Genomic DNA, 51294 nt, shown 5'->3' on the forward strand with positions numbered 1-51294 from the left:
AGAGTCCTCAGTGGCCAGATTGTGCTCCCAGACAGAGCTCTCAGTGCTGATCCCATGTCCTGGGTCCTCAGGCCTGCTAGCCTGCTCCCCATAACCCCCCACAGTACCTGAGAGCAGACCTGGACAGGGAATGCTTGCTCAGTTGAACTCTAGGGCTGTTGAAAGAGCCCAAGATGCAAGAAGGCTGACCAGGTGCATGTTTTGGAAGGTCTCCATGAGAACTTCAGAACCACCGAGAAAAACAGACCCACGCCAAGGAAGCAGGCACGAGAGGCCGGGTGGCCACCCGCATCTGTGTTTATTGTTCTGTTTTTCCAACCCTAGCAGAGCAGAGCGAGGCCAGGGGCAGCTGGGCCCATTCCATGGTTCTATGGGACCAGCCAGTCATGTGTGGGGGTGGGCCAGAGTCCATAAGACATCTATTGGGAGGAAATCCCACTATTCAGGGGGCCTGGCACCCCCTCGTCTGCACTGCCATGCCCAAAGCCCCCGCTGAGATTCACAATGTGGCAAGCATGAGTGCGCAGGCCGCAATGGGAGTGGGGCAGCCATGGGGTCAAGAGGCCGTCGGGAGCTCCATGGGAGCCTGGGCCTCTCTCTTGCCCTCGAGAGAAGCTGGGATGCTGGGCCAGTGACATGGGCCAGACACAAATGGAACCTTCCCAGGCCAGCTCTTCCTGAGTTGTCCTCTCCCACAGTCCCCTTCCCGTGCTCCTGCCACCTGATGTCCCAGGTCTGCACAAAGTCCATCTCTTTCAGAGGAACTGACCCAGAGAGTGAAGTCCTGCATCCCGGCACTCTCCTGGGATGCTCTCCTGCCGAGAGCATCAGCACAGTGCTGGAGCTTCCGACCAGCCCCAAGAAAGGGAGGTGAGAGAAGCCTGGGGGCTGGAGGGGCCTTGAGCATGGGGAGGAGGTCCTCTCCCCATTCAGGCCCATGGGTGAGGTCTGTTCGCAGCCCTGGCCCTGCATCTGTGTCGCCATCCAGGGGGTGGGTGTGAATTCCGAGACCTCCAGTCTGGGCCAGCAGGGGCCAGACCTGCAGACCTGATTGGGAGATGGAGAGAAGGTCCTGGAGGAAAGGTGACTGCAAGGGGACAGAAAGCCACTTCTCTACAGTTGTTCAGTTTGGGCCACTGTGTGGGCTACGTGGCTCTGACAGCTTTTTAGATGGGCCCTGGAGAGGGACACGTGGACCCCAGCTCCCCATCCCTGCTAAGGTCTTTTGAGAGACAGCCCATCCAGGACCAGGAAAGGAGGCAAAACCAGCCAGAGACCTACCGTAATTAGGAGTATGCCAGGCCCTGAAGCCCCCGGGCTGGAGAGTGGAACTTCTCAGAATCCTCAAAAGGCTGGTCTGCAGTAATTAAGGGGAGAAGCTATAAGCTATGTGTAGTCTGGGAATCTTATCTGTCTGCGTCTCTGGGCTGGGGATAGTATGCAGGGCATATAACACTTCCTGAGTACAGAGCTGTCAAGAGCCTTGAAGGCAGTCAGCCACCCCAGCCCAGGCCTGGAACCAGCATTGCAGAGAGTTAGGTGAGGTATGCCACTCACCTAACCTGTGCTGCCCTGGCTTCCTCAATTGAGAGATGACTCTGGGCTCCTCTTCCCTGGCCAGCCTCCTCCAGAGGGCCTGGCTCAAGATGAGGAAGTAGATGGCCAGGAATCAGGACAGGACAGAAAAATGGTCTGCCTCCAGGAGCACTGATACCCACTGCAGCAGCAGCAGCGGCGGCAGCATGTCTTCCTCCCATAGCTCCATGAAATTCATTACTTCCATCACCCCTCCCCCTGGACTAACGACCTCCCATGGTTCTCTTTGCTGGCAGGAGAAATTGATGACCATCTGTCCCCCGCCCTTCCTTACATTTTAAGCTCTAGACACCCTTAGGTTAAAAAAGACAAGGCAAAAAATGACTGCCCTTTCAAATTAGCCTAGAGCATTATCTAACAAGCCCACCCCAGGAGTCATCTTCCTTTAGGGGATGTGACTTTTCTTGATTTACTACACACTGTTGGTTAGGACCTAGGCTTTGTTAAGTTGAAGGAAATTGATAAATGGCAAATGACAACCATTGAGCAAATGGGATGTGGAGGGGGGATGTGATCTCAATTTTTTATCCATAAAATGGGGGAGGGGAAGCTGGGCTAAACCTTGTCTAAAGCCAGTCCCCTTCCATCCAGAGAGTGACCCAGTCCCTCACAGTGGTTGTGTGCTACCCTCCAGTGGACGCACAGGTCAAAAGCATGCAGTCCATGTGGGGTTCCTCCAGCTCCAAGTACTGAGTCTCTCTGCTCTGGGTTCAGCTGGATGGGGGTGAGGTGTTGGGATAATTTTCAGACCTTCTCCAACTGGAATTTGAGTCCCCTTTCCCTTTGTCAAGTGGCTAGCTGATAGCATCCAGCATGGTGACAATCCCAAACTATGAGGCCCAGGGAAGTGGGGTCCAGATGGACCCTTTTGGATACTTGCAGAGCCCCTTGCTCTGCACCCTCCAGGGAAAATGGTGAACCATCTTGAGGCTCTGGAGGGACGTGGATGGCATGGGCCCCTCAAGCCCGGCTGCTGCACTGGGCTACACTGGGCAGAATGGACCACTCACCTGGAAGCCCCTCCCCGTGGGCTCTGGGGCAGGCCTGGGGTGGGGAGCTGGGTGGGCGCAGCACGGGGGCAAAGGCGCTCCTCTGTTTGACAGCGGAGATCATGTTGACAGGCGAGAAGGAGAAGATGCTGGTGGTGGGGGCAGCAGCCGGGAGGGACATGGAGGAGGCAGCAGCCAGCGGGGGGCTAGAGGGCATGACTCCGGGGCGGGGCGGGGAGGGGCAGGCGCAGCAGGGAAGGCAGTGGGAGACACAACAGGGAGACAGCACCAGAGTGAGCAGCGTGGGCTGCTGACGCCAGGCTCAGACCTCACTGGGGGCTGTGAGTGTCCTGGGGAAACCAGTACAGGGCAGGATCTGGCGGTAGGCCGGGAGACTCTGAGGTCCTGGGCCAACACTCGCCTTTTGGGGGGGGGTTCTGGAGACCCTTTCTCAGGGCTCGACGTGACAGAGTCAGACTAAGCAAAAATAAAAGCAAAACCAGACCACTCAACAAAATCAAATACTGGGAGGTGGCCCAATGATGAGGGATGAGCAAGAGCTACAACAGGTTGGGATTCCCACTGAAAACCACTGAAAGTCTGAGATGCTGAAAAATGTTTTTGGGCCCCTGAGTACCAAAGTTAGAGTCAAAGATCGGGGTTCATAGCAGAGCTGGGGCAAGTGGTCAGGGATAACGTTTGGGGTTATATGAAGGCTCCTGTTACAAGTTCTCTGTCAAGGATCAGAGCTCACACAGCAAGCACTTTAACTTCCTCCACAAGTACTCTCCCCGTACCAATCACCCCTTATCCCTTGCACTTTGTTCTCTTCCTGCTTAATATAGGTCCTTGTCATCTCCAGCCTGGGGCCTATATTACCCTCCTTCAGCTGGTCAATTTTAAAGAAAGGTGTAGGGATCCACATTTTCAGATCTTCCTGTCCTCCAATCAACCCCCTAACCTCCTCTCCTGGGATCCTGCCCAGGGCCTCTCTAAATCCCTTTCTATATTCACATCTGAACCCAGTTCCCTGTGTTTCCTAAAGGTCAATCAGACTGTGATTTCGGTGTTATTCAAGCAGCTGACTATGGGGTGGGGGCTGGGCTTTCTGGAAGAAACCAATAATCTGAGAAGGCTAGCTGCCTTTGGCATCAAAGTCCCCCCTCTCCCCCCACATTGATACAGTGTTGGCCCTGTTCCAAACGTCCTCAGCCCATGGATGGGCATCTCCTTTAAGACAATGCTGACTGGTAACTCATGAGGCCGAGTTCCACGGAGGGCTTGAGAGAAATTTCCTCTATCTCTCAAGGCCAGGGGCTCACAGTCACATTTTGTAGCTTGGGTATGACTGAGAGTTGTGGGTCAGTCTATGGCTGCTGGTGGCCAAAGTAGAAGACCAAGGGCCACCCTAAACAGAGGGCCCCAGACCCTTAGTCTGGGACAATTTTGAATGTCATTCTAGGCATGTCCTGGCACACTTGGTGAAAATGACAGCTCCTGAAGCTACACCACAAAGCATTCTGCATATGAGGAGTGGAGGGGGACCTGGGCAAGCACTGGTCAAGACAATATTACAAGATGGGACTAGCCCTTGGGCGAGTCCAGGGTGTTCCCAGTTGATACTGGAAGTGGGGCATAAGCAGCTCTAGAATTCTCCATCCTCTGGATGAACGGGGAGACCCCAGGTGGCTGGCTTCTGCCCACTGGGGCAGTGTATTCCTCCACTGCTGATGGCAGTGTGTGATAATGGGGGAGGGTAGTTGGTGGTTCAGATTCCATCAGCTTCAAATCCAAGGCACACCCAGAAAGAGGCCATCTGAGTACAATCACAGAACTGAAGTGGAGCCTGGCTTGAGCAAATGGCCAGGGAGACAGAGGTCCTGGGATGGACAACAGAGGTCTTGAGAGGGACACCAGAGGACCATGGCCTATGTGGACACTGGAATATGGGGCTTATGGTTCCAGAAATTGAGTCCAGGAAGGGAGGAGAGTGGCAGGCTCAAACTCACAGCCAGAAAGAGTAGTACCCAGGTGTAGGCCACTGGCAAGGAAGGCTAGACAGGTGGCCAGATATGTTATAGCAAACATAAGACAGGGGACAGGCAAGGATACCACAGGAAAAGCCACAGCCAGCTTCTCCTTAGGCAGCCTTCTGGCTCAGCAGCATCCTCCAGGACTTGAGGTACAATCTCTCTTATAAGATGCTTTGCACTCAGTAGTTGCTTTATAAATGTTTGCTGAATAGCTAAGCTATAAGGAGCTGAAAACAGGCTGCTCTGGAACTTGGTGTTGCAAAGAGGGACCTGAGGGCCGGGCAAACGGTAAAAGAATAAATGTTTTGTAGTCTATTCACCTAGCTTTGAACTGCCCCACCCCAAGAAGCCAGAGAATGATTAGTGTCCAGCGACACATTTAGATCTAAGAACAACCCTAGGCAAAGGATGACAATGATTCCATTTTACACCGAAGAAACTGATGTTGAAAGTAAATAACTGACTGAATGTCAGATAGCTCCTGATTTAGTCACTCAAACTCTGAATCCAGCTATCTGACCACATAGAATTCGATCGCTCTACCTGGCCCCATCGCGGGAGCCACGTCTTCCCTGCTTCAACCCCTGTCTATCAGAACAATGCTACAGGCGAGTGTGGGACCAGAGGAACGCTCACTTTTCTTGAGCCCTGAGTTCCCCCAGGCTTCCGGCAGGGGGAGCCATCCTTCCCCCAAAGTCCCGGTATAAGATGGAAATGTGGGGGTCCACCACGTTACGGTGGTATGTACCCTAGTTAAAACCCCGTTTCAAGAGGGCACGAGGGCTACAAACGATGTGTACCACTGGAGGCAGCAAAAAGAGCTAAAGGTGCAAGAACTGTCCAGCCTCCGGGCCGGGGATATGAAGCCAAGGGATCTAGTTGAGTGGCGGGCGCCCAACTTCAGAGAGAGGAGGGGAGGTCGCACGCAGAGGGCTGGCCTGGCATCCATTGGCAAGGCCAGGGTCTATCCTCATGGGACAGGTGCCCAAAGCCCCGCCAAGCCCTCGGGGAGTGGGGGTGGGGGGGCGGGGGGAGGTAGGGCTGAGCCCCACTTTGTTCCCGGGGGCTCCGGTACCTCCCTCCGTGGGTAGGGGGCACTCACTGCTGAAGGGCGAGGTGGCCGTGGAGCCATTGAGGAAGCTAGGGGAGCCGGGCACGCCGAGGCCGGCCACTCCCGGCGTCCCGTAGCCTCCGAGGCCGGCTCCGAGACCGCTGCCGTAGCTGCTCTGCTGCGAGCCCGGGCTGGGCGCGAAACCGCGCGGGGACGCACTGCTGCAGCTCCGTGCGTAGCCTGCGCGAGAGCGGCCGTCAGGGGGAGCAGCGAGGCACGCAGGGAAGCGGCCGGCTGCGCGCCGGGGACTGCGGGGCGCACCTGGCTCCGGGCCCGGCGTGGCTTCCCCGACTGCGACAGCCAGCGGGCTGCTGAAGGCGTTGATGCCCACGACTGCAGGGTGCGGGTGGCTGGGGGCCAGGGGCCCGAGTGGCGCGGGCGCGCGGGGAGCGCTGTACAGAGCCTCGGCCACGTCCGCCGCGCGCTTCAGGAGAAGCTCCTGTGAAGACAAGAGCAGGGTGTGGCTGGGGCAGCCGCAGGCGCCAAGACGGGGACAGCCTCGCGCTTGGCAGCGCTGGGAGGCGGCAGGAGGTGCCATACCTGGTTACTGCTGGGCACTCCGTACAGGGCCTCCGCCAAGTCAGCCGCCCTCTTCAACAGCACTTCCTGGGGGCAGGGAAGGAGACAGCGGGACCAAGGAGCAGTCCCTGGGGGGGCAACAGAGCGGCCGGGACCCCGTTCTCTCCCCCCCCCCCCCACCAAGCCACAGAACACCCTCATCCCCGCCCTGCTGCGCCTCTCTGAGTACCTTGGGCAGCCTCTCAGGGTCTCCGGGGTGTCTGGGAATGACTTTTTGTAGCCTCTGGAATCCGTAGTCAATGGTGGGTTCATTCAGGGCTGGGGAAAGTCGCGGCGTTTGGAGGACGCCTCCCTCCCAGCGCCCCGAGCACAGGGCCCAGCGGACCAGCAACGAGTCCGGGAGCCTCGCTGCAGACCCCTCACCAAGCCCAGCCCAAACCTCTCGGGCACAAGGGGTCAGCGAGGTTCGAAGTTTTCTCAGTTCCTTTCTTATTACAAAAAAAGCAAACTGTATATACGTATTAGGTTCTGCAGAACTGAAGGGAGAGTTTTCTGTCTGCGTTTGGTCTTATCAGGAGTAAATTATTTGTTATAAAAACAAAACAAAACACAACAGTCTCCATTTATATCTCACCCCAACTTAACTGGCCAGCGTCAAAGCCTTACCTACCTTCACCTTCAACTTCAGATTTAGAGAAAGAACATCCTTTAGTTGACCCCGAAGCGTAATACACTCACTCCAGGTCTGCGCTTGCATCCCTTCTTCCTTCTCCCTGGAAGACTTTCCTTCCCTATATCTCCCTCCCGTCCCAGTTTAGCCCACACTCCCTCCGGAGGAATTCCCCAGCCGCCAACCCCTCTGCCGTGTGTCTCCACCCACCGAACACTGTGTTAACTGCGTAGCCTCCCCAGTTAGACTGATAGTCCCAGGCAGTAAGTAGGGTCGCGACCCAGTGGTGGGGGCCCCTCGAAGGTCTCAGTGAATATCTGTTGGGTAGGGTGGGAAAAATGGGGAGAAGTGGGGGGCTTGCGCTGAGGCGGAGGTGGAGAAGATTCTGGCCAATGGCCAAATAGAGTCCGGAAGGGGGATTTTACCCCGCACTTTCAGGGAGTGGCTGTCACTCAGGTCATGCATGTGTTAACTTCTTGCCCTGGCCTCCTGCAAGGGTGTGTGTGTGTGTCTGTGTGTGTGTGTGTGTGTGTGTGTGTGTGTGCAGTGTGAAGCTTGCGGAAACCAAGACACCCAGGGAGGATTCAGGGAGCAGCGAGCCTATTTGGGGGCCCCTTTGAAATAAACATCCCCGTGGAGATGTTCTAGACTTTGGGGAGTGGGACGTTCTAAACACCCTGGCGAGAAGTCCCGAGGCAGAGAGAATGTCGAGGAGGGCGGAGACTCCGCGCCTGGGAGGGGACTGAGGAGCCAGAGGCCAGGGAGAGAGACGCAAGAGGAAAGACTGTCGAACAAGGAGGGGTCATAGGGTACAGGTAGGTGGCCAGGATAGGAAGGAAAGCAGCCGCTAGGGGGCGGTGAACATTGGGTAACTCGGAGACCAGGTTCAGTGCTGTACGAAGGATGGAGCTACTTCCACCGACCCTCGGCCTCCACTCCCACGCCTGACTCCTTACCCGTGTAGACAAAGCGGCCAGGGGCTCCCTTGCAAAACTGCTTGGACTTGTAGGACAGAGTCACCTCCACTACCCCGGGAATGTGCCGCGGGGGCGTCTGCACCCGGATGGCGTGGGGCGTGATGAGCTGCGAGGGGAGAGGAGGCCTGCGAGTTCCCACCCGGTGAGGGGAGGGGAGAGGGCCCAGCCCCGAGGCCCAGAGGGAGTCTGGCGGGGGTGGCCCACCTCGCTCCACACCAGCACGTTCCCGAACACGACCTGCAACCCGTCGAAGAAGTTGTCGCCGATGACAATGACGGTGGCGCCGCCCGTGGTCCAGCCCTCCCCGGGGCTGATGGCCTTTATGCAGGGGGTGGCAGCTGGGAGGCAGGAGAGGAGCCAGGTCAGGGTCTGGCCCCAAAGTGGGGTCTGGGGGCTGGCTGGGCCGGTGGCATCGGGGCTGGACCGGGAGTCCTGACCTTCGGAGGGGTCCAGGCGGCGTGCCCTGCGGCCGTGCTTAGAGTTGTTGTGCACAAACATGTTGTCAGACACGGCCAGCACGTGTCCGTCCACGCTCACAGTCGTAGACACCACCACCTGCGGGGGAGAGCCGAGGCCAGCCTGGCTGGAGCCCTGGAAAGGGGAGGCTCCCAGGAGGGAACTGTTGTGGAACACCAGCAACTTGAGGCTCCTGGCTGGATCTAGAATTCAGGGTCTCTGGCATGAGGAAGAGCTTCAGCGCCTCAGGGGCTGAGCTGGTGGAAGGGAAGCCAGCTGGGTAAGGTGACACCCCAGAAACACTGTCTCTGGCTGCCCCAGGGAAACTGACCCCCAGGAGCTAGAAAAATCAAGAGCTCTGGAGCGGTGGGGTTGTGGGGAGGACGGGACAAAACTGTCTCTTTGGGTGGAGTGGCTACTGTTTTTGCACACACATAGTAGCTCAGGCTGTATCCTTGGGGCTCCCAGGCAGAAATGGGTCTTAGACAAGTGGGAGTAGAAGTTTTGATTGGGGGGGGGGCAGCATCAGCTTGAGAATCCATCAGCATGAGCCCCCACCCTTGGGAAGAAATTGGGGCTGCCTTCTTCGCCCCTCCTTCACTGGGATGGGTGTGCAGGTTGGGGATGTGCTAAGGGCAGCTGCTCTCTGCTTCACGATATGCAAATTAGCTGGGTCGTTAATCATGTAAAAATGTCACAATTAGCATCTCCTTAAGTGGGACTCTAATGAAGCCTCCCTTGGCAGCCAGCATAAGTTGAGATGGAGCCACCCCACCCCCAGCAGTCACCAGACCCTGCAGCACAGTGCTGGGCTGGGCAGGGATCTACTCTCCCAGCCTTTCCCAGGGTGATAGGGCCTTAGCCTCCACCCAACCCCAACTATCAGGAAAGGGCAGGTTTGCAGGGGAAACCCTCTCCCCAGACCCACCTGGAAGCGGCGCATGTCTCGGGGATTCCCTGCATTCTTTAGGCAGTTCTGGTTGCATTTGAGGAAGAACTTGAGGAAGAACCTGAAAGAGTGTGGTTGGTAGGCTCAAGGGTCTGGGGGTTCTGGAAGCAGATGAAGATCCAACTGCTCCCTGCCATGCCTCCTCCCAGCAGAGTGACTCCATTCTGTCTGCCCATATGCAGGCACCACCCCCCCATATTCCTGTCACAAGCTGCACACACACAGGGTGCCTGATGTCTACAGAGTAGATCCGTCCCAATGACTACTTCATACACAGGAAGAATATCCCCACAGTGTAGGATCACACAATGCCTATTTGTCCCACAAGATGTATAATCATCACACTCACACAGAGTGTATTGCTAAAGGATGTGTCTATTATATATGTCATATGTACCTATTACTCATAAATTATACCCACCACATAATGTATACTCCATATGCAGCAGGTACTCACACTTACCTGTAAACACATCCCACTCCATGTATATTTGTCATAGTACATGCCCATAGTATAAATGCATCCATATCACACAGCATGCCCCCCCCGAGTATATCTATCATTCACTTAGTGTATACTGTCATAAACAGTATATCCTTTCTATACACTATATATGCCTTGTATACTATTAAAGAACAGCCATCACACACAGTGCATACCCCTCACACTCAGGGTATACCCTTCACAGAAGCCTATACAATACATACTTCACATACAGCTTGTAGTTATCACACATATGATATACTAATCACACACAGAGTCTCTACTCATTACATATAGTGTATGCTCATCCCACATAGTATAAGCACAGAAAGAATATGGCAATATATGTTAATATGCCATTTAATGTTGTATATGATTATCTAAAATAGTCATCATAAATACTGTACAGTCAACATATACAGCAAGCAGACCCTCCTTCCTCCTTCACAGCAGATTCCCCCCAACAAATCCCTCTCACACACAGCAGATCTCGCTCACACATAGCAGACCCCCTGCCCCAGCACCCCCTAAGAGATCTTCCTCACACATATTCCTTACCCATTATACACAATGCACAAACCTAATCACACCAAGCCTATACCCATCATATATGCATGGAGTACCTGTCAGGCACACAATATGGATACAGTGAATACCTTCTTTTTCACATAAAGTGGGAAAAAAGCACAGTATATGCAGTGATGAAGCTGCTTTTTAGACAAATACACGAGACTTGGTCTTCCATCCTTACAGGCAGTTGGCTGAGATGGTGTGGCCTTGGCCCTGCCACCCACCAGCGAGGTAACCATGGGCAATCTTCTGGGTTTGTACTTACAGTAAATTCAGAATACTATCACTATCTGCCTTAGTCCCTATGGGACTCTGTGAGCATCTAGAGAGATTCCCCGTACAAACTGAAGCGTGCAGGGCTAACATCTACGGGGGCCCTGGCATGTGGCACAGCCTCCTGGGCTGCTCTATGAGCTCCTCCGGTCGGCTTCCTCATTTTACCACCACCTCGTGGTTTTGAACTCCGAATCTGAACTTCCATTTTAACTCATCAGAGTTGCCTTTGAAGTCTACAGACACGAAATTCATATTCAGAGAAAGATCTGTCACAGGGTCTGAAAGCAAGTCCCAAAGAGGAGGTCCCCAAGTGTTGGGAGTGGTGGGTACCACTGCTGGAACAGAGGTGTTCCGGGGCGGGCCAGGGGGTCCCTCATTGGGTGCTGGCACCAGTCACTTTCCTGGAGATGCACCTCACCCCAGGCTTTGCCTCTGTCTCACTGCTGACCCCTTAGTACCTGTCATTTCCCCCCACACAATGGGTGCCCCTCTGGGAAACCCCTTCAGTTTCCTTGCCATATGTACATTATATCAGCACATATTTCCATTCACAGTGAACACCCCCCAAATACTTTCACATAGTATAGACCTTCTATACACCCCTGCAGGACACTCTGAGATGCAGATATGCCATGTGACCCTAAATAGTGCACACCCATCATGTATATATTTCATCCACCCCTACAGGATACCCTGCAGTGCAGACAGCTTTTATGTCTCCAAATGGTAGTTACCACAGTGTAGATGCCATATATAATCCAATAGGTAGCCCCAAGGTGCAGGCTCCTCAAGTGCTCCCAAAGAATATACCTGCACAGAGTAGGAACTTCATTTATGTCACATTATATGCCATAGTAAAGACTCCCTATGCCCCTATAAGACACCCATGGTGTAGACGCCTCTATGCCCACATTAGTCATCTAGTGCATTAGTCATCCCACGTTTATATGACAGAGTGTTGACACCCTAATCACACACAGTGCGGACCAGTTTATTTAAATTCCATGTTAACATACTCAGTCCTTTACAAGGTGCTAAAATGAGGAGGGCAGAAGAGTGGGAGAAGACATAGTCCCTGTCCTGAAGGGGGTAAATGTTAACCCTTGGATGTCACTGATAATTCAGCAAGCATGGGAGTGCCCCAAAGATAACACACACTTCCCTTACATACTCATACATGCCCACTGCATGCTACCCCACTCCCAAACCTACCCAATCCAGAGGAAGGATTCCTAGGGTGGGGCTGGGGATGTAGGCTCCGGCCCAGGCACTGACTCCCGGTGTGGGCCACAGTAAATCCTGCATCTCTGGCCTCCATCCTGACCCGGGAACCAGGAGAGCTGTAACTAATGGCTCCTGAGGTACCTTCCAGTCCCACCTCTGGGACATCCTTTATTTCCTACCTCACCAATGCCAATGCCTCAGGCTGCTGGTTCCTGCATGGTCCTGGCTCCCTCTGCGGGAACTCCTTCTTGCACTCTTCCACAGCTCTTGCTTGGCAGGTCCTCCTGCCCTTTCCCTTTCCAGTACAGGTTGCATTTGTCCTTTGAGTCCACCCCTCCCTGATAGCCACAGGGCCCTGCAGGCACCTCCACCTATGCCAACCTGCCCCAGGACATCTCAGTTTTTGAGGCTGCTCGGCATCACCTGCAGAGTGGTGTTGAGTAAGAAGAAGCCACACAAGGCCTGGGCCTTCCATGGGGGTGATGACAGTCAGCCCCCTTGTCCCTTCCCTCTGAGCCTCTAGCTCAGAACTGCACATAGTTGATGCCATCAATGGCAAAGCAGCTGAGATCTCCCCCATGCCAGCTGGTAGTCCACGAGGCCGCGCCAATGCACATGCTCTCCGGAGAGCCTGTTGCTGCAGCAGTGCGTGCCCGGACCCTCCTTGCCAGCCTCAGGGCTATTAAGGAAAATTATCCACAACTTGCAAATAAGGCAAAAGGTGACTGTGAGTCCTTTCAAAGTCATCCTGAACAGTGGTTTTCAAAGTCTGGTACCCAGACCAGCAGTAACAGCATCACTTGGGAACCTGCTAGAAATGCAGAAAACTCAGGCCTCACCTCAGACACACAGAATCAGAGACTCTTGGGGGTGGGGCCTAGCCATCTGTGTTTTCATAATTCCTCCAGGTGATTCTGATGCTTCCTAAGGTTTGAGAAGCTCTGCTCTAGAGCTGTGCTGTCCCGTACGACAGCCACCAGCCCTGTGTGACATTGAGCACTTCAAATGTAGTTAGTTGGAATTGAGATGTGCTATAAGTATAAAATACCTCTCAGATTTTGATCGCTTAGTTAGAAAAAAAGGAATGTAAAAGATCTCAGTAATTTTTTTGGTATTAATTACATGTTGCAATGATAATAATTTTGGATATATTGGGTTAAATAAAATGTATTGTAACATCCCTGAGCAATGTGTCTCAGTTGGTTGGGCATTGTCCCGCAAAGCAAAAGGTTTGATTTCCAGTCAGGACACATGCCCAGGTTGTGGGTTTGGTCCCTCACTGGGGAGCATATGAGAGGGAAGCAATTGATGTTTCTCTCTCATATTGATGTTTCTCTCCCTCTTTTTCTCTCTCCCTTATCCTCTTTTGAAAAATAAATAAAATAAAATATATTGTCACAATTAATGTTACTAGTTACTTCTTTTTTAAAAAATGTGGCTACTAGAAAATTTAAAATTACATATGTGTCTTGCATTATATTTATAGACAATGTTGCTCTGGAGTATGATGTTAACAAAGCCATCTAAGAGTTAGCTGATTCTCCAGGGGAAAGTAACTCTGACTAATATTTGCTATTCACTGGAGCCCAGAACACTTAAAGTTAGGTGTTAATCTATAGAAAACTGATAAGATGCAAATCATTTTTGTTGGGAGAAGTAAATAGTTTCTGTTTGGTAGAGAAATTATCCCTAATGGTTACAATTTTATTTATTGTCCTATGGACATTAACTGGCTTCATATCTAACTTGTAACCTTATTTCAGTATTTATCACATGTGACATTTCTTCTCCCATCCTCCCTCCTGTCCTTCCTCCACCCCTTTCCATAACTATATACTCCCCTGGAAAGAAGAGAGCCTGGCAGAGTCTGGGTAAGTGAGGACTGAACCATCCTGCTCTGGGATCAGGGCCATCCCACAGGGACCCAAGGCAGGAAAGAATATGGACTTTGTTCCTAGGCGCTGTGCAGTTCTGCTTGTCATCACAAAAGCCCCTCCCTCCCAAGCCTGGATGATTCCAGGGATGAGGGAGGATGCGAGGATAGGAGAAGAAGGGTGTTTCTGAAAAGCCTTGCCACCCTCATGGGGCTTGAAGGGCACCTGGGGGAGCCACTTTTACCTGGGCAGGGCCAAGCCCATAGCCCTGGCTGAGCTGAGTACCCCTATGGACGGTGAGCATTTTAGGATGCCTCCTGGGTCAGGCAGGACCTGTGCCCAGTGCCATCCTACTGTGGCCATGAGGCTCTTTGGGGGCATGATCCCACAGAAAGGGTGGTAAGAGAAAGGTCAGTGCCAGGAGCTGCCATTGAAATTATAGAAGAAAAACATCATGAGTTACAAATAAAATACAAAACTGCAAAAGGACATTTTAAAAGTCATCCAGGTCTAATTTATCAAGCACTTAGCAAAAGCAAGGAACTCAGCTACGTTCTCACTTGCATTATCTTGTTTAATCCTCTCACAGTCCCGAGGTGGTAGAGGTATGCAACTGTTCCCACTTTACAGATGAGAAAACTGAGGATAAGCAAGAATAAGCTACCAAGTCACAGTGAATGCCAGATGAACTTGGGACTTCATGCACCACTGATACTGATAAGGATCATGGGAAAGTCCCTCTAAGTGGGGTTCTCACAGACCAACCCAGCCCCAGCCATGAGGTTGGCACTGTAGGACTATGAGAAAGCCATCCTTTAAAAGAGGCAGGTCATGCAGGCAACAGGTTAGCCCTGGATTGGGGATTTCCTCAAGGTTACACATTCATCAAGGTTGCAAAGGAGACTCACGTCTCCTTACCCCTAGTTTTAAGCCTTTGGTTGTTGTTACTACTACTCTCAATCTGAGAAGAATTTTAGGATTAAAGACCAGTTGCCCAAGATGAACCAAAAGTTGACGCGTATGGCAGTTCGGTGAAGGGTACCCAGGGTTCTGTTATTCTATTCTGTCTATACGTTCAACATCCTCCATAAAGGAAAGTTTAATAAGAGACCAGATGAAGAGCTGTGCCTTGACTCAGTGGCTCAGTTGGTTGGAGCATTGTCCTGTGCACCAAAATTTCATGTGTTTGACTCCCAGTCAGATCACATAACTAGAAGACTGCAGTTCGATCCCCTGTCGGGGCACATACAGGAGGCAATCAATCAATATTTCTCTCTCACATCGATATTTTTTTTCTCTCTCTCTCCCTTTCTCTCTCTGAAATCAATAAACATATCTTCAAGTGAAGGTTTTAAGAAAAGACCAGATGAAGAGCTGAGGACAGTGGTCATCCAGCTAATAAAGCAATTAATGGTGGTAGTTATGCATCATGACTCTGGATGCCTAAGATTTAAATAAAGCCTAAGGGTAGAGCAGTTCACTCACACACCTGAACTTAGTTTAGTCTTCTTAATCATTTCTATAAGTGCTTTTTATTCCTTTCTGAAAAAAACAAAAACAAAAAACCTCAAGATGAAATTAAAATGAACCTTCCTAGTCAATGAAATATTCCGTATCAAAGAAGCAAATGCTGGCTTCACGAGGACTCAAGAGCAAACATTTGACTTACACATAACTTCTCAGGGGTGACACCACTGCATAAGGAAACCTCCTCCGGAAGAGTGCTTTACTCAAAGGACACAAGATAAGGAAAATGTGGAGGTGACTGATATGAGTCCACTCTTAAACTCTGGCTTCTCAGGGGCTGCAGGGCAGAGTGGGATGGAACTGCTCTTTGGAAGGTAGAGTCCAGGTATCACATGGTGAGTTGGTACCTGCCTGGATTCCCTCACCCCCAGCTTCTGTGAGTGTTGGCTGGTAAAGGGCTCACAGCTGCCCCTACTACCTGTGAATTATCCTCAGCCAGAGCATGGTCCCCACCAGCAGCCCACACCAAAACAGACGGACATCACAAGAATGATTAACTCTTAGGGCTAGTCATACTCCCAAACTCCCCAAAGGATCAGTCTGATACTGCGTTCCAGCTGACCCCATCTTCTTGCTAACTGACTGCTTTTCCTGACCAGTCCTGCTTCCCTCACTCCTTGTCTCTCCAGAGCTCTCCTCCAATACAGCACTTTCACAAGAATCCCAGTCTCCAGCCTGCTTCTAGGAATGTCATCCTAAGGACCAGGTTGCAGAGCTTTTTACCAGCTTTCTTCCTACATCCCTGTGAGATATTCGTTGGAGCTGAAATTATGTCCCCACTTCCGAAGAGGAAGCTAGCTGTTAGCAACGGAGCCCAAGGGTGCCTGCAATTACAGGACTGTCAGGAGCAAGGAAACGAATGTCTGGATTACAAGTGCTGTCTGACAGACCGTCTCCCAAAATGACATCTACCAGTCACATGTCGGTATTGAGCACTTGAAATGTGGCTAGTGGGACTGAGAAATTAAAACTGAAATTTTATCTTACTTTGATTAATTTAAATTTAAATAGTCACATGTGGCTTGTAGCTACCATAACAGACAATGAAGATCTAGAAACAGAAAGTGCTGTGAAAAGCCCTGACCTGTGTGGCTCAGTGGGTTGAGCATCATCTCACAAAGTGAGAGGCCACTGGTTTGATTTCTGGTCACGGCATGTGCCTGGGTTATGGGTTTGGTGCCCAGTTGGGGTGCATTCAAGAGGCAATCAATCAATATTTTTCTCTCACATCAATGTTGCCCTCCCTCTCTTTCTCCTTCTTCTCCCCTTGCTCTAAAAAACAAACAAACAAACATAAATAAATAAATAAAATCTTTTAAAAAAGAAAATGCTGTGAATGGATACAGGTATTGGGGCAGGGTGTTCAAAACAAGTGTCCTGTGAAGGCCTTGGAAAAGAATGCAGATTGGGAGCAAAAGGTAGAATAAAATTAGGTATTTATTTCCAAGACCAAAGATGGCGCTGCAACCGGGGATGGCGTAAAGCGTGGTGAGATAATGGTGGGGGGGAGGGGCTGCGATCCTCCACTAATTTTCACTCCAAAGGGTTTGCTTTGAGCTCAGGCGCCTCAGGAAAAACAGAAGGTCTTCTGGGGCAGGGTCTGTGCTTGCACTGTTCTCCTTGCCCTCAGCTCAAGGGCAGAAGAGGACACAGATGGCTGGGCCACTCATCACTATACCCATTTAAAAAAATGTATTAGGAACTAATATGAATGACCCATGGACATGGACAACTAAACGGGGATTGACTGTGGGAGAGGGGGGAGGCGGGTGGCGCAGGGGAGAGCAAAGGGGGGAAAATGGAACAACTGTCATAGAAAAACAACAAAAAATAAATTAAAAAAATGAAAAAATAAAATAAAAAAATAAAATCTTAAAAAAAAATAAAAAGATGCATTAAACACCTTATATAAGTCTGAAAGTGGAACCTAGAGATGAACAAACTCTTAAGAAAATTACAATCCAGCAGGAAAGAAACTTAAAGTACAGCCAGTAAGATAGAGCATTGGGCATGGCAGGAAAATTTGCCAAGTGTAATCTTTAGCAGCCGCTCTACCTGAAAGAAGTGGAAGGGGTCCTTAAGGTCACATGTGATCTTGGGCATTTGAGGTCTTGGAGGACAAGAGACATTTCCCTGGAAGAGAAGTAGGAGGAAGGGGTCCCCCATGTAAAGGGAATAACAGCCTGGCCAAGGGGCAGTGGAGTGCATAGCACACTTTCCCAGTGGTGCCTGGGGGCATCCCACACTACTTCCTGGTCTTGGCCTGGGACAGTAGGCAAGGCCCAGTGTCCCCAGGGCCACAGCCACCTGCCAGGCCTAGACCTGACCTCCCCACCATGATCCTCACTGGGGCAGAAGTGGCTGCAGTGCAGATGGGCTGGGGGACTATAAATAGCCAGGGTGCATACATTAGCATGCCAATGCACCCGAACCCCATCCTCTATGCTAATGGCCCACCATGCGCCTGAACACCTTCTGTTCCCCTGCATGCATTTGCATGCACAATTAGCATAATCTTGTATAATTAATGAACAGCGTCAATTTTAGCTCCTAAGTAATTTGATTAACATGTTGATAGGGCACTTACTAGGCTCTCCAAACCTCAGGGCTGGGCATGGGGCCTGAGGAGAGGAGGAAGGAGGTGGAGGGACTGCTAAGCGGGTCCCCAGCTGCCCATGAAGAGTGGTGGTGACTCCACTTTCCCTTAATGGGGCCTGAGGGGAGGGGTGGAGAGGTTGCTAATGGGAGGCCTCTGGGCACCCCCTGTGGAGTGGCAGGGACAGGTTGGAGCATGATTACAGTGGGTCACCTGAGCATGAAGCACATTGTGTCCATGTGGACACAGAGACACACATGTCCCCTGCATGTTCTCCCTGCCAAGGGAGTCTTCTGTGAATGCGGTGGGGGGTGGGGGGTGGGGAGGAGGACAGAAGAGGAGGGGGGATGGAGAAAAAATGGGATGAATGGGAGTCTGGGAATGGATGGGCAGAGGGAAGCCACGCTGTGGGGGGAAGGTGTACTTGTGGATACCTTGGGGACATAGAGGTCCTGAGACTGAAGGGAAGAAGTTGTGTGCTTTTCTGGCCTTGGGTAGGTGAGCCACTTTATTTATGAATCATGAGAGAGGCAGAGGTGCGGGCCTGACAAGGCCCAGCATCTTCTATAATATACCAAGTGACTTAGGGCAGAAAGAACATGCAGAAGGCTAAGTGTTGCCCCCTCCTTATTCAGAGACAGACCCAGTCCCAGCCTGGACATCAGCAGAGGCTCAGCTCCTCTCCTGCTCATCTCTGTGGTCAGCCAGGAAGCTCCTCTCTGCCTCTAACTGACTTTCTTGTAGCTGTCTAGGCTCAGGTGCACTTATCTTCTGTAATGAGATGGTCAATTGAGGTGAGGGCGGGATGGGGTAAGAAATTATATTGTGGCAGCTACTCTGCTGGGCATTGTGTAAATACTTCTTAACTTTACAGTATCCCTACCAGCTGGGGTTAAGAGTCAGCTCCATTTTACAAGTGAGGAAACTGAGCCTGAGAAAGGTGAAACCTTGCTCCAAGTCATATGGTCAGACATTCCAGGTTGGCCTGAGCCCCACAACCCTGAATGGTCCTTAGCTTTATGGAGAGAATCTATTCAAATTGCAGATGGTTCACTCACAGCTACCTTCCGCTTCCCTCTTCTGCCCCCCCCAGGCCCCGTCATGCCTTTCTTGCACTCTCCACCAATAGCCTCCGGGTGTCCCCAGCTCCACTGTAGCCTCAGCATGGGGGCCACTCTGATCTCAAGCTTGATTTCAGCTGCCCAGACATCTACCTTAAGTCTCTGGATCAGGGATGGATCGGCATCCCAACACACATGAACCCCAGGGCACATGGAAGAATCTCTAATGCACCCTCTCTGCTTCTCCCTCCCTCAAATACTCCCAGCTCTGAAAGGGGATCAGGAGAAGGAAGGGCTGTTTATTCTGTAAGCAAGAAGGAAAATTTCAGTCCCACTTTAGCACTGACCCAGCAGGGGGTTCTGGAACCTCAAGGGGAATTGCCAGATGGACCGTAGACAGAAACCTGTACTTGCAGCATCAGTGTGGCAGAAAGGAGACCCTGCTGGAAAGGGTGGAAGGAAACAGATGCTATAATGGGCTTGTTTTGTGGCTGCAGAGGAAAATGAACTATTCCCCTGACCATTGGATTAGGAAGGAGGATGTATTTTTTCAGTTTCTACATCCTCTTCTCATCAAATTGCATTTGTCAGGTTGTATTTCATCTAGGGATTTGGGTCTAAATTTGCCCACAGGGTAAATGAGAGCTTACCTAGGCCAGGTGGCTCAGACATGACCTGTTTCAATAGTGTTATTAAACAACACCCACTGAGTATCAGGCACAACTACATGCCAGAGAGTGTCCATAGCCCATAGTTCTTGCCCACACCCAGGAGCCTGAGGAGGAGAGCTGTGGCATCTCATGAGAGGAAATCTTCGCCCTCTCCCCCCAGTTCCTGCACCAGGATTATCCTGGCAAATCAAACAACTATTTAATCTTAGAGCTGTGATGCCCAATAAGATAGCCATTTTAATGTGGCTATTTAAATTTTAGTCAAAATTAAATAAAATTAAACATTCAATTCCTCAGTCAGAGCAGTTACATTTCAAGTGCCCAGTAGGTACATGTGGCTATTGGCTACGATATTGGTTATTGTACAACATTTCCATCATCACAGAAAGTTCAACTGGATAGTGTTGTCTTAAAGCCTTACATTGTTTTCTGTTTTCTCTTACCATTATGCAAAAGCTTACATAATTATGTTTTATAGTAGTCCCCTCTATATCACAGTTCACTTATCACAGCCTCACTGTGTCACGGGATTTTTAAAAATATTATATTTAATTATATATTGCAAATTTTTTGCTATATCGCAGGATTTAGTGATACTGTATATGTATGTTAAAGTTACGTAGGTTTAAGAGTGTAGGATATGTTTAAGAACATAAGTAGTGTTTATAAAAGTGTGGAAAAGGTTAATAAGGGAGTGGGAAATGTTAATAAGGGACTGGGAACAGTTTATAAATGTGTGGGAAGGGTTTATAAAGCCTTAAAATATATATAAATACTAAAATAAATGTAAGATTCCTACTTCGCGGATTTTCACCTATCGCGGGGGTGGGGGTTGTCTAGAACGTAATACCTGTGATAAGTGAGGGAATACTGTATCTCAATAGCTCTGTAAGCTCTCAGAGTGCAGGAATCATTGTTAAAACTTCTCCCTCTTCTCCATAAAGTAACAGGAACACAGGCAAAAACTGTCAAAATTAAATTATTCAGAAGTTTGAAAATTAACAAAAGGTTTGCAATAATCCAAGGAGTATTTATTTAAAAACATGACTGAACCATAGTAATAGAGTTTTGCAGTGCTTTAACTTGCCCTATCCCGTGCCCCTTTCCCCAGATCTCTGGTAACTTTGAAAACCAGCAGCCTTGAAACCATGGTAGTTATGAAAAGTAGCAGTCTAATAGCTACTAGGAAGGATAGATTGGGTTTGGAACTTCTTAACAGTCTGCATTTCCAGCTGTTGATCTACTTGGCAGCTCCCTAACAGCCACATTCTCAGTACTTGTTATTTGACCTGATTCAGAGCTTGCTTAGTGGGAAAAGCCCTATTCTGAGGGTGTTTGTTGAAAACACCAAGTGACAACTGTTCAATATTGCTGCTGCTTGAGGTGGTGGTACTAGTTAGGGCAAACAGGAGTCTGGAAAAAGTGGGAATGGGATGTTTATACGGGGCTCTGAAAAGCTCTTATATATTTCTGGAGATTTAGAAGGCAGGAAAGAGCACACGCCCAGGAAAGATCTCAGAAAGCCCTTCCTAGTCTCTCGTCTCTAGTTGACCTTGAAATCTTGCATAAGCAGAAAGTGAGGGTAAAGGCAGAGTTGCCCCACAACCTTTTGGTAAAGGGTTGAAGACATCCAAATATAAAACTTCAATAAAGAGATACAAATTATAAAAAAGAACCAAATTTAAATTCTGGAGTTGAAAGAAACAACTGAAACAAAGAATTCCTAGAGAACTTAACAGAATATTTAAGTTGACAGAAGAAAAAAAAATCCGTGAACTTGAAGATAAATCAATTAAGATTATCAAGTTCTGGAGCAGGAAGAAAAAAGAATGACAAAAAATGAACAGTGTCTAAGATGTTGTGGGACACCATTAAGCACACCAACATACAGATAATTAGAGTCTCAGCAGAAAAGAAGAAAGGGAAAGAGGCAGGAAAATGTTTGAAGAAATAATGGTCCAAATTTGATGAAAAACCTTATTCTGCATATCCAAGAAGCTTAATGAACTCCATGTAGTATGAGTGCAAAGAGATGCACATAGACACATACTCAAACTCAAAAGATGAAGACAAAGAATCTGGGAAGCCACAAGAGAGAGAAGCAACTCGTTAATGACAAGGGATCCTGAATAAGATTATTAGCTGACTTCTTATTAAAACTATGGAGGTTAGATGACAGTGATATGACATATTCAAAGTGCTGAATGAAAACAGTTGTCAACCAAAAATTCCAGCAAAACTATCCTTCAAACATTAAGTACAAATTAAAATTAAATAAATATAAAGGATTATTTAAGATATTTACAGATAAATAAAAATGGAGGGAATTAATCACTAATGATCTTTCCTACAAGGAATATTAACAGGAATCCTTCACACTGAAATGAAAGGACACAAGAGAGTAATTTGAATCCACAGGAAGAAATACATAGTACTTGTAAAAGTACCTGTATACTTAAGTATAAAAGACATTATATATGTATTTTTTTAGTAACCATTTTGTTTTCCTACCTAATTTAAAAGACAGCCCTAGCTGGTGTGGCTCAGTTGGTTGGAGCATCATCCTGTAAACCAAAAGGTTGTGGATTCAATTCCTGATCAGGGCACATACCTACGGTGTGGGTTGGGTCCCAGTTGGGGGCGGAGGGCATGTGAAAGGCAACCAATTTCACATCGATATTTCTCTCCTTCTCTCTTTCTCTCCCTTTCCCCTTCTTTAAAATCAGTGAGCACATCCTTGGGTGAAGATTAAAAAAAAAACAAAAACCTGCATATGTTTGGGGGCAGGGAGTATAAGGCAACCCTGTACTTTCTGTTCACTTTTTCTGTAAACGCCAAACTGCTGCTCTGATAAATAAAACATATCAAAGGAAACTGCATAAAGCAATTAACTATAAAACTGTGTTGATGGGCTTTTCTTAGGGAAACCACTAAGAAAATTTCTCCAAAGTTAGACAACAATAACAACAACAACAGCAACCTTTTACAAGTACGCTGGAAACTAGCCATTTAATTCACAAAAAGGGCACTAATGGAGTAATAGAAGAACAGCAACAACAAAAATAAGACAGAAAACACATATGTTTCAATTATTTGACACATCTATTTAAATGAGACACTTTCTATTATTAGGAATTCTTAATATTCACATATATACCACTTAAAATATTTTTATTACTACAAGCTGTGAAACATTGACTTCTGGTCTAAATAGCATTTTTTCCTAGAAAAAAAAAATGTGTAGCACAATTTGAGAGCTTGAACAGGCTAATTGCTAGTAATGAGTTGAATGGTGAGACATATCATTGGAAAGGCAAGAGAAGATTTGCAATGCACAGAGATACAAGGAAAAAGTCAAGGTTAAAATGGGGGTAGAAATTGGAATGATGCATATAAGAGCCAAGAAATGACAAGAATAGCTTGAAGCCACCAGAAACTGGAAAAGGCAAGGAGGGACATTCCTTTAGAGTCTTAGGAGGAAACATAGCCATGAAAACCCCTTGATTTTGAATTTCTGGCCTTTGGAACTGAGAGAAAATAAATTTCTGTTGTTGTAAGTTACAAAAAAAAGGCAACACAAAGCAAAATGGCAGACATACATCCTACTTCATTAGTAATTATATTAAATGTAAATGGATTAAACACTTCAATTAAAAGGCAGAGGTTCATCAAATGGATTTTAAAACAATCTACTTATATGCTGTCTATGTGAGACATACTTTAGATTCAAAGATAGTAATAGGTTGAAAATAAAAGGGTTGGAAAAGATATCAAGTAAACTCTGACCAATAGAGAGCTGGAGCAGTTTTATTGATATCATGCAACGTAGACCTTGAGACAAAACTATTATGAGACAAAGACATTTTATAATGATAAAAATGTCAATTTATCAGAAAGAATAACAAATGTAAACATATGTGCACTTGATAATAGAGCTCTGAAATACATAGAGCAAAAAGTGACAGAATTGAAATAAAAAGATAATTTAACAATAATAGTTGGAGATGAGATTCAATGTCCTACTTATAATAATGGATAGAACTACTAGGCAGAAGATCAACAAGGAAATAAAAGAACTGAACAACCCTCCCTATAGCACCTCATACAATGAGTTACATTTTTACAAAGCACTTTCAATAATTACCATCATAAAGATTTCATTTCCACCTAGGTTTATCTGACTTTAACACAATGTCAATAAAAATGGTCCTCAATCGACAGAATGGAAAGACAACTATAAAATGGGAGAGAATATTTGCAAATTATCTATCTGATAAGGAATTAATATCAAGACTATACAAAGAATTCCCACAACTCAAGAACAAAAACCCAAATAACCTAATTAAAAAATGGGCAAAGGACCTCATTTCTCTAAAGATGATGTACAAATGGCCCCAAACATCTAAAAAGATGATCAGCATCACTTATCATTAGAGAAATGCAAATCAAAACCACAATTAGGGCCCTGGCTGGTGTGGCTCAGTGGATGGAGCACCAGCCTGTGAGCCAGAAGGTCACTGATTCAATTCCTGGTCAGGGCACATGCCTGGGTTATGGGCCGGGTCCCCAGTTGGGGGCATGAGAGAGGCAGCTGATTATTTCTCTTGCACATCGGTGTTTCTCCCTCTCTTTCTCCCTCCTTTTCCCTCTCTCTAAAAAATAACCAAAATCTTAAAAAGAAAATCCACAATTAGATATCATCTCACATATATTAGAAAGGCTAGTATATTAAAAAAAACACAAGTGTTGGTGAGGAAGGGGAGAAATTAGAATCCTTGTGCACTCCTTATGGGATTGTAAAATGGTACAGCTGCTATGGAAAACAGTATTGAGTTCCTCAAAAAAAGAAAAAGAAAAATTAAAACTATCCTAAGATCCAGTAATAGCCAGGAGAAGGAATCACCCAAATGTCCACTAATGGATGAATGTGGTATATACATAAAAGGTAATGTTATTCAGCCTTAAAAAGGAAGAAAAACCTGTTCATGCTACAATATAAATAAATCTTGAGAAATATTACTAAGTAAAATAAGCCAGTCACAAAAATACAAATACTGTATGATTCTTCTTATCTGGAATATTTAAAGTAGCCAAATACATAGTAACAGAAAGTAGACTGGTGGGTCCAAGGCTGGGGAGAGGGGAAAATGTGGAGTTGTAATTTAATGGGTCTAGAGTTTCAGTTTTGCAGGAAGAAAAATATCTGGATATCTGTTGTACAACAAAGTAAATATACTTAATACTACTGAACTGTATATTTAAAAGTGGTAAAGATGATAAATTTTATGTTATGTGTTTCTTCATCACAATTTAAAAAATGACGCCAGGAAGTAATTTTGAAGTAACCTAAAGAATCTAATTGAAAGTTAATATGAAAAAATATAATCAAGAAGAGTTGGAAAAATTCTAAAATATAACAGAAATGGTGAAGAAATGCTAGATCTTCCGGTTACTGAAACATGTTATCCATCTTCAAAAAACAGCATCATGTTTCACATAAATAAATAGGTGAAATAATGAAATAGAGTGGAAAGTCTAGGAATACACACAATTATATTTAGACTATATCATGGGTGATATTTACTGTTTGTGGGGCAAGGTGAATTATTCAATCCACCTCTTTTTTTTTTTTCTGGTAGCTGCCAGTTGCCCCAAGAGAAATTATTGAGTAATCCATCCACTAAAGAACTCTAAAGACAATGAGAAGCTCTTATACAAAGGCAAAGAGAAAAGAGTTTACCCACAAAAGAATGATAACTATGTCATACTTGTTAATAACAACAATGGAAATATTTTCAAACTGCTAATTAAAAATAACTTTCAATCTCAAATTGTGTTCCCAGGGAAACCATCTTTCAAGAAAGAGAGTGCTATCAAGGCATTTACAGTAAAACAAAAGTGAGAATCACTTACCATCAGCAGACCTTCGTTAAAGGAGGAATTTCTAAAACCCCTACTTCAGAAAATGACTCCACAGAAAGTTGTTTGAGATGTAAGAAAAGATGAGCAAAAATTGGATAAATCTAAAAAAATTAAGATAATAAAAATAATAACAATGTGTAGAATTTAAAAATAATTAAAATTCACAGAGTAATAGAATGGCCTAGGATCAATGGTGTGCTGGGAAATGTTTAACAACCATTTCCAGAGTGGGGAAAACTCTGATTTGTAGTGTTGGTCCATTTCCTGGTTATACATTCCTCCAAAGCTGATTTCAAGCTGCCAGTGTGATGTCTCTGAATATGAAGTTGAGAAGAGTTGCCAATAATTAGCTCTTGTGAGTCAGTATGAGCCAGCTCAGGCACACCACTATCAAAGATTCTAATATTAGTCAGGAAAGGAATTATGACTTTGTTAAAAATATATAGTAAATCGTAAGGGTAATAACTAAAAGAATAGAAATAAAATGAATACATTTCCAAACCAGTACAGGGAAAAATAAAATAAACATATCACAACATAAAAAAAAAAGTCAAATAATTTTAAGTAGCAAGAAGAGAAAACAAAGAAACAGAAAAGTGGAACAAATAGAAAGCACAACAATGATAGAAAATAGTTGAAATAAATCAATAATCTCAATAAAGTAAATAGACTAAACTAGCTGGGCAAGAAACAGAATAAATTTTTAAAAATATAAATCCAGCAATCTCCTTTAAAGAGGAATATCTAGAACAAAAGGATATGTAATGGTTGAAAATAATAGGATGTAAGAAGAAATATGAGGCAGATATAACCAAAATTAAGTTGAGAGAACCTCTAAATAATATCTATAAAATAGACTTTAAAGCAAAAATATTATTAGAAATAAAGAATCAATAAATGCTGATAAAAGGAAGCTACAAGATTTCAAACTTGTCCACACTTAATAAACAGTAATATATCTATATATCTATATATATATATATAGATATATATATATCAAAAATTGATGGAGCCCACAAGGATAGCTTAACTTTCATCTCTTAATTTTTAATAGGTCAAGCAGACAATTCGTATACACAGATCTGAACAATACAACTAACAATCCTAAATTATTGGACATATATGAAACAGTAGACTCAATTAGACAATTAATTTAGAAATTAATAACAAAAGATAACTAGAAAAATACCACCTGTTTGGAAATTAAGAAACACACTTTTACTTCTGCTTAAGCCAAAATGGAGTAACAGAGACCACATTTACATATGGCTTGAAAACAAAATAAATCAGACAAAATACATACAACATTTTTAAAGGCAATAAATGTCACACAACAAAGGACAGTAGGCCCTGAGAGATGGTAAATAAACAAGGTGAACCTTACCAATGTCCCAGCATGATCCTTTGAGTTTTTTAGGTCACAGCACTGATTAAGGGAACTGAGGCAGAGCCCAGCAGACTTCCAAGGTTGAGGAGATGGAACTGAAAACTTGGGGAGACCAAGGTAGAAGACTTTATAGCACAGAGTCTCACAGAGGAAAAAGGTATGTAGAAAGAGAACCCCAGAAATGTGTGGAGGGACCTCCTTGAGTATTTAGTAGAGCATTGATCAGTGCATGTATGTGAAGAAACGAATTAAGGCCAGGGGGAAAATCACCCTAAAGGAATAAAGGGAAAAATCCCGGTACTCACCTAGGAATAGAAATAGTGCCTGTTTCTACCAGTTAGACTGGAGAAAGCTAATAATTTGTGGAGAATTGGGTAGAGTACTCAAGAAAGTCTTACTTTAGTAGTGAGGAATAATTAGTTCCAGATTGATCCCTGCTGTGGACCCATCTAATAAATCATAAAAGCAAGACTCAAGAAAATCAAAATGTTTCCCACTAATGTAACTGCATCCCAGAACAAAGCTCTAGGAGATTTTAGGAATACAAAACAATCCACTATCCAAAAAGGAGAAATTCACAATGTCTGGCATCCAATCACAGATTACTATGCATACCAAGATGCAAAAGCAATATGGCCCATAGTGAAAAGAATAATCGATCGAAACCCACAGGATAGGAACAGATGTTAGAATTAGCAGAAAAGGGCATTAGAAGAATTATTATAACTGTATTTGGTATGTTCAAAAATTTAAGTGAAGACAAGGAAAATATTAAAAAGGTACAAATTAAATTTTGTAGAAATAAAAACTATAATGTCTGAGATAAAAGATACATTGGATTGGATTAACAGCAGATGAGATACTGCAGGAGAAAAGATGAGAAAAAAATGAAGGCACAGCAGTAGAAACTATCCAAAAATGAAACACAGAGAAATAATAAGCCAGAAAGAAAGAAAGAAAGAAAGAAAGAAAGAAAGAAAGAAAGAAAGAAAGAAAGATCAGTGAGCTACAGGACAATCTTAACCAGTTATATATATATATATATATATATATATATATATATATATATATATATGTAATAGGAATCCCCAAATGCAGGGTGGTAAAAAAAATATTTAAGGAAATAATGGTCAAAAAGTTTCCAAATGTAATGAAAACGGTAAACTCATAGATTCAAGATCAGTGAACTCCAAACACAAGATACATGAGGAAAATTACACCAAGGCACATCATAATCAAGTTGCTAAAAATGAGTACTAAAAGGCGAAATCTTAAAAGCAGCCAGAGATAAAAGACATGTTACAAAGGTAATGATGGTATCACATTTCTCATCAGAAATGCAAGAGAAAAGACAGTGGAACAGCATCTTAAAACAACTGTCAATCTAAAATTCTATACCCAGCCCTGGCTGGTGTGGCTCAGTAGATTGAGCGCTGTCCTGAGAACCAAAGGGTCACCAGTTCGATCCCCAGCCAGGGCACATGCCTGGGTTGCGGGCCAGGGTCCCCAGTTAGGGGCGCATGAGAGGCAACCACACATTGATGTTTCTCCCCCTTTTTTTCTCCCTCCCCCTCTCTAAAAATAATAAATAAAATCTTTTTTTTTTAAAAGAGTCCTAGAAGAGGTATCAGACATCTCTTTATAAAAATAAAATAAAATTCTATACCCAGTGAGACTATCTTTCAAAAAATACAAGACATATTAAAGAATGCCCTTCAGGCATAACAAAAATGATAGCAGCTAGAAATTCCAATCTATAGAAAGGAATAAAGAACAATAAAAATAGTAACTACATGAGTAAGTATATAAGATTTTTTCACATTATTTAAATCTCTTTAAAAATACCTAATTATTTAAACGAAAATAATAACAATGTATTGTAGATCTGAGAACATATATAAAAATAAAATTCGTGACACAATAGCATACTATACATTAAGTAGTATAATAAAGGAGATTGCAATAAGTTAAAGATGTGTACTGTAAGTCCTAAAGTGATCACTGAAGTAACAAAATAGTTTTGCCAATAAGACAATAAAGGAGATAACATAGAATAATAAAATCTCCAAATCTAAAAAAATGGGGAAAATTAAAAGGTGGAGAGTATTAGGCTGGATTTTTAAAAAGTGACCAAACTATAAGCTGTCTAAAAGAAAGGAACTTTTAGTATAAAGGCTTAAAAATAAAGATGGAGTGGCTATATTATTATCAAAGTAGATTTCATGGATTCACGATAAAGAGGTCAGTTAAATGAGAGGACATAATAATCCTAAACATTTATGCACTAATAAGTTTTTCAAATTATATGAAGCATAACTGATAGGACCTCAGGAGAAGTAGACAAATACACAATAATTATTGATGATTTTAATACCTTTCTCTTAGTAATAGAATAAATAGGCAGAAAATCAGCTGGGATATACTGGACTCTAACAACACTATCAACTAACTTGACCTGTTTAATATTTATAGAACACTTCACCCAATAACAAGGCAATACACATTCTTCTTAAGTGAACACAAAACATTTACCAGGTACACCGTTATCTTGGGCCATAAAACGAGTCTCAATAACTTTAAAAGAATTCAAGATGTACAAAGTATATACTCTCTGTAAACAAAAGAATTAAGTTAGAAATCAATAACGACAAGATTTCGGGAGAATTGCCCACATTTTGGAAACTAAGTAACACATGGGTAAAAAAATTGGAAACACTCAAAAAGGAAATGAGAGTATTTTTAACTGAGTGAAAGTGAAAATATCAGAATTTGTGGCATGCCCCTAACACAGTCCTTAGGGAGAAATGTATATTCCTAAAAGCCTGTTGTAGACAAAAAGAAAGGCCCTAAATCAGCCCTGGCTGGTGTGGCTCAGTGGATTGAGTGCCGGCCTGTGAATCAAAGGGTCACGGGTTCGATTGCCAGTCAGGGCACATGCCTGGGTTGCAGCCTGGGTCCCCAGTTGGGGGTGATCATGAGGCAACCACACGATGATGTTTCTCTCCCTCTCTTTCTCCCTCTCTTCCCCTCTCTTTAAAAATAAATAAATAAAATATTTTATAAAATAGAAAGGCCCTAAATCAAAGACCTCAGCTTCCACTCAAGGAAACCAGAAGGAGAGACAATTAAACCCAAAGTAAGGAGAAGAAAGGAACTAATAAACATAAAAAACAGAAAACAGAAAATCAATGAAATCAAAAGCTAGTTCTTTTAGAAGATCAATAAAATGGATAAACCTAAAACTATATTGTTCAGGAAAAAAAGAGAAGATACAGTTTGCCAATATCAGAAATAAGAGTAGTGACATTGTTACAGGTTCTAGATATATTAAATGATAGGGTATAGTAACAATTTTATACCAACAAATTCAGCAACTTGTATGAAATGAACAAATTCCTTGAAACATACAAATTAACAAAATTCATTCTAGAAGAGCTTAAGGAAGAAGTAATACCAATTCTATCCAAACTCTTTCAAAACCTTGAAGATGAGGAAATACTTCCCAAATCATTTTCGGAGGCCAGCATATCATATCTGATACCAAAACCAGACAAAGAAATTGCCAGAAAACTAGAGACAAATATCCATTATGTACATAGATGCAAAAATTCTAAACAAAATTTGATTAAATCAAATCCAACAGTATATTAAAAAAATAATCCACAATGACCAAGTGAGATTTATCTGGGAAATGTAGGGTTGGTTTAACATTGGAAAACCGATTGATATAATTCACTATATTAAAATTAAAAAAAAAAAGGTCATCTCGAAAGATGCAGAAAAAGCATTTGAAAAATCTAACATCCATTCCTAATAAAACCTATCAGTAAGCAAAAAGAGTAGGGAACTTTCTCACTCTGATAAAAGGCATCTATGAAAAACATATAGCTACCTACCTACATACACACATAAATACATAAAGGTGACCAACTAAGTACTTTCCACCCCAGACCAGGAACAAGGCAGATGTCCTTTCTCACCATTATTATGCAACATTGTACTGAAAGATCTAGCTAGTGCAATCAGGCAAGAAAAATAAATAAAAGACATCACATTCCAGTGCCAGGTTTATATCCTAAACAAACTCTTGTACCTATTCAATTAGGAGAGATGAATAAGAATGTGCACAGCAGCTTTGCTTATCAGAGTAAAAATGAAACACAACAAACTACAGCTAAATACAGCAACAGAAAAGTCTTAGAAATATAACGTTGAATTTAAAAATAACATTTTTAGAAGACTACTATATATAAAAATAACATAATTTTTATAGTTAAACACAAGTAAACTAACAACATGTTATTTAATAGTATACGATCTGTGATGATTTATTTTTCAAAGTGCAAGGTCATGATAAACACAAACCTCAACTTATTACCTTTATGAGGGGCAGGCAGTGGTATGAGAAGGGAAGGGAGATGGTGGTGGCACCATTGGTATTTTTAATATTCTGAGTTTAAATTTGTTAGTAGGTTCACAAGTATATATTGATTATTATACTTCCTAATTTTTATTTTGTTATATTTTTCTTTTCTATGTATCATCTAGGACATAATTACAATTTTTTTTCAAATGGATCAAATATTTAAATGTAAACAACGAAACCATAAAAGTACTAGGAGAAATCACAGGATAATTTTTAAAAAATTATCATGGCGCCCTGGCTGGTGTGGCTAAGTGGATTGAGTGCCAGCCTGTGAACCAAAGGATCGCTGGTTCAGTTCCTGGTCAGGGCACATGCCTGCGTTGCGGGCCAGGTCCTCAGATGGGGGCATGTGAGAGGCAACCACACATTGTTGTTTCTCTCTCTCTCTTTTCTCCCTCCTTTCTCCTCTCTCTAAAAGTATATAAATAAAATCTTTTAAAAATTATCATGGTATGATAAAGGCCTTTCTAAATATGATAAAAATCTAAAGGACTTAAAAGATTGAGGAATTGGGTAAATTTCACCATAAAAAAGTTGTAAGATTCCTGGCTGGTGTGGCTCAGTGGATTGAGTGTCAGCCTGCAAACCAAGGGGTCGCTGGTTCGATTCCCAGTCAGGGCACATGCCTGGGTTGCAGGCCAGGTCCCCAGCTCGGGGCGTGCGACAGGCAACCACACATTGATGTTTCTCTCCCTCTCTTTCTCCCTTCTTTCCCCTCTCTCTAAAATTAAACAACTAAAATCTTTAAAAAAAAAAAGTTAAAAGATAACCAACTAGAAAAGAAATACGTGCGACTCATGACAAAGGGTTAATTTCCTTAATATAGACCTCTACAAATCAGTAACAAAAGCAATCCTTTATAGAAAAATAAAGGATATGAACTAATAGCTCACAGAAATTGTGAAACTGTGTTCAACCACAGAATAAGAGAAACGGAATTTACTGGAATATCACAGTTGACTTATACGATGGAGAAAGATGAAAGAAAGAAAAAAAAGGTAACCACTGCTTATTGTAGTCATTTCTCAACCCTAATATCACTTGCCTTCATTCCCTGAAGATTTTATTCCCGGATCACTATATATGCTCTTGAACATTGGTCCTGTCATAATTCTTGGTGATTTCAATATCAATATAGAGATATAATTCTTCCAACACACTGTCCTGACCATTCCTTGAGCATCTCTCCTGCAATGTCCTTGTCTCCAGCCCTCTAGGTCATGCATCATCAATAAATGCAATCCCCAAATAATCCTACCTACAGGCAGCCCACTGTCTAACCCCCTTCTAGTACCTCAGCTCCAATAATTCTGTGGCTTGATCAGAACCCATGTTCCATTCATCCTGTCTCCTCTTCACTCTCCCACACTCCTCTCCTTACCCAGCTTAAATTTTTTGTCCCATTTTTGTAAACACCCCTTGCACACACTTCCACTCTCTTGCCCTCTCATGTTTCATTGTACTCCCCTGGCAAAGCCCTAACTGGTTATATGCTACCACTCACCTGTTCTGTACCTGCATTTGTGCAGCTTTGCATGGCTGGAAAATGTTCTCACTTTCAATTAATGACCATAAACCTCAGGTGGGTCCTTAGTGCTGCTTGGCAATCACACATTTCCGTGGTCCATTCACTTCCCTGGACAACTATCTCGTGCTCTAATATCTCCCTTTCCATCCTCATCCTCAACTGTTGACCTTAACTTCCTATGTCACTGATAAAACTAAGCAATCGGCCCTGGCTGGTGTGGCTCAGTGGACTGAGCACCAGCCTGCAAACCAAAAGGCTGCATGTTTGAGTCCCAGTCAGGGCACATGCCTGGGTTTCAGGTCAGGTCCCCATTTAGGGGTATGTGAGAAGTAACAGATTGATCAATGTTTTTCTCCCTCTCTTTCTCCCTCCCTTCCCCTCTCTCTAAATGTAAATAAATAAAATCTAAAAACAAAACAAAACAAAGCCATCAGAAGAGAACATCTGCAAGCTCCCACATCGGATATACTCATTTATCCATTTTTGTGCCTAGGTTTTCTGTCTTCACTGCTGTTTCTGTGGATAGCAGTTTATGCTTCCAGCTAAAACCAGTCCTGAGCACAGGGTCCTATGCCCTTTGCCAACTAAAACACATGCCTTTAGCAATTCTCCCTTCCATTTCTTGCATCATTTCCCCCTTCCCTACTAAGTTTTCTCATCAGCACATGAACAAGCTATATATTTTTTTTCTTGGCCTTACATTGTACTTCAGGCACCACCCCATTTCTTTGATTCCTTTAGAGCAAAACTCAGAAGAATTCCTCCAGTCATTGTCCCTAATCTCTCTCCTCCCATTCTTCCCTAACCCTCCCCCTGTGAGGCGAGACTTCTGTTTCTCCACTCCACTGAAGTAGCTCTTGTTGAGGTCACCAATGTCCCTCGCGTTGCTAAATCCAATGGTCAATTCTTAGTTTTCTTACCATACCCACAAGCAGCATGTGATGCTGTGACTGCGGCTCCCTTTTTGGAATATTTTCTTACCTAGGCCGCCAGGACACACACACCCCTGATTTCTCTCTGACTTCACTGGCTACTCCTTCTCATTCCTCTTCGTTGGTTCCACATCTCTGTGACCTCCAAACACTGGGTACCTCAGGATTAAGTTCTTGAACTTATCAATACTCATTCCCTCAATGATTTCATTCATTCAAATTTCTATCTGCAGCCTGGATCTTTCCCTTGAGAATCATATTCCTGTTTTTTAGCTGCTTTTCAACATTCCCATCTTAAACATAACACATCCAAAACCAAACTCCTGACTTCCTTCTCCCAAATCTGATCCCTGCAAATCTCCACCTTCCAGTAAATAGAAGTTCTTTCTAAGTTGCAGGTGTCAGAAACCATGGAGACATCTTTGACTTCTCTCTGTCATGTTGTCTCTCCTTCCATAACAAATCTCATCAGCTCTGCCTGGGAAATATATCCCACATCTAACCACTTCTTACAACTCCTTGTTATAATGTCCCTGATCTTGGCCTCCATCATCTCTCACCTGTAATGGCTACCTGCTTCCACCCCTGCCACCTACAGGTGACCTTCAAATCACCAGAGAAGCTAGAGTAATCTTGCTGCAATATAAATCAGGTCACATCATTCTCCTCAAAATCCCCCAATGGTTTTCATGTCATTCAGAAGAAAAGCCCAAGTCCTTAAAATGGCCTACAAGCACCTTGCTTGATCTTGCCTTCCTCCTGCCCCTCCCCCCCCCCGCATTAGCTCTCTGACATCACCTCCTCCAGTCACCTGGGCCACCTAGCTGTTCCTTAAACACCAGGTACACTCTGGCCAAGAACATTTCTCCCCCAAATTCATACACGGCTCACTCCCTTACTTCTTTCAGGTCTTGGCTCAAATGTCATCTTTTCAGTGAAGACTTCCTTACATAATCTAAGAATCACAATACTCCCCCTTCCTGGGCACTCTCTAAACCTCTCCTGATGGCTTTTTTCCCCTCCTTAGCTGTCATCACCACCCAACATACTATACATTTTATTCACTTAGTTTATGCCTATCTCCCCCACTAGATTGTAAGCCCACAAACACAAAGCTTTTTGTCTATTTTGGTCACTGCTTAATCCACAGCATATAGAAGAGACCCTGGTACAGAGTAGATGTTAAAAAATTATTTGTTGAATGAATAAACAACATACACAACTGGCCAGTGTGGAGAACAGGCATTGTCAAAATTGTTGGCAAACTAGCAATAACTGTCAAAATTACAAATACACATATCTTTTGACTCAGAAATTCTACTTCTAGTAATATCTCTCATAAAATTGACACATGTGCAAAATGACACATGGACAAAGTAATCCACTGCAGTATATTTTATCCCTGAAAAAGAATGAAAACTTCTTCACTGTTCAGCAATAGAGCCATTTAAAGAAATTACAGTTTATCCGTACAATGGAATTTTTACAGTAGCAAAAAAGAATAAGAATTCTCGTGTCCTGATATAAGCTCCCAAATATATATACTACGTATGTACCCACCTTTCGGAAAGGTGCTGAAAATGCATTTACTATGCCACTTTTTTATATAAACAAAGGGAAAGGTGCAAAAATAATGTATATCTGCATTTTCTTGTATATGTACAAACTATTTCAGGAAGGATTGCTTATTTGGAGGGAAAATGGATGGGTCAGACAGAGATAGGAGATTTGCTGTAAACCTTTTTAAACTTGAATATCTTATCTATTAAAAGAATAACTCGGCAGGGTTTATGTTGCAATATGGAATGACCTCTAAGATATAAAAAGTGTGGCAAAAGTAGGCTTACAGTTGTTCATATGGAAAATAATACAATAATTAATAAATAACACAAGAATAAACTTTGTGTTTAGTGTACGCCATCCTGTATGTATGTGTATATATATACATATATTACTTATTTTTTAAAAAAGGTAAAGTACAAAAGAGTGTGTGTACTATGCTATACATAGTGGTGGGGGCAGACTTACTTTTCATTATTTACTCTTGCACTTTTTGAATTTTGTACCTCATATATGTATTTCCTATTAAAAATCATGGTGGAAGAATACATTTTTATATGCATCACTGTGACCTGTTAAGTATTTCTCCAGTTTTCTAACGAAGGAAACGGACATTCAGAGAAGTCAAGTCAAAGAGTACAGAGGTCACCCCTGGACTAGAACCCAGCTTCCCTTGTCCTGCCCACTCAGTCCCTCCATCTCCCAGCTTTTCTCTCTGGGGCAAGTTCACTTCCTACCTCGCCCCCACCCACTGCCCTCCCAGGCCTCATTAGGGAACACAACTCCTAAGCCGAGCCCCAGAATGTTTGCCAAGGCTTCATTCAGCGGGCCATGGCTGGTGGCTGCCCGGTGTCTGACAGTTTTCTTCTGCGGAGAGCCACCAACATGGGGGTGGGAGTGGGGGTGGGAAGCTCTGTCCCTCCCTGGAGCCACCACTGTGCTCTGTGACTGAGCCCAGCCTGCCCAGGCCTTGCAGCTCCCAGGCCCCCTCCCCGAGCCTGTACCTGTCAATAATGACGGGGTCTGAGGGCGTTTCATTCCGGTTACCACAGCTCTTCCGGTCACAGCACCGGCTGATGGAGAGATGAGGAGGGAGGGAAGGAGAAAGGCAGTGAAGGAGAGGGAGATTATAGCATGTGTGCGTGTGCGTAAGTGTGTGTGTGTGTGTGTGTGTCCCTGTGGGGTGAGGATGCTGATGTCCACTCTCTGGGTATGGAATCCTTGGGCCAGAGGGGCTCACTCCCATGGCCTTCGGGAGAAAGGCAGTGAGGGTCCTGTCACAGGGACCTGGAGAGCCCAGCCCTGGGGATAAGGTTGGCAGGGAGACCCTTGTCCCAAAGGCATGCTGCTCCTGGAAGATCCAGGAAAGGGCAGGCTGCTGGCCACCTACATACAGGACGTCTGGCTCTGTGTGTGTACACTTTTTATTCATATAGAGACGAGCTCACATCGTAAGCATGCAGCTCATGAATTATCACAAAGTGAACCCACTATGGAACCAGCACCCAGACAAGGATACTACATATGTGTCCAATGCCCCAGAAGCCCCTTCGCGCCCTCTCCTTGTCACTCCCTTCCCAGAGGTAACCACCATTCCAACCAGATTTTTGAACACTGTGTTCTCTTTTCCATGTGTGAGGAACTACCTCCTAGGACGCTGTCTGACTGGCATCTCCAGGGGAGACCTTGCCCAGAAATGCCAAGCCCTGTGGAAATGGGGAAGGGGACCCCAGAGCCTTGTTCCCCACCCCCTCTGACCCACCCAGGAAGTGCCCCGAGGGTTAAGTAGAGGGCAGCAAAGTTTCCTCCCTCCTGCTCTGGAGGGAATCCAGGAGGCCCAGGCCCTGCCCCCACTTCCCCAGAGAGCCTTCCCCAGAGCTTCATTAGTTAAGCTTCCCAGCAGGGGCAGGAGGCCTCTCTTACAAAAACACTTGGAGAAGCCACATAAACAGGCCAGGCTAATGGGGCCTCAAGGACCCTCTCCTCAGCCAGCACTGTGCCCAGGGGCCTCCCCCTCTTCCCCTCACCGCCTCCCCCAACTAGCTTCCCCAAGGAGAGCAGGGAGGGGGTGGTGGCAGCGGTAGGGGGCAGGGCTTGGCCCTGGCCAAGGTGCAAGTGACCCAGCCCTTCTCACCTGCACATGATCTCATGGGTGAGCAGCACTCGGCACATTTCAGGGTTCTTGTCCTGACCCTCATAGATGATGGCCTGGGGAGGGAGGGAGGAATTGCACAGGCTCAAGTGGAAGTCAGCTCTTCTTCTGTCCAAGCGTGGGGCTGGGGGTGGGGTTGGAGGTGGGGGTGTACCCTGCCCCCTGGGAAGATCATACCCTCCAAGTCACTTTGGGGGGCCTAGAAGTGCAGAGCAGGAGCTGGGAGCCTGGCTCCTCCCCAGTCCAGGATTACGGCCAGGGTGGGCAACAGTGGCATGAAGTCTATAGATTCTGTTTGTCCACAGGCAGCTCTTTCCAGGTCCAGCTCTGCTTGGAAGCAGGGAGGTCCCCAGACCGAGGACCAAGGTCAGGCTGGGATGGAATAGACACTCCAATCCCCACTCTGCCAGCGGCCCTAGTACCCTGTACTTCTGCTCACAAACATTGTCCTCTAGGCTACCCCAGCTGGCTAATCAATCTCTCCCCACCATCCTTATCACCTCCTCTGCTCAGGCCTTCGTCTCCCCCTGGGACTATTGGGTCAGCCTCCTCACTGCCCCCACCCCCCACCCCCAGCTTCCACTCGGCCCTGAAGGAAGGAGTAAGCTTCCTAAATTGCAAATCTATCTTCCCAATTTATAACCCCCTGAGCCTCCCAGCCATCTCCCACTTGTGGAGTCCTTCTTTCTCTGAACTTCTCCCAACCTCTTCCACACTCAGCCCCCCGCACAATCTTAATCTCACTTTGCCACTGCTTGCCTGGTCTGCCTCCCCCACCACGGTGATCAAAGGGTTTCTAGGAAGAAACCATTTCTTTCTCTGCCCTGGGATGGGGTGACAGCTGCTGGAAGGCCGTGCCTGTGTGAGAAAGCCCAAGTGCCCACTTGCATTCAGGGCCGCTGATAGGCCTGTTTGAGCCCAGGTCCCTCTATCAGTGCTCACAACTTCTCTCCAAAACCCTAAGCCCTGCCTCAGCAAGAGCCCATAAGGCCTGGCTGGTGTGGCTCAGTGTATTGAGCCCTGGCCTGGGAACCAAAGGGTTGCTGGTTCAATTCCCAGTCAGGGCACATGCCTGGGTTTCAGGCCAGTCCCCATCGAGAGGCAACCACACATCGATGTTTCTCTCCCTCGCTTAGTCTCTCCCTTCCCCTCTCTGTAAAAATAAATAAAATCTTAAAAGAAAAAAAAAGAGCCCATAGGGCTCATTCAGGTGTCAGGCTTCCCAAGCTCCTGAGAACATGGGCCCCTGAGCCTCCTTCCTATGACCTTCCACATCAGCAGGGTGCTGGGTGTTGAGGTTCTGCAAAAGCTCTGCGGCCCCACCTCATCCCCTCCTTTCCTGTGCCCTCACCCCCACCCCCACGGCAGTTAGTGTTGGCAGCTAAGTGCTTTCTCTTGAGAATGGCTCTCAGCAGATAGGCGCTGCCTTGCCTGAAAATGTCTGGAAGGTTATAAGTTCCTCTTGGGAGTGTTCCCCAGTCAATGACTGACTCACACAGGGTATCGAATCCTGGCCTCTTTGCCTCAAGGTGGGGACAACTCTGGTGTGATTTCTTCTCTACGGCTCCCCTTGGATCAGGCTGAGGTTGGACTCCAACTGAGACCCCTTCTTTGCGGAGCACCCCCTGCCCTGCCCTGCTTCCCTCCCTCCCTTCTGCTGAGAGCCCCCCGCCTGCTTCCCCAATAAACCTATACAGCTGAATCCTTGTGCCTAAGCTGGGCTTCTAGGGAGCATGACCCAGGATGGGGTCTTTGTACAAATATCGCCTTTTTCTAGACGACAGGGCAAAGGCCACACAGGCTGGGGCAAGAACTGAGGTAGCCAGACTGGCGGGTGGGGGGGCAGCACGGGCAGCAGGGGGCAGGGATGCTCACTCATACAGCCAGGAGACGGGTGTCTCAGGAGGCCAGGGCATCCCCGGGCTGGCTCACCTGCTTGGACATGGAGTCAATGAGGCGCACATAGAGGTCCTGCTCTGTCCGAAGTCCTAAGGGTGGGAAGGTGGAGAAGGCTTGCTGTGTGGGAAGCACCTGTGGCCTCTGACGACTGGAGCATACTCCACACTCTCCCCACCTGGAGGCAGGGGCCTCCTGAGCCCTGACAACAGGGTATGAAGTGTCGCATGGGGCTTTGGTATCCAGTGGGCAGTGGGTTTCACTCACCATTGTTATACACCAGCCGGAGGCGGTAATGGATCCCGTTGTTCGTCTTTTCTGCCCCAGGTTCCTACAGGGCCAAGATGGGGAGGATGCTCCCAGGGGTCCCCTCCCCCAAGCCCTCCTCTCTAAACCCACCCTACTTTCCTCCCTTCCACCCATTCACCCCCACTCCTCCACCATCTATCTATTCATCTGCCCCTGTGAGAGGGGGTCCCTGAAGCCATCTGCCCCTCTATGCCTTGCTCTGTCCCAGCCAAGCCCACGAGTCTCTCACTCGGTCCTTTTCCACGAAGTCAATGAAGGCGGTGCGCTCGACCTCCACGGGCTGCCCCTGCCTGTCATACATGGCCAGCACGAAGTGGAAGAAGTTGGATTTCCTGAGGTTGGAGGGAGGCTGCTTCTCAAAATGTGCTCGCGCCAGGCCCACGCCACTGTGGGAGGAAAGAAGCTGGGAAACCGCCGGAAGTGCTCTTGGAGAGAGACCCCTCGTCCCTGACCAGGTAGTGTGGCTGGCCAGGATTTGGTCCTGACATGGCAAGAGTTTGGGCAAGGAATAAATTAGATGGGTCCATCTCACCCTTGGCAGGGTCATCTAAATTCCAGAGGCCTCTTCGCCCCGAGGGCACCTCAGCCTGCTCCCTCAGGAACAGGCAGTGGCAATGGAGGGGCCCCTGCCAGGCTCCCTCCCAGGATTTTCCCTGGGCCCCACATTTTGAAAGGCTGATCTCTAAAACCAAATGCATGGGCAACTGGACAACCTATTTTACTGAGCAGAGGCTCCTGTGCCTGACCTTCAGGATATCAAGGGGCAGTTAGCAGGTTCTGGAACAAATATTCTACTGTATCCCAGTACATGAGCCTGCAGCACTGCCTGGGAGATGTGACATCCATCAGACTGGCTCAGGGCCACTAGCCTGCCCAGCCTTGATCCTGGGCTGTTGCCGAAGGCAGGGGACACCCTCTCCAGGTACGGAGGGGTCTGCCTCTGTGCTTTGGGAAAGACAGCCACTGGCTCCCTTGGGCAGGAGGATCTTTAACCCTGGCTTCGCCACAGGCTTTCCCTTCATTCGTCAGAAACTATTCCCAAAAGTAAGGCCAGGGCAAGAGCAGGAGGAGGTGAAGGACCAAGACCCTTTTCACCAACTATTTCCTGAACTCCAGTGACATACCAAGCCTTGAACACATGGCACCGAGTGGGGCTGGAGTTAAATGCCTGGCAGGGGAGGGAAGGCAGATAGAGAGCCTCAACACAAGACAGAGTGGTAGGTGCCCTCCAAAAGAAGTTACTGTATCAAAAACTGTAGAAGCAAAGGAAGAAAAAATGAATTATTTCTGTGAGAGATGAGGGAAAAGGCTTCATGGAGTTGGTGACTTTTTGCTTGGTCCTTGAGGGCTGAATAGGAGTTCAACAGATACCTCAGACGAAAGAGCAGACCAAGCAGCAGCATAAGAAGTGGCTGTGGGTGTAACGGTCGGTGTCCCTGAATTACAGATTTCAAAAAGTGAAGCAATGAGAGAAGAGGCTGTGCTGGAAGTGTTAGATTATGCAGGGACACAAAAAAAAAACAGAGTTCAGACTTTCTTTTCTGGGTCAAGATCTTCCATAGTATATTCCTCAGATCTCTCCTCTACAAAGGGTGCTATGGCCACTGTTGCTGGAAAATGTGGCTTCATAGCATGTGCTTGTGTATGTAGGGGGGCCCTGCGACACCCTCCAGGAATGGACCCCACCTGACCTGGCTCAGGCTGCTGCTCCTAGTAGGTGGTAGCCAGCTTCCCAGGTGGTTCCCTAGGACCCCCTGCCTCCTGGTACTCATGCCCTATGTAGTCAGTCCCCTCACATACTGTATCAGGATTGGTCTGTGTGGCTGATAGAACATGGCACAAGTGATAGCATATGATTTCCAATGTTAGGTCATAAAAGACATTGTGGCTTCTGTCTTGCTCTCTCTCTCAGGTCAGTCACTCAGGATGCAGCTGGCTGCCATGCTGTGAGGACATCCAAGCAGCTCTATGGAAGGTCCACATGGAGAACTGAGGCCTCCAGTCCACAGCCGGCACTAACTTGAGTGATATCTTGGAAGGAGATCAACCCCCAAGTCCCAGTCAAGCCTTCAGATGACCGCAGCCCTTGTTTTCAACCTTGACTGCAGCCTCATAAGAAACCCTGAGCCAGAACCTCACACCTGTGCTGCTCCCTGATGTCTGACTCTCAGAAACTGTGTGCGATAATAAATGTTTGTTGTCTTATGCTGCTGAGTTTTGGAGTAGTTTTTTTTTTTATGTGACTATAGAGCACTTTTGTTGAGGGATGTGGTTTGGGAAACACGACTAAAGGGCCCCCGAAAATTCTGAAGCCAGGCAGTGCTTAGCAGGTGCTGCAGGCGGGGGTGGGGGTGGCGGTGGTGGTGGGGGAATGTGCAGTGTGGTGGGAGGGTGAGAGGCTGCTACCGGGATGCAGAGGAAGATGGGGACGCTGGGACTGCCTGAGAGCCACTTAGCCCAGAGTCCCGACATGGACATGCCACGGTGACAATGTCTGCCATACTCATCAATACTTAAGATTTTTCTTCCTATAATTTAAAATCAACTTACTCAGCTTCATGTGAAGCCATATATCTAGGATGTCATAGGCTTGAGAGGCTTGTCATGTTTTTACTCATGGATTACAGTAAATACATAAAAAATAAAATGAAAATTGTTCCTCCTCTTGAAAGCCTGCTTAGGAGTCTCAGTGGTCCATGTGAAATGTTAGTTTCAGAGACAGAAGTGATGGGTCTTGTTTGCCCATATTGAGATGAGGAGGGGGCTAACGAAAACTCTTCCCTGCCAAAGGTTTTTTCTACACTTGTTCCTTTCTCTGGGACATCTTTCTCCCTTTATCCTTCCTCCTCCCTCCTGCCCCTCCTCCCTTTCTCCCTCAGGCTACAGTCCTTTCAAGTTCAGCCCTTGACCCTCCAAAGTCCCATTTACCAAGAGTCAGGGAAGCCCAAAGAGGGCTTTGATCACAGCAGGTTCCTGATTAGTGTTAATGAATATGCTAATGAGGCAGCAACACTGACTCCTCCCTCCTGTCCCCAGGACCACCCTGGGGAGAAAAGCTCCCAGGAGCAGGTTCCAGGACCAGCCTGGGGTAAGAGGGCCAGAAGGGGTGGGTTTGTGGAACCGTCCCAGAGCACTCCACCCTTGGCGCTTGTCATCTAGCCCAGGAAAGCTTTCAGACAACAGGGAGTGAGGATACAGAGAAAGAAATGAAAGGTCTTAAGAGAGGAGGGTGGGTGCCGGGCAGTAACACAATCGCCTAGACCACTCAACACACCCTTTTTATACAGGCACCTTCGTACTTCCCAAGCCAAGAGTAAATCAGTGATGCTGGCCTGAGCGTCCTCTCCCATCCATCTCTCCTGGCAAATATCAGTCAGTCCTAGGTCCTAGCTGCCTGCTGGCTCCCGCCAGGCTCCTCAGATCCAGATCTGGGAAACCTGACCTAAGCCCCCAGCCACGCTCCCTTCACAGGGCCCACCCTCCCCACAGGAGGGGACTCTCGGGGAGAGGTCAGGTAGGTCCCCTTGCCTGAGGACACTGGTGCTGCCAGCTGGGGAGGGACTGCATGACCTCAGAGGCCTGCGCCCTACCCCACAGTGGGGTCAAGCTCAGTTCCACCTCCCCTGAGATGGCCCAGCATCCTCCTCACTTCCCCACCTTGTTTAGGGGGTCGGAGGTACAGTCATCCTCCTGGGCTCCCTCCCACCCGCCATACAGAGCAGTGAGACCGAGGTGGCCAGTGTACAGCTCTGAGAGGTCACTGTCCTGCGTGACACGGGGACTATGTAACAGCCCCAGCCCCGCAGACCAGGAGAAGACCAAAGAATGGGGCAAACACCTGCTGGGCACTCCCAGGGCTGCTCCTGGTCTGTGACTGTTTCCAGTTTACCCTGTTCACACCCCTGCCAGACCTGTGGAAAGATCAAGGTGGGACAGAAAAGGTTTTGCTTAAAGACATCCTACTGTTCCTATGAACAAGAGACAGAGACGGACATAAGGACCGCATGCCGGGGAGAGCACCAGAGGCTGGTCTAGACTACAACTCTCTTTTCCTGGTTGCCCTAGGGACCTCAACCCCCAGTGTGCAGTAGGGGACCCGCCACCATCCCTGAATGGAACTGTAAGCCCCAAAGGGAGAGGGTTGAGGGAGGAGGAGACTTCTGCTTTTCTCCCCTTGGGAGTAGCTGGTGCTCTTGTAATGAGAAAACAAACCACGATTAAAGAGCAGAAAGAAAGAAACAGAGATACGCTCAAACAACTCAGAAGAGAGACACAGGGGATGTGGAGGCGTCTGTGAGCCCTGCTGGGCATGACCTGGTGCAGATGTGTGGGATACAGTGGGGAGGGAGGACCACCGTCTGCTCTCACACTAGCTTACAGACAGACAGATGGGGAGGAAGGCCAATGTCTCAGATTCTGTGGTCTTCAACGTGGGGCTGCCCATTTGGAGTGCAGGGAGAAACTGCAAGGATGTTTATTGATATGAATCCTTCCTCGGAAAGAAAGAAGGGAGGCAGGAGTAGAGCCCCTGAAGTCTGGAGAGGCAAGGGTTTTATTTGGGTTTCCCCAGAGGCAGGACCCTCGAATGCCAAGTTTATGTGGGAGACGAGTCTGGGAAATAACTGATGTGGGTGGGGAGTGAGAGAGAAAAGGAAAGGCAGTTTATAAAGGGTACATTATTGAAAAGTTGCCACTGTAGGCAACTGCAGCTTAATCCCACGGGAGCTCTGGAAACAGCCTAGGACATGTGCTTTGGAGTTCTTGTGCTAGAGGAGGGAGCTGGGGTGTTTACCCACCAACTCCAGCCAGTCATTGGTCAAGGGCTTCTGGCCTACTTCTCAGGTACTTCTGGCCTGATATGCAAGTGGACAGAGCAGGTTCTAGGAGCCTAAGTAAGTCTTAGGAAGCAGATACTGGCAGGGGAAGCAGACCCTTTACACAGCTCTAAGGGACTATGGGTGGGGTACCAACTATCGGCGGTGTGATGGAAGCTAGCAGAGCCACAGCCCTGGGGCCTGAATGCAGCTTGGCATACAGGCACGAGAACTGCCTCACCTGGTATATGTGTTGCTGGGGCCTATAATTCAGAAACAGCTCATTCACTTAGCCTCATTAGTGCACAAAGTCTGCCACATAAGCACCTTTTTCAGATAAATGCAGCTGAGTGATGAAAACAGCCACATTAACCACTTTTTGTAAGACTCCAAAAATGAGTTACACATCTTGCTTTCTTAAAAATATTGTTTTCAACAAAATGTTCAAAACACTTTCCTATCAACTCCGGAGTGTGCTGAGGTGGCAGGCCATTTGCTCCTGCACTGAAGAACCAGGATGTGGGAGGAGAAAGTGCTCATTTTCATATTTCCTCCATGGCTCACTCACTCCCTTCCCATCTTTGGTTCTGAAATAGCCCGAAAGTTAAAGGCGACTGTGAAAGAAAAGCTTTGGTTTGCACAGCAACTTTTTGATGGGAGGATACCTGCCTTGGAGCAAGCATGGTGTGTGCATGGGCTTCCTGAGTACTGTGCTGGGAGTTCAAGTTCAAGTGGGCACCAAAGACAACCTGACCTTCACAGCCTGGGCCATTCAGGTGGGCTGTGCTCCAGAGTACAGGGGGATGCACATGGGGACATGCTGGGGTTGTCGAGTTGTCTGGCTGCCATTGCTAGGGCCACCCAGCGGTCCCTGCAGGCGCTCCTTTCTGAGGCTGAGCAGGATGCCCCAGGGTCCCTCTTGCAGAGGCTGTTGGATTTTGCCATGACTGTGTCATACAGACGACACCTCCCTCATGGACAGACTCTGCTCTGTACTCAGAAGGCCACTTGTGGGTCCTCATATCCCTGACTACATGGTTATTATAAATACTAGCAATTTAAAACAAGCATCTCAAACCACAGAAGACAAGTGGCTAAGCAGCTGGAGCTTTGGCTTCCCCCAAGAGGCACCCCTCAAGCCTCTCCTCTCCCCACTCCACACCAAATCCTACTCTTTCCTGCCTTGACAGCCCAAGGTTTTGAACAGTGCCTTGGCTTGGGTCTGCTCTGCCTTGGAGTCTAGGACTCTGGTGAAATGGGGACAAGCCCTGAGGTCATCAGCAATGTGGGGAGGCTCCTTGACCCCCCCAACCCCCACCAGGTGAAAAGAGCAAAAAGGGTATCTCTTGCATCTCATCCCTTGTCTCAGATTTCCCTAGTCTCTGCTAAATCCTGCTCTTCCTTTCCCTATCCTGGCATGGCCCCCTAGGTGCCCACTTCCCTTCTTCTGCAGCCTCGCTTCCTCCAAGCATCCCACTGGCCCCCACTCTCTTTGCAGGCATCCCCTGGGCCTCTGGGATTGCTGGTAACCATCAAGCTGGGCCCGGCATTCCTGGTCCCAGCCAAGGTCTATTGGCTAGCTCTGCCCATCCTGACATGCCCAGAGCCTGGCTGTGCCACAGACCGGAGAGGGTAAAAGCAGCAGCTCACTGGGGCACACCCAAGTCAACCATGCAGGCAGAGGAGGACATGGTGGCGAGAGGCCACTGTTCAGAACCTAGGTCCAGAGGGTCCTCCTGGAAGGAGAGGAAGCTCTGGGGGCTACTTCATATCCCCTGCTCCCCCTGCCCTAGTAAATTGTCTCAGCTGCCGAGGTCCCCAAACAAGGGGGAAAAAGACTGCCCAGCCTGCTTCTCTCTGCCCACTCCTTTGCCACCCACCCACAGGCCTGTCTGCCAGGTCCCAGGCTGAGGAGCGGTTATTAATTATTAAAGCAAACAAAAGCATTTCCTAGCAGGGAGGCTAGCCTGCAGCTGCTTACAGGAAAGGCAGCCCCAGCTGGCTTCCCACTTAAGGTCCTTGCAAGTGCGATGGAACCAGCTCACGGCGGAGGGCCGGCCTGGGTCCTCCAGGGGTCTCTTTGGGCTGGGAATCACATCAGGATGAGAGGACAGCTGCCTCTGTGCTCAGCATTCTAAGGAGAGGATGTGGGGCTGAAGGGGAGTCCAGGGAAGGTGGGCTCAAGCTGAGATGGATATGGGTCTCAGAGATCAAGTCCTTTTGGCTCAGAGTAGAGATAGTCATGGCAATAGCCAGGGTCCTGTGCAGAGTTCTCCACTTGGAAGACCCTGGCAGTCCTCAGCAGCAGCCTTCTCTTCCCCTCACTGCTGCCTCCAGGGTGAGGGTATGAAGCCTGTCTTTTGCAGAGAACTTCCTTCCTATTGGCAGAGCCTCCCTCACTGTTCTCCTCCTCCACCTCTAGCTTCTGTAAAACCTTGGCTTTGTGAAGCTGGAGAGCAGCAGCTGCTCCAGGACCTGGTTCCTGGGGCCAGGTAGATCCTGGAGACCACCAGCGTGGACAGGGGAGCCCAACAGAAAAGGATTTGGTAACCTTCTAACATGCATTCCTGCTTCCTTGAGCAGATGCTCATTGCTTCCCACCCCCCCACCCCCCCTACTGCCTGCTTGAGCCTGGACTCATGCTGTGGACACAAGGATGAACAAGCCACCATCCTTGCTCTAAAGGAAGGAACAGGCTGGCAGGGCAAGGAAGCTTGGGAGAAGCAGGGCACAGCTGCCTCTGGCCTGCAGTGAGCACCCTCAGGCAGCACTAAGAACCACTCCCGTGGGCTGGGTGGGAGAACACAGATAGAGAAGATACTGGGTAAGGCTATTTGGTGGGCCTGGGGGTGCTGGGGGCAGGGCACCTGTTTTAAGAGACATTGCTGGGTGACAAGAATCATACAGAGGCTGTGAGGAAGTTCGGGGTCAGTCCGTGATGGGTCCTTGAATACTGAATATCTGGGAGGAAGTAGGGGGTCACTGAAGTTTTTAACTGAGAGGGGCATGATTAGAGAAAAGTTCCTTGGAAATACTGCTTGGGTCCCCAGTGCATGGCTGATGGTTTGGAAGGGTGCTGAGAAGCTGGGCTGGGTAGCAGGAAACCTGGTAGGTTAACCTTCAGCAGAGGAGGAAAGTGGTGGAGGGCCAGGAGTGTCACTTAAAAGTTGGCCATGGGCAACTTAGCAGTAAAGCACAGAGGGAACTTCCAGAAACCTTGACAACCAGGTGGCTATGGGGTAAAGAGGAACATTAAGGACAATTGTCAGATTCTGAGCAGCCCAGGGCGCGTGCTCCTGGGCAAGTTTCTCAGAGAGGAGGGGGAGAGGAACCAGGCAGAAGTTGAAGAGGGAGGCCGGGGATGAGAAAGAAAGTTTGGTTGTTGCTGTTTTAGGATGGGAAGACCCGAGCACAGGACCGTCTGGGAAGTGAGATACAAACAGGAGAGAGGCTGGGCTACCTCAGGAATAATGAGGAGAAAGGATTAACCTGCTCCCGTCTGGAAGGAGGTGGCTCAGAGTCAATAAATGGTGGAGGATGGGGCCTCCCAAGCTATGTCCTAAGACAAGTCTCTAGAATTGGAGATAAGCAGCCCAGACCTGAAGAACTGCCCCTTTTCAGATTGCAGAAGCCTTCTGAGTCCCAGCAGTGTGGCCTTGGGGATTCAGATTTGATCCCCCAAACACCAGTCATGACCCCTATGTGCAGACAGCATAGTTGCTGGCCTGACCCACAGAAGAGCCTCATCCCCACATTCCCTGCACTCACACAGGCTACAAGGGCACTGCCTTCTTCACATCTACTTCCTCTTCATCCAATCTGCTACCTGGGGCTGGGGCACAGGGGAGGTCAGAGAGAAATAGGAACCTTAAATCCCAGAGGCCTCACAGGAACTCCCTATCCACTAACATAAGGAGCTCTCGCCACATAGTCGGTGGTGGAGAAAAAGATGGGGCCGCATTAAGACACTGACCATGTCAAGTTAAATTTAAAAAAAAGAAGAATCAACAGAAAAACAGGCAGGTTACAGAATTGCATGCATAGCACAGGGGAAAAAAGGGGTAATGAGAACAAACGTGGGAAAGAAATACACTAAAATGTTGACAGTAGTTGCATTAGAGAAGTGGGGTTTTGTTCTCTATTTTCCAATGTTCTGGAATATAGTTATATCATGAATGAATTAATCATAGGCAAGACCTTTCTCTTTCTGAAGAAATGAAAGTCAGGAAAGGACAGGAATGCAGCATCACTGGCTCACTTAGAGCAAGAAACAAGGTGTGTGTGCCTGTTACAGAGTGAGGTTGGGGCTGGGCTATGAGTGGTTTCTCCCAGACAGGACAGGGTATGTGAATGTATGGCCTGTGTGCCAGGCCTGGTCTGCCTCAGCAACTCCCCATTAGAACCCCTTCAGGCTGCTGGACAAGCAGCCGTGCAGAACTCCGGGGACACCAGCTTTCTCATGCCCCAGCTGTCTGCAGAGGAAGCACCTCCCTAATCCTAACCTCCCACATCCCCATGCTCACAGCTGCCCATACAAAAAGCTGGGGGTCCAAGAGTTGAAGGGGACAAGTCAACAAATCTTTAAACTTCCTTTCCAAATCCAGGAGTCCATCACCCACCCTGCCTCCTTGTGCAGACTCCTGCAAAGGACACAGAGGAGATGGGCGTGGGTGCTGGGTTCCCTGGGACATCTGCCTCCCACAGGACCCACCAGAAAAGCACCTTGAGAAGAGGCGGGACCTGAGCGGCCCTGCCCCATTCCCAGCCCCAATCACTCTAGCCAAGCTGACTGCCCCACTCATCAGGCCCCTGCCGCTTCTCCAGCCCTGCACAGCCATCCTCCAACTCTGAGGGGCGTGGGAAAGCAGAAAGGGGCTCGGTTTCGTGTCTTTCCTGGTAGAGAGCGCGGACTTGGACCTGGAGAGGTACTAGGACTGCCCAGGAAGGAGGGGTTGGCCATTCTTTCCTTGACGGCTGGTGGCTACGGGGCATACCTCTTCCCCTTTGAGCCCGGGATGTCTGGGCCCGCCTGCGACAGTCAGAAGTCAAAGCCGGGACAGCCCGGAGAGCCGGGAGTAGAGGCAGAAGCCCCGCCCCGCCCGGCCCACCCCACAGCCGCAGGATGAAACGCAGACTCTCGGGACAGGGTGGGCGGGAGAGCTTGCTGGGACTGTCCAGAGTTAGGGCTCCCTCCAGCCCTCGCTTTAGCAGCTCAGCTAGCTGAGCGAAGGCGACACAGAGCCGTCCAACCCCTGCGCGCCGGGTCGCGTTCGAGCGCTTACCTCTGCGCCGCGGTGCTGGCGTCCAGGATGCCCGCGCCCTGCATCCAGGAACGCACTGAGCCCAGGCCGGCAGGCAGCAGCGGCTCTTCCTTCAGGCTCAGCCCGCCGCGGGGCAGAGCGTCCTGCGCAGGGAACATAAGGGTGCGCTGTGGGTGGGCGCCCCGCCACCGGGGATCAGCTCCCCGCGAGGCTGCTGGCGTCTCAGCTCCCCCGGACCCGACGGCACCGGACGCCTCCAAGAGCGAAGTGAAACGCTGAGTCCCGGCGGCTCAGTGCGCACTAGCCTCTGGGGCGCTCCCTCGGAGAAAGCGGGTCCGCCAGCGCCGGAGCTGTCCCCTCCCCTCCCGGGGCGCGGGGCGGGGAGATGGAGGGATTCCCCCGCGGCCTGAGCGCCGGCGGGCGGACTGCGAGCGGCGAGGGGAGGGCGGGAGCGCAGCCGGCACCCGGTCCGCGCGGAGGCGCCCCAGAGGCGCGCTCTGGCGGCTGCCCAGGGCCGCGGTCGTTGGAGGGGGGGCCGGAGCGCCCCGGGAGCTGCCTCCGGCAAGGAGGGGGCGCCGGGCTACCCGCCCTTTCCCCCTCGCCGCCCCCACCTCCCGCCCGCCCGCGGCGCCGGCGCGGGGCGCTGATTACCATCCGGGAGGCGGAGGCTGCGGGCGCGGGGCTCGGCGGCGGCAGCGGAGGCAGGAGCAGCAACAGCCGCGCGTCCCGGGGAAAGGCAGGGACGGCGCCGGGCCAGCAGACGCCGCCGCCACCAGCGCCCCGCGCGCCCCGGCGCCCCGGCCCCGCCGCAGCCCCGGGCGGCAGCACCTGGAGCAGCAGCAGCAGCAGCCCGGCCGACTCCCCCCGAGCCCCGGTTCCCGCGCCGCCCCGCCGCGGGCGCCGCCGACCGCCGCTCCCCAGGGCCTGGCCGCGGGCCCGGGCCATCCCGCCGCCGCCGCCGCCGCCGCCGCTCCCGGGGGAGCGGGAGCCGAAGGGAGGGAGCGCGGCGGGAGGAGGGATGGCGGGAGCAGGCGGGCCCAGGGGACTGGGGCCGGGGGAGGCGGGGGCGGGGCGGCGCGGCTGGCCGAGGGGCGGCCGGGGACGTGACATCATCGGGGGAGGAGCGGCCGGGCCCGGGCCGCCGCGGCGGGGCGGACCCTGGCGAGTCTGTCGCCCGGGCCGGGGGCTGCGGCCTGGCCGAGGCTGCAGGAAAGGCTGGAGGGACCTGTGGGGCCAGGGGTGGGGGCGGGCGGTGGGCAGAACGGGCTGTGCGGAGGGGAGCCAGGCCAGAGGCAGAGGAACCTGCCCCGCCGTCCTCAGAAACCGCCACCACCTCGGGTCGCCCCAGGACGTTCCTCCGGCCTCTTCTCAGCCTCATCTCCGTCATCTAAGTACCTGCCGCTTTTCACGCCGTCGCCTGGTCCTGTACTTGCTGCTCATTTTGACGCCTCCAAGCTTTTGCTCTTGATGTTCTTTGCTCACCCGGCTGCCCTCGGTGCATTTCCCTGGTGAACCTGACCTCGG

General features: G+C 48.0%; 1 protein-coding gene across 1 annotated transcript; it reads right to left on the reverse strand.

Moving 5' to 3' along the window:
* Positions 1-252: 252 nt before the first annotated feature.
* Positions 253-50715, reverse strand: EBF4 (EBF transcription factor 4). The gene is made up of 18 exons (XM_090286138.1): positions 50422-50715; positions 49792-49913; positions 39925-40081; positions 39654-39717; positions 39423-39478; positions 37473-37546; positions 36343-36411; positions 9280-9361; positions 8333-8450; positions 8100-8233; positions 7875-8001; positions 6478-6566; positions 6270-6335; positions 5991-6168; positions 5721-5909; positions 2607-2804; positions 1282-1357; positions 253-1047 (listed from the first exon to the last, which is right to left on the reverse strand). Exons 1-17 carry the CDS (start codon positions 50713-50715, stop codon positions 1287-1289), a joined length of 2088 nt encoding a protein of 695 aa, XP_090142264.1. The 3' UTR covers positions 253-1047; positions 1282-1286.
* Positions 50716-51294: the final 579 nt, after the last annotated feature.

This window comes from Furipterus horrens, unplaced genomic scaffold (genome assembly GCF_987537825.1).
Source record: "Furipterus horrens unplaced genomic scaffold, mFurHor1.1.pri manual_scaffold_8, whole genome shotgun sequence".
NCBI classification, from domain to species: Eukaryota; Metazoa; Chordata; class Mammalia; order Chiroptera; family Furipteridae; genus Furipterus; species Furipterus horrens.

What these genes read in the sequence shown, in the direction of transcription:
- EBF4 (XM_090286138.1), bottom strand. Translation starts at nt 50,715, where the DNA reads ATGGCCCGGGCCCGCGGCCAGGCCCTGGGGAGCGGCGGTCGGCGGCGC. An exon ending in TTGACTCCATGTCCAAGCAG is followed by an intron (nt 37,547 to 39,422) that starts GTGAGCCAGCCC and finishes CTCCCTCCCCAG; the next exon opens with GCCATCATCTATGAGGGTCA. An exon ending in GGCCACCTCGCCCTTCAGCA is followed by an intron (nt 2,805 to 5,720) that starts GTGAGTGCCCCC and finishes CCCGCCCCGGAG; the next exon opens with TCATGCCCTCTAGCCCCCCG.